Here is a 72089-nt window from a genome sequence, read left to right on the forward strand (position 1 = left end):
CTTACAGCTTGTGCCTGGTCCAGTTATCCCTTATTAGTAGAGTAGTAGTGTTCTAGCAGCTATGGCTGATAGAGGTAGCTAAAGCTGAGCAGCTTAGGCTGAACTAGGAGACCAGCAAAGTTCCTACTATACCACTTATATCATATAGGAACTATATAATGAGAAAGACAAAACTCAGAGTTACTAAAAATAAACATACTTTATTTTAGTGACGATGTGCCAAAAATATCTCAGTGGATATACTCCCTTAGAAGGTAAGTAAAATACACAAAATATACACAGAAAACCAAATCAGGTAAGTAACACAGTCAGAAAATAGTGCAAACACTGTAGAATACAATAGAATCCAATAGGCCTAGGGGCAACACAAACAAAATACTACGAAAGTGGAATGTGAACCACAAATGGACCCCTAGGCTAGTGTAGTGGGTGGAGGGTCCCTGTGAGTGTAAGAAAACACCAAGGGTGTCCAAGATACCCCACCCCAAGACCCTGGAAAGTAGGAGTAAAGTACTACTATTTCCTCAGAAACACACTAAAGTCGTGATAAAGGATTTTGCAAAGACCACAAGAGACTGCAAAGCACTGACAATGGATTCCTGGAACTGAGGATCTGCAAAGGAAGAGGACCAAGTCCAAGGGTCGTGAGGGTGTCCGGGGGGGCAGGAGCCCACTAAACCCCAGATAAAGGTGCAAAATGGCTGCCTCCGGATGGAAGAAGCTGACGATTCTGCAACAACGAAAGGTGGTAGGAACTTCTCCTTTGTGCAGAAGATGACCCACGGAGTGCTGGAGGAAGCAAGTTGTTTTCCTGGCAAAATACTGCTAACAAGCCTTGCTAGATGCAAGAGTCACTGTTGAAGAAAAAGGGAGCTGCCCGGGCCCAGGAAGGACCAGGATGTCACCACTTGGGAGAGGAGACAGAGGGGGCCCTCAGAAACATAGAGAGCCTATGCACAAGACAGAAGTCCTTGAACCTGGGTTCAAGTGGTCTGAACATGGGAGTCATCTCAACACTGCAAAAGGAGGTCCCACGCCACTGGAGATCAACTCAGGGAGCTGAGCATCGCAGGACTGAGTGCTGAGGACCTAGACTCAGCTGTACATTCAGGATTTCTTGGAAATATGCACAGAAGCCCTTGTAGCTGCAGTTCATGTGGTGCACAGGATTACTGTCTGGAGAGGGGAGGCAAGGACTTACCTATTCCAAATTTGGACAGTTGGACCACTGGACAGTCTGGGTCACTTGGGTCTACCACCTGTGTTCCAGGTGCTACGCTCGTCAGGATGAGAGGGGTCCCAGAGTACCGATGATGCTGAAGTTTGGTGCCTGCTGAAGCAGGGGGAAGATTCCGTCTACTCACTGGAGATTTCTTCGTGGCTTCCAGTGCAGGATGAAGGCAGGCAGCCCCCAAAGCATGCACCACCAGGGAACAGTCGAGAAAGCCAGCAGGATTAGGCACTACAATGTCGCTAGTAGTCTTCTTGCCACTTTGTTGCAGTTTTGCAGGTGTCCTGGAGCAGTCAGCGGTCTATCCTTGGAAGAAGTTGAAGAGAGAGGTGCAGAGGTGCTCTGGTGAATTCTTGCAAGTCGTTATCTGAGGAAAAGCTCACTGGAGAGACCCTAAATAGCCCTCAGAGGAGGCATGGCCACCTAGTCAGGTAAGCACCTATCAGGAAGGGTCTCTGACTTCACCTGCTGGCACTGGCCACTCAGAGCCCTCCAGAGTGCCCTCACACCTCTGGAAACAAGATGACAGAGGTCTGAGAAACACTGGAAGAGCTCTGGGCACTACCCCTGGGGTGGTGATGGACAGGGGAGTGGTCGCTCTCCTTTCCTTTGTCCAGTTTCACGCCAGAGCAGGGACTGAGGGTTCCCTAAACCGGTGTAGAGTGGCTTATGCAAGGAGGGCACCATGTGTGCCGTTCAAAGCATTTCCAGAGGCTGGGAGAGGCTACCTCTCCCCAGCCTTTAACACCTATTTCCAAAGGGAGAGTGTGTAACACCCTCTCTCAGAGGAAATTCTTTGTTCTGCCTTCCTGGGACTGGGCTGCCCAGACCCCAGGACGGCAGAACCCTGTCTGTCGGGTGGCAGCAGAGAAAACCCCAGAGAGCTGGTTTGGCAGTACCCGAAATCCATAGTGGAGCCCCGGGGATGCATGGAATTGTGTCCCCAATACCAGATTTGGCATGGGAGGGGACAATTCCATGATCTTAGACATGTTACATGGCCATGTTCGGAGTTACCATTGTGAAGCTATACATAGGTGTTGACCTATAGGTAGTGCACACATGTCATGGAGTCCCCGCACTTACAAAGGGGGTCATTCCGACCACCGCCCGCCAAGCGGGAACCGCCACTAGGCCGCTCCGCGGTCAAAAGACCGCGGAGGCCATTCTGGCTTTCCCGCTGGGCCGGCGGGCGCCCGCCAAGGGAGCGCCCGCTGGCCCAGCGGGAAAGGCCCTGCAACCCAGAAGCCGGCTCCGAATGGAGCCGGCGGTGTTGCAGGGGTGCGACGGGTGCAGTTGCACCCATCGCGATTTTCACTGTCTGCTAAGCAGACAGTGAAAATCATGCTGAGGCCCTGTTAGGGGGCCCCTGCGCTGCCCATGCCAGTGACATGGGCAGTGCAGGGGCCCCCAGGGGCCCCACGACACCCGTTCCCGCCATCCTGTTCCTGGCGGTAAAAACCGCCAGGAACAGGATGGCGGGAAGGGGGTCGAAATCTCCATGGCGGCGCTGCTTGCAGCGCCGCCATGGAGATTCAGCCCAGACAGGGGAAATCCGGCGGGAAACCGCTGGAACCCCTTTTCTGACCGCGGCGAATGGGCAGGGAAGCACCGCCAGCCTGATGGCGGTGCTTCCGTCATTTTAGCCCTGGCGGTCGCGGACCGCCAGGGTTAGAATGACCGCCAAAGTCTGGGGAAATGGCCCTGAACTATGTGGGGGCACCTTGGCTAATGCAAGGGTGCCCTCACACTTAGAAACTTTGCACCTAACCTTCAGCAAGTGAAGGTTAGACATATAGGTAACTCATAAGTTACTTAAGTGCAGTGAAAATGGCTGTGAAATAACTTGTGTCTTATTTCATTCAGGCTGCAGTGGCAGTCCTGTGTAAAGGTTTGTCTGAGCTCCCTATGGGTGGCAAAATAAATGCTGCAGCTAATAGGAATCTCCTAGAACCCCAATACCCTAGGTACCTAGGTACCATATACTAGGGAATTATAAAGGTGTTCCAGTGTGCCAATTGAAATTAGTAAAAGTGGTCACTAGCCTATAGTGACAAATTTAAAGGCAGATAGAGCATAATCACTGAGGTTCTGATTAGCAGAGCCACAGTGACACAGTTAGTCACTACACAGGTATACACATTCAGGCCACAAACTATGGGCACTGGGGTCCTGGCTAGCAGGATCCCAGTGAGACAGGCAAAAACAAACTGACATACATGTAAAAATGGGGGTAACATGCCAGACAAGATGGTCCTTTCCTATATGTGGTATAACATATTGGTTAATTTTGATGATGGTCAATCGCTGTACGTTTTGAGGTGAGAGATTGGTCCTTCTCACTGTGACAAATGCAACAAGTGCACTGAACACACAATAAGCAAACACAGAGGCTACAGGACAAGCCAGATACTTTATTTCAAGGCTGTTGAACTGTGGCAATTGGCATATCTTCCCCTACCAATAAACCAATGGGTTTTGATCCACATACAATTCTTTTGGGTCATCCAGATACTCTTGGAACATCCTCTTTATGGTCAATGGTGCTGTCACTTGATCTACCTCTTTTGCCTTCGCCTCTGAACTGGACCTAAAACCAATCCAATGCAGAGGTTGTTCCCAATTCTTCTGTTGCTGTTGTTGATGTTCTTCCTGTTGCTGATGTTGGCTGCTGTGAGACAAGACTGCTCTCTCTGGAAGTTGAAGGCGGCACCCCAGAACTGCTGAGTTGAACTCTTAGTTCTAGCCATTCTGCTTCCAGGTCTGCTCAACACTCCACCTCTTGTATTTTGAGACCTCCTCTTCACAAAAAGTAATGAAAATGGGCAGAATATTTTTATACTGTGGATCAAGTAGTATGGCACAGATATACTCTTTGGGTGAGATTATGTCATTTTGCAGCCTTGCATTACAAGTTAAGCAAAGGTCTAAGCTCTTAACCAAGGCATGCACTCTGGGATTTCAATCACACATGCGACTGCAAACCTTTCAGACACCTTTTGTTAACTAGTCCTATAGCAGATGAAACAACAGGATAGCTTGGCCCATAGTACTGTCCTCCTTACTAATTTCCTGTGTAAAAACCTCAAAAGGGAGCAGCATCTGTGTTAGACATTGACTAGGCCCCATGGTCATAGCATTTCCAATTTCATCTCTTCCTCTTTGAATGATATAGGGCCTGATTTAGGTCTTGGTGGATGAAATACTCCATCACGAACATGACAGATATCCTGTCCGTTGTATTACGATCTCCATAGGGTGTAATGTGATTATAGTAGGCAGATGGGATATCCATCACATTTGTGATGGAATATTCCCCTCCACCAAGACCTAAATCAGGCCCATAGACATTAGTTTATCTGTACTGCTCAAACAGATGTTGCAACATGCAATCGGTTTCCAATGTGTTATCAGCACCTCCCGTATCAGGGCTTTAACTAGTACTCTATTAGCATGCTGGATAATCTGCAACTGCTTCCTTTTTTAAAATAATGGCTAAAATGAGTGCAGATTCTTCTGCAGGTGGTCAGTTTGCTGCTGACTATGCCTTCTTTATTGAGAAGCTCTTGCACAACCAAGTTGCTGCAATGTGCCAAACACGGTACCCTCAAATAGCCACAGTCAGCCATGGCCTTGACTATATTACTGTCATTGTCCACAGCAACAAATCCAGTTTGGAGACCTCTGGGTCACAACCATTCTGACACCTTGCTGTTAAATTCATCCAAGATGTTTGCAGCTGAATGTGATTTCTCCAACGCGAACATTGCTACTGTTGCATGCCTCTGAATGCTCTTAAAACATTCCTCAGGGCTAAGAGATGTACATAGCTGTTGCCTTACCCCAACAGAAGAAATCCATGGCCTCATTTACAAGAACGGATGCATCGATATGCCAAATTTCTTGTATCTGCCGTGAATGCTCTAGTGATGCAATGGATGCACTGTTTTTACAATACAGAGCTTCATGGCACAAGTTTTCACGGATGCATCAGAAATTCTCACACATTGTTGGAACTAAAGTAAAACATTGCTGGAGTTGCATCGTAAAACTCATACAACTCTAGCAGTGCATCAGAACGCATAGGAGAGTCCTATGTTAAAAGCTATGCGTCAATCCTTATGCCTGGTCTGAGCAGGCATAAGAAGTTTGTGGCAGCCAAGTCACAGAATGACACAGTAAAAGTTGTACATTTCACTGCATCAGTTCTGTGTGTCTTTTAATGTGGGAACACCTACCCTGCATACATTATACTTGGTGCAGGACTCTACAAACTCACACATTGAGCCCAATGAGTTGGTTTGTAGATATGGAGCAGTGTGGAGCACTGAGTGCACAGCCACTGTGTCAAAAAAAATAATGCAATGGCAGCTCATTGTAAATGAGGCCCCCAGTGTGCAGTGATGCACATGTAATCAGTCACCTGACAACTTGTCCACATGTCTGTCGTTAGAAGGATACTGTGAACAGCACTTTGCATCAAATCTTGTCCAACAAATTAAAGCACATTGTGATACAGCACTGTAACAGCAGCTCTGGAAAACTACGTCTGACTTGGAACCTTCAGTTTTGGGCAGAGGGCTGCCACAAATTCTAAAAATCCCACTCCTTCCACAAGATAAAAAGGGAGAAGGTCCAGCACTAACATTTCTGCCAGCTTCCCTGTTAGATCTGACATCCTTGGCGTGGTCTCCCCTTTCTTTTTTGCCCCTGCTCCCCATGTTTTCACTGTGTGCTGGACTCTGTTTTCGCTGTTTTTGGTACTCTGGGCTCTATACCACTGCTGGCCAGTGCTAAAGTGCTCGTGCTCCTGCGTAAACTGTATGTGTAATTGGCTTTTCCATGATAGGCATATTTGATTTACTAGTAAGTCCCTAGTAAAGTGCACTAGAGGTGCACAGGGCCTGTAAATCAAACGCTACTAATGGGCCTTCAGCACTGGTTGTGACACGCACATTAGCAGTTATTTAGACATGGCTCAGACCTGCCACTGCAATGTCTGTGTATGCAGTTTTAAACTGCCAATTCAACTAGGCAACTGTACCCACTTGCCAGCCCTAAATTGTCCCTTTTATACATGTAAGGCACCCTAAGGTGCGCCCTAGTTAGCCCCATGGACAAGGTGAGACATGTATTGATGTGTTTTACATGTCCTGACAGTGAAATACTGCAACATTTGGTTTTCACTGTTGCAAGGCCTGTCTCTCTCAGAGGTTATCATGGGGGCTGCTTTTAAATATCCTTAAAGTGCAGTTTTCCTTCGAGACCAGATAGAAATTGGGAGTTTGGGGTCTCTGAACTCCCAATTTAAAAATATATCTCTTAGTGAAGTTGGTTTTTAGATTGTTAGTTTGAAAATGCCACTTTTAGAAAGTAGGCATTTTCTTGCTTAAACCATTCTGTGACTCTGCCTGTTTGTGGATTCCCTGTCTGGGTCTGAATCTCCTCTAGACAGTGACACAAAGGGAGCTGGGGTGTAGCCTACATATCCTGATGAGCCATCTGGGCTAGACTTGAGAGAGGAGTGGTCACTTACATCTGAATGGGCTGTGCCTGCCCTCATACACTGCAGTCTCCAACTCCCTGGTGTGTGCCTGGAGCCCGGTCTGTACAAGGCAGTATCTTGTGAACAACAGAGACTTTCCTTTGAGGTTTGCCTACTTCAAAGGAAGAAAGAGGTATAAGTAGTGGACTCAAAACCCCAGACTGGAGATTTATTCAAGATCACTTCTAGAACCAAGAGAAATCTCTGCCAAGGAGAAGTGCTACCCCTGCCTCTAACTGCGCTTTTTTCAGCTATCCTGCAGTTGCTCCTTCTTCCTGTGAAAGGGGACAAAGACTGGACTTTGTTGTGGATTCCTGCTTTTAAAGAATCTCTAAGGGCTTGAACTGAGCTTGCCTCCTGTTTTGAAGTTTCAGGGCCATCAAAGACATCCTCTACCAGCACCTGGACTCTCTGATGAGGCTCTTGCCCTGCCTAGTGGTGCCCTATCCAGTTCCTGGGCTCTTGAAAGGTGATGTTGGCAGAACAAGGGCTGCAGTCCAGGCACAGATCTCATCCCCTGCTTCCTCATGGCCTGCCACCATGATTGGACTTGTAGCAGCTCTCCTCACATTTACCACGACCATGTTCAGCTATTATTTTAAGGTGGGAGCTGGTGGTGCTACCTGTGCCACATCCTTCAGAGGAGGCTAAATTGGAAGAGTAATGTCAGGCTCCTCTGTGCCAGCTTCCACAATGACTGACTCATCATCCTCCTCATCAAACCATTCCATTATTCTAAGGCTTTCAGGAACTTTTCTTTTCCCTTGCCTCTCCTGGCTTCTCCCAGACTCTGTTAGAGTCCACTCCATTCCCCCAGCTTGGAGAGGTTGGTGTAGATACCCTTCTTTTTCCTGCTTCAAATCTGGTAGCCAATGATTCTAAAAGATGAGGCTCTTGCTCAGCAGGAAGCTCAACCTTCCATTCTGCTCCAACTTCAGGAAGATCTACTATTTCTGGCTGTGGCTGCCATTAACTCTGCTCTGTTTCCTGAAATGATTAGGTACTACTTTGAGAAAGGGACAAATCCAATTCATCTCTGCCTATTGGCGTTGCCATGATTGCAGTGGGTGCCTTGCTGCCAGACATAGGTTTTGGCTTTGGTTGATTTGGTGCTGTTGATGTAGGAGTGATGCTCCCAGGTTCCTTGCTGGAGGCCATTGTGACAGACACGTGTCTCCAAAAAAAGGTTGTTGTTGCTATGCCACTGGTGGAAAGCTGCTTCTTCTCACTGGCCACTTTCTTTGCAGCAACTTTCTTTGGGGCCATCTTAAAGCTCTTAGATGGCAGTGGCACTAAGTTGTACAAGCGGAAGGGATTGGAGGACAGACGTCACTGAAAAGGCCTTCTGTTTGTCAGTATTGTGAGTGATGTCATGTCTTCTATTGTGCACCTAAAAGCAAACAAGCAAGAACAACATTTAGTGAAACATGGCATTGTTGCAGTTTGAATTAGTACAGAGAAAGGCAATATAACTTAGTGTGGCTGGTTACTTAGGTAGTAACAATTTATCCAACCATTTTAATGTCAAACTATATTCCCATACCATAAAATTGAATTTCCAATCAGGATAAAATAGCATACATCTATAACTCTTTAATTTATGTGCATCTATTTTAATGGAGACAACTGTGGTAGTCAGGGAGGTGCATGGATAATGGAATAACTCTTAAAAACATAAAGGTTAGTGTGCGCCTATGATAGGCCCGGTGGTCCAGGGGCAAATGGAATGATCATAAAAATTATTGATGCTAAATTGTCTGCTTTTGGACCTGCCTGAGCATGGGCCCAGAATAATGTGGCTCCCTTAAGGGGAGGAGAATGTAGCCTTTAAGACTGCATGATGCTCTGCAGGAAATCACTCGTCATCTGAGTGACTTCCTGCAATACGTACCTGAAGCAATATCTCTGTCCCCAGCATTATGGAATCCTGGCATCCTAGATGTTTCTGTTCCACAGCATTTCTGTTGCACACTGCATTTTTTCTCATGGTTTAGACTTCCTCCACTTTCCTTGCTCGTTGTGGGAATTTTCCCTACATGTCCTGAAATGACATCAAATTATGTCACTTTTTAGAACCTTTATGTGGTAACGCACAACATGCACTTACTGCATATCATACACACTTATCTGACTTTTTCTGGGTGGCATATTTCTGGTGTTCCACATAATCTGCAAATAGAAGGGAAAAACAATAACATGAAATATGTTACATAATGGACAAAATGGAGTTCTGAGGAATTTTTTAAACTAAGAACTGTACACAGACTGAGTCATTATCAGACTATATACATTGATGGCAAAAGTTAATTAAATGTCACGTTTGAAAAAGTAATGTTTGAACTTCAATCTTATGGCATGATGGAATCCTTAATGTCTACTGTGATGCAGGTAATCTTGTTTATTTTTCCTATGGTATCTGCAAGTTCTGAAGCTCCACAAACCCTAGGATAGGTATGCTAGTCTCTCAGAAAACATATATAGTTATTGGATAAGTTAATACAGAGTATCACAACCTGCTTTTGTGTATTATAAATAGAAAGAAATATCCAGAAGGGAAACACTAACTTATTGTTCAGACAAAAGTGGGGAAAATCGGGTATTTACATTATAAATATCCACTTCTGTTTAGTGTAGGGAATATAGAGGATTCTTTGACACTCAGCTTATATGTTTTGTTCATTTCAGGATGTGATAGAGAGGCCCCAGGGAAACCCAGATGTAGGATGCATATCTTTTCCATTGACTCATCCGGGTTGGGCAGGACAGGCTTTGACACTATTGGGTTTCCATGCTTGATATGGAAGGTGGGAATATTCCTGATGGCCGTTCATTAAACTCCTGAGAAAAAGAGCATACCAGGTGATATCCTGACAGCACAATGAGCCCACAAAGAGTTTTTGTCTGAGTGAAATGGAGGCACTGCAAATAACTTTAGCAGACCTAGCTCATATGATTGGTAATTTTCAGAAAGAAACCAAGGCCTTGGCACAGAGAGTTGATACCCTACAAGGCATGAATAATAGAGGTCTCTGTCATCAGGGAACAGGATTAGGGGTCAAGTATTCAGAAGACTCTTTTAATAACTTTTCTGTGTCTGGAACATGTTAGGGGGCTGGTGCTCCAGGCACTCATGTTACCACACCCCACATAATTCCATTGGCTCCTTATGAACGATTTACTGGGGATTCCCCCAAATGTGCTACCTTTATTAATCAGTTTCAGCTACACCTCATGTTTAAGCCAATTTGTTTTCCTAAGGAACAATCAAAAGTAGCATTTTTATTGTCACATCTGGGGGTTACAGCTGCTACTTGGTCTGTTCCAGTGGTGCAAAGGCATGGTCCGCTGCTTTATGACTACACAGCTTTCAAGGCAGATTAAAAGAGAATGATCATCATTCATTCATACACTTGGTACATACCAAAATGCTTACATTGTGGCAAGGTAGCAAAGATCTCATGACAAATATACCCACATTTAATTGACTGGTGATTTAGGCAGGTTGCCCAAATACAAGAGGAATTCTTTATTTTATAGAGAACTCAAGGATGAATTCAAGGATCTTTCGCCCTAGTTGTTGATTCTCCTGAAAATTGTAGTGACTTGATAGACCTGCTAGTTAAGCTAAATCACCATCTTTCTGAACACTGTCATGACTATGGAAGATCTGGCATAAAAGGTGATGATGCATATGGAAAAGAGGAAAGAACCAGAAAAGGGAGATACCAGCAACCCATGCAAATAGGGAATATTTAAGGTCCATTAAGTGAAGAGGAACAACAGAGGCATCATGACTTGAATCTTTGCATGTATTGTGGAAATAACGGTCATTCTTTGAGGGATTGTACCCTGAATCTGAAAAGAAAAAGAGTGTTGGGAAACTAGAAGACCCAAGAACTAGTGAGGTAAGTGTTTTGGGTCTTTGCTCAGCCTCAAACGTCTTGGCCCCAATAACTTTAGTAGGTTTGTATCGACATTTTTATGAGACCAATCAGTTAACTTGGATGGGTGACGCAGTAAACCTTCGGTCACTGATAGACTCAGGGGTGGCAGGGAATTTTATGGATAGGTCTTTGACAGCAGAATATGTGATACCAGTGATGCAAAAAGAGGTGCTAGATGAAGTTAAAACCATAGACGTTTGTGCACTGAAGGCTGGTCCCATTACTCACTCCACAGTAGACGTGTGGTTCGAGAGGGGAATCATAGAGGGCAAATTTGGTTTGATCTGATTCAACCTCCACAGTTCAGAGTTATAATGGGGATTTCTTGATTGGAAGCTCATTATACAGATATAGACTGGGAAGAATGTTCTTACCTTTCATTTCACCTTTTGTAAAGAATGTTGTTTGGATACAGGGTTTAGAATGGAGGGTAAAAAATAATAGCAGTTATGGCTGAGGAATCAGCTCTCAGTATTCCACCCTGTTTTCAAGATCTGGAAGACAACTTTGATCAAAAAGAAAACCAGTACTCTTTCTTCAGACAAACCATGTGACTGTCAATTATACCTCCTTCCTCTAGCATGCATTCCTTGTAGCAGAATCTATGCCTTGACAGAGAAAGAAAAAGTATATAGATGAGATGCTGGGTATAGGGTTTATTAGACCTTCCTGCTTGCCTGCCTCCTTGCCACAGTTTTTTTTGCCAAAACAAGGGGGTGATTTGCTTGCAGGTATTGATTACAGAACCCTTGGAAAATTGACAGTTAAGAATCACTACCTTTGTGGGCATGGCTTTGCTGGGCTGATAGATGGCTGCTCTCTAGATGGCTCTTCTGGCCGAACATTCAGTACACCAAATATCCATTACGTAAGGGGCTGCCCAGTGCCTGATTCTGCCTGCACAGGGTGTATTTACACCCAGGTCCCTGCCAAAGTCATCAGTGACCCTTGCTATGCCCCTGGAGCCTATTACAGGTGCACTTTGGCATGGCCTACGTAGCGTGGTGCGGGGAGATGGTGTACCCTGTTCTGAGTTTGGGACGACTGGCTCCACTAAGATCTTTGCTGCTGTTGCCCGCCACTACCTTCCATCCTCAGAGTCTGGCCATGCCTAATTGGCTGCATCCCAACACCATTGTGGGCCTGGCAATATGTCTCTGGACCTTGGAGCTGCATTGAGGACGTGAGGCCGTGTGAACACTGTAGATTACCTAATGTGATGGATGTTGACTGTTTTTTGTGACATCTTGAGGACCCGTGTGAGGTGGCGTGCAGCTGCTTTGCCAGTGGGGTCTTACCATTGCTAGAGACAGAGCAGGGGAGACATCCTGCAATGGACCAGTGAGACAGACCTCTGCCCTAGTGCTGCACTACATTCCCCCTCAGCTAGTGTGACTGTTGGTGCCCATGCTTGACCCTCGCTTGCTGCCATTCTGAGCATGGCTGGGCCTTATCTGTTTGCCCTTTTGGCCCTATGGATGGAAGTGTGCCTGCTGTCATGGGCCAGAGTCTGGGGTGGCCCTGATAATGTGGGCCCCAGTGCCCATTGCACAGCCTGTGATTAATAGGTTCCCCCACTACCAGAACTTGCTGGCCACAGATACTGCCACAAATCACTTTGAGCACCCAATCCAGTGCACACTTTGCTGTGGCTACTGGGTTGAAATGGAGGTTTCACACATCCATTTACCTTGTTTAGTCCTCCCTGGATTCAAGTTTGCACAGAGAACTACCTTGGCCATCCTCAACCTGGGCTGCTGCCCCACTGTATTCACCCTGTCACTCTGCAGTCTTGTGAGGCAGGGGGCCTTCAGGACTCCTGCAGTGGAATGCACTTGGCCGGCGGCAGAACTATGGGACTACTGTGCTGGCTGCACAGTTCTGTGACTTCTCCTATTCCATACTTTCACCACCAAAGGGGCTCAACAATTGTCCCTATTGCTGAGCCTGCTCATGCCGCCATTGTACAAACATTCCCAGGGCCTGGCTCCACTGACCCTTTGCTCCGGGTCCCACAGTGTGCTCCCAGATGCCTACCATTTGGGGTTTTGGATCAGTCACACACATCTACCTAGCCTGTGACTTGGTGCATAACATGCTCTCGCCATGGGCAAACATGAAACCAAGCAATCAAAACTCTCCTTCGAGAGTAGGAGCTTCAATCGCCAGGCAGAGTAGGGCCATTGCTCTGAGCATGCCATGGATCACCCGGAAGATGATGGCACCAGGAAAATGATCTCAGAGAGCTACTTCTGGATGTAATGTCAAGTCTAAAAACTATTGATGCCAAGCTGGGATTGCTGACCAATCCATTAAATCATGTCAAACAAGGCGAGGACAAACACAAAACCAGACTTGATCAGTTAGCAAACAGTGTTTTTGATGCAGACAACCTTCAGGCATACTCCAGGAACATCTAATATGTTCCAGCAAGGTGGCTGACCTCTTCAAAGCTAAAAACAGAGATTTGAAGGTGAGTTTAAGGTGCAACAACCTCCAGATCGCCAGGATCCCGGAAACATTGTGATATTCAAAATTGAAGACTTTGTCGAGATCCTGTTGCAGGACCTTTTTGGTGAGTGTGTAGTGCTTAAGCACAATGTAATAGCAGCGTGTTCGCTGCGCGGGCCGGTCAGCTGTATTCAGCTGTGTATAAGACCGCGCGCGCAGCGGAGACGCTGACACGCGCCCGTGTTTTGGTTCTTCGGTGTTCCTCGTGCTGAATTATGCAGCGAGGAACGCCGGAGATTCCAGAGCAACGGTCGGACGCCGCGGCTGGGGATTTTGACATCGGAGGGCCGACTGCTGGCGCTGGGGTGATTTATTGTTCCGTTTATTCTTGTACCAGTGGAAATAAACAGTTGATGATTGGAACTTACAAGCCTCCCTTCGCGTTGTTTCAAGCTCACTTCATTTTGGCGACGAGGAGCTGTGAAACTGGATCACCCCAGGCACACATCGTGTAGCCCACTCGTGCTAGTTCTAGTTCTCTGCTAATGTATGACCTCCTGGACTAATTACAGTGAGTTTTTTTTTTTGTGTATTTTCTCCCATGTTCCCTCATTCTGGAGGTGATGGTGCAGGCAGGCCCATTTTCGGTGGAAAGAGTGGCGGACATCTTTGAACATCATTTGTAAATAGTTCTTGGGTCTACGTTTCCAGTCATGCAGTCGGTCAACCCTCCGCCACCTTTTTTGGAAACACCCGGTGAGCCAACTATACCATGGAGGCAATGGTATGATGCGTTTGAAACATATATGGGTGCTATTGGAGCGTCAAGATTTAGACCGGAAAGAAAAAAATGCTTGTTACTCCATTCTTTAGGTTTTGAGGGAAGGTCGGTATATAAACATTTGCCAGAAGTTCAAGTGGATGAAGGCGAGGAACTCGATGAATTTGAAGACGCTATTAAGAAATTGGGCAACAGATTTGATGCACCACCAAGTTTAGTTATTTCAAGACATAAGTTTTTTAGGAGAGAGCAAAAAAGTGGAGAAGATGTTAACATGTACATTTCGGTACTGAGGAAACTTGCGTCAGAGTGTCGTTTTGAAACATTTACGGATCAGTTAATACGTGACCAATTTATTTGTCACTGTTCTGATAAAGCTATAAAGCAAAAATTGTTGTCCTTGGGGGATCCTTCTTTGTCGGATTCCATTAGGATTGCTAAAAGCATTGAGACTGCTATTAAATCTGCTAAAGAATTGGAATGTACTAAAGATGAAATGGTGAATGTAGTTCAGAGATCGGATGACAGACGCAAGACTATGGCATTTTCTCACAACAAAGTCGAGGCGAACAAATCCTGTAGTTTTTTCAAACAGTCTAATATCTGTTTTAGATGCGGCTACACATTACATGTAAAAGGTGGAAAAGCATGTCCTGCAAAAAATGTTCAATGTAGATCGTGTGGCAAAATTGGTCATTTTGCAAGGGTTTGTCAAAGTAACAAAAACATTTTCTCTAAGGTTAATGTGGTCAGTGATGATACTGATGACAGGATGGATGAATTGATGAATGAAATACAAGAGATGATTCTGGCGGTGGGAGACCAGGACATAGTGTCTGGTAATCCTGAGCACTGTATTGATCCATATGTTTTTGTTCAAGTTGGAGACAAAACGTTGAAGTTACTGGCTGGCTCGGGTGCTAGAATCACTATGATCACCCAGGAGCTTTTTGTACAAAACTGGGGAACAAGAAAGTTGAATCCACCAGATAGGACTCCTATCTCTTATGAGGGAAGGAGGATTGATTTAGTAGGTTATTTTGATGACATCATGGTTTTCAAGGGTCGACGCATTATTGGGAAGGTCTACGTAGCAGTGAAAGGACTGAACATTTTAGGATGGTTTCACCAAGGGCTGTTTGGAATGGTTTTGCGCCCAGGCACGTGTGAACAGGTGTCTGCTATCAGAGACTCCTCTGATATTGAGAATTTGTTGAATGAGTTTCCAAGGGTTTTCTCTGGTGAGTTAGGGAAAATAAAAGGGTTTACACACAAGATTAAGGTGAAGGATAAGGCTATTCCTATTAAACATAAGTTGATAGGAGTGCCATTCAGTGTCAGAGATGAGCTGGAAAAAGAATTAGATAACTTTAAAAAAAAAGGAATTATTGAACCTGTTGACTCTTCATTATGGTTATCTCCATTGGTTGTCGCAAAGAAAAAAAATGGAGATTTGAGAGTATGTGTGGATTTGAGGGCACTTAACAAAGAGATCTGGGTAGACTCTCATCCCCTGCCTAAGATTGGTGAGATGCTCTCCTGTATTAATGGAGTGAAATTATTTTCTAAACTTGATTTGGCTACTGCTTATCACCAAGTTGAATTGATTCAGGATTCTCGGCACTTCACGGCTTTTGTTTCCCCGTGGGGAACATATCAATATTGTCGTATGCCGTTTGGGTTGGCGTCAGCGGCGTCTGTATTTCAGAGGATTATGTCTACTCTTCTCAAAGGAATAGACAAAGTGTGTATTTTCCAGGATGATGTGTTGATACATGCGGGTGACCGAGAGGAACATGATTCAATTTTGAAACAGGTTTTAAGTAAGTTTGATGGTGCTGGTGTTGTGTTGAAAAGAGAAAAATTTCAGTTTTTACAAACGTCTGTAGAGTATCTGGGTCATGTCATCACAGCTGAAGGTGTGCATCCCAGACCAGGTCTGGTGGATGCGATTGTGAGTGCACCAGCTCCTCAGGACAAAGGTGGTGTCAAATCATTTTTGGGACTTTGCGAGTTTTATTCTAGGTTTATTGAAAAATCTTGCTACGCTAGTCAGACCCATCTCTAATTTACTCAAGACTAATTCTGAGTTTGTGTGGAATGCTGAGTGTATGGAAGCTTTTGGCTCGATTAAGCAGAAGTTGTGTAGTGCTAAAGTTTTACAATCTTATGATCACAATTTGAAATGTTGTTTGACAGTGGATGCCAGTAAATTCGGTCTGGGTGCTGTTTTGATGCAAATGAATGAGGTGCAGGAACATACCATTGGATTGGCGTCAAGAGTACTCAGGCCTAATGAAGTACATTATTCGGTGATTGAAAAAGAGTTATTGGCATGTTGGTGGGGTATAGAAAAATTTAAGTCGTATTTATGGGGAAGACATTTTGTTCTTCAGACAGATCATAAGCCATTAGTTTCTATTCTAAATGGTACCAATGTAAAAAGCAGCACACCAAGAATCGCAAGATTTGCTGCCAGGTTGTTACAATTTGATTTCTCTGTGGTACACATTTCTGGGGGAAAGAACGTGAGAGGTGATTATCTATCCAGGAATCCGATTTCTGAAGACTGTGAAGAGGAAATGGATTGTCAAGATGAAAACTGTTTCATTGCTATCATCGATTTGGAACGTACTGGGTCGTTCACTGAAACCCAATGGAGAGAAGCGACTTCAAGTGATCATGTTCTCTCTAGAATTTTGACATACATTGAGGAAGGGTGGCCACATGAAAAAAATTTGAACCAGAGTGAACAACCATTTTCAAAGGTGTCTGAAGAACTGTCTATTGAAGATGGGGTAGTGTTGAGAAATGATAAGATTGTTCCTCCTGATGTTATAAGGCATAAGATTATCCAAAAAGCACATGACGGTCATTTGGGTGCTACGTTTAAAAAAAAAAGGGTGAGAGAATACTACTGGTGGCCGCAAATGGACAGAGACATTGATACATTAGTCAAATCATGTCTTATTTGTTCATCTAGTGATAAGACTCTCAAAACGTCAAGTCCTCCGCTAAAGCCAATAGCATGTCCAGCAGGTCCCTGGGAAAAGTTAGGAATCGATTTTCCAAGTGGCCTCATGTGAAGTTTGTGAGTCATGCAGATTCCACGTCAAGTGTAACGTTTTTAAAGGATGTATTTTTAGAGGAAGGGTTTCCTAAGGACCTTGTGTCGGACAACGGGGTTCAGTTTGTATCTAGTGAATTTGATAGTTTTTTAAATGAGTGTGCCATCAAACATTTGAAAAGTTCTTTCTATCAACCGCAAACTAATGGTTTGGTTGAAAGTTTTAATAGAGTGATTGGTGAATGTATTCAGTGGGCGTTAGCCAATGGATGTGTAGTTGACGCCGCTGTTAAGAGTATGCTTTGGTTTTACCGAACAACACCTCACACCACCACAGGGGTATCTCCGTTTGAGGCACTTAAAGGGAGAAAGCCTGCCACTCTTTTTAGGCCTGCTTGGTTGGATAAGTTTTTAAAAAATACTACATGTAAGGAACACATACACTAAAAAATTCGTTCTAATGTGGAAAATGCTCAACGAAGACAGAAAATGTATTATGATAAGAAAAAGAGTGTGAAGGATGTCCAGTTCACAGTGGGTGATTGGGTGCGAATTAAATTGCCAGTTTTTGTGAAGAAAGGTGACTCTAAGTTTTCTGAACCACTTAAGATTGACAAGGTATGTGGTAATGCTGTGCGTGTTGATGGAGGTAACTGGTGGAACATAGGTAAAGTTGTAAAAGTGGAATCAAAGGAGGTTTTGTTTCCGTCTCAAGATAAAGGGGATCATTATTCGAAAGAGAAGGAATGCCTAAAGGTCAAAAAAACTGGAGGAGCAAAGGACTTCAGTTCAAAGAGGGGAAGTCCATGCTTGGATCTTGTGCCTACCAGAAAAAGTGATAGAGTTCACAGGTTACCTATAAGGTATCGGTGATGTGGATTTGTTTAGGTTGAACATGTTGTCTTTCAATACTTTGCATGTATGTTTATCAAACTATTGTTTGGTTTCCTTAGGGGTATATTTGTAAGTTTTTTTTGTTTTGTTGTTTGTTTTTTTTGTTGTTAAAAAAGAAAACTAATTGTAGTGCTTAAGCACAATGTAATAGCAGCGTGTTCGCTGCGCGGGCCGGTCAGCTGTATTCAGCTGTGTATAAGACCGCGCGCGCAGCGGAGACGCTGACACGCGCCCGGGTTTTGGTTCTTCGGTGTTCCTCGTGCTGAATTATGCAGCGAGGAACGCCGGAGATTCCAGAGCAACGGTCGGATGCCGCGGCTGGGGATTTTGACATCGGAGGGCTGACTGCTGGCGCTGGGGTGATTTATTGTTCAGTTTATTCTTGTACCAGTGGAAATAAACAGTTGATGATTGGAACTTACAAGCCTCCCTTCGCGTTGTTTCAAGCTCACTTCAGAGTGCTTGTCTGCGGTGTACATTGTGGAGAGCGATCAACGCTTGCTTGGCCCTCGGCCACCCTTAGGTTCACCGACTCTCACCATACTTGTCTGCCTACTAAATTACAGGGATCGTGATGTGATCCCTCGAATACAAGACACAATTTTTCACAGATCCAAAATCTGTACTAAAGTTTGCCAAGTGTTGGAAAATGGGTTATTGGTAAGGGCAGGTAAGTACCAACACTTAGCAATAGGCCACTAATCTCCACTTAGGTCAAGTTAGGTCTTAGTGAATTAAACCTAGCTCAACCCTTGGTAGCTTGGCAACGAGCGACAATGCTTATCCTAGGAGACAAAGTGTAAAGCACTCATATATCATAAAACAGTAATTAAATAAAGCACAGGAAACAGTTTAAAAATCCAAAATCAATTTATAAAAATAGGAAATATTTTTAACTTTAAAATGACACCAAAACGAATAAAATCAGATAAGGGGAACCGGAGATCTGAATTTTTAAAGAATTATTGCTTTCTAGCGCATAGAAACAAAAAGCGCCAACCTGGTCATCTGGTCGCACCTCGACCGGGGCAAAGTCAAAGTTTAAGGCTGACCGCAATGGAGTCCGGCTCGGCTACAGCCCGCGGGAGGCCTTGGTCAAAAGATTACCTTAGGACTTAGTCATTTTTTTGGCGATTTTCTTCAGCGGGACGAACCTGCCAGTCCAATCCGATCTTCTGGAACACTCTTCCTCAGATACGCGCTGCAGAAGTCCTTGGTGGAGATTTTTACATTAAGACTTAGTCATTTTTTCGAGGTGAAAATCCTTTGACCGGGCAAACCTGAATCTTGATTCGACGTCCTTGGAGCCCTCTTCGGATACGCTGTCTGGGAGGTCCCAGTCAACTTCCTACGTTCGGACTTAGTCACTTTTTTAGAGATTTTCTTCAATGGGACGAACCTGCAAGTCAGGCCGGGTCACGGTTGAGGTAAGCCAGCTAGAGTTGCCGCGGCGGGTCGGTCCCTTAATGGAGTTTTGTTTTCCAAAAGTTCTCCAAAGTTCTCCAAACTTCTGGATCTTGTTCCAGATGTTCGTTTAAGGTTCTTTTGAGGTCCACATTTCACCCCAAGGTTCCAGAAGCTCTGAGATGCTCCTTGGGGTGTGTGGACTACAACTCCCAGAATGCACCTGGCGCAAACTCCTTTTTGGCCACTGGACAGTGGTCAGCTGGTTGGTATCTTTAGGATTTGGTGCAGGGGACTCTGGTTAGCGAGTTTTCACCTGTAGCAAACAGGGAGTCCCTCCTTGAACCAGTTGAAGCCAGGCAAAGTCCTTCTTGTGGTGAAGCCCAAGTGTGCAGCTGGTGCAGTCCTCCAGAGTGCAGAGTCCAGGTGCAGGTCAGGGGTCCAGCAGGGCAGTCCTTCTTCTTCTGTAGTTCTTCCTTGTTGGAATCTGATAGGGATCTGAGGTGTGGGTGCAGGTCTGCCAGTTTTATCCTTGCTCTTGGGTGAAAAACAGGGGGGTCCTGGTTCTCCAATCAGGGGCAGGGTCCTTCCCCCTGTGATGACTACTTCCTGGGAAGTATGGCAAAAACCAATCCCAGGGAGCAACATTCTTCAAAAATCCATCATGGCTGAAAGTCATTTTTGGAGGTTACATCTGGCTGAGCCCACCCACTTGTGTGGCTAAAAATCCTAAACACACCCCTCTCCTGCCCTCTCCTAATCTAATCAAGGGGGCACCTAATTGTCTGGGTTTGCAGGATGTGAGGGTGTTGCTGGATTGCTTCAAATGACCTTCCCTGCCTTTGAAGACCAGTTTGGCAGCCCTCCCACTTCCTGCTTCTCCATTTGCTGAGGGGAGATCTCCTCCCCCAGGCACATCTCTTTGTGTTGAGCCAGGCCACTTCACACGTCATCAAGGCAGCCTGGCCAGGCTGCCAGAGGCTGGCCAATCAGAGCAAAGCAGCAAAAACACTGCAGGGCTGAAGTTGGCAACTTTTCAGGTAAAATTTAAAACTCTTTACCAGAACAAGTAATATTAAATCCCACAACTGGAAGTTGTGGGATTTATTAAAGCAATTAATTTGATACCAAACTTGTAGTATCTGTTACTTACGGGGATTTTAATTTTTTTTAATATAGTCTCCCCATTCTAGCCTATGGAGGTCATTCACTACAATGAGGGGAAAACGAAATTGGCTGTTTTACCTCACCAGGGCATATAAAACTATATTGATACGGTCCCTGCTTATAGTTACATGGCATCCAGCCCTAGAGGTACATAGGGCACACCTTAGGGGTGACTTATATGTAAAAATAAGGTAGTTATAGACATTGGAACTACTTTTAATTCTGAAGTCGAATTTGCATGTAACTTTAATTTAAAAGCAAACAGCAAGGCAGGCCTGCCTTTAAAATGACACTGGGCACCTCACCAGTGCACCTATGGGGGCACTACCTATGCTGGGGTCCCTAAACCTCCATACCCTACCATATACTAGGGACTTATAGTTAGGTTAATTTTGCCAGTTATAATTAGCCTAATTTGTATATCCACTTTACACAGAGCACTGGCCCCGTGACTGGTAAGCAGTACCCAGGGCACAGCCAAGAGGCAGTAACCACCAGTACTTGTCCAAAAAGTTTGGGGGTGACCAGGGCAAAAAGGAGGATTTTTCAACACCAACCTTGCTGTGAAGAGACATTAGTCTCCCAAGGGTTAGCCAAATGCTGGAAAGGAAACCTTAGTAAGTGACAATGACAGAACTAATGCTGCAACAGGCTACCCCCATTTTCTAACCACAGTCACAAGTATTGGGGGTTCTTACATTGTCTTTGTCTGTCTTTACTGTGCAGGGATCTGTATGTCTGATCCGTATGTGTAGGAGACTTGCCTGGTTTGTAGGGGGTACCAAAGTTTCTTACAACTTATACCAGGTCCATTTATCCCTCCTTAGTGAAATGTAGACAGTGTCTAGAAGCCAGGCTCTGTACGAGTAGTGTGTATGAGCAGCCAAGGCCTAACTAGGAGACATGCAAAGCTCATGCAATACCACTGTAGTCACACAGTACTCACACGCATGAAAGAAAATACTCAGTGTTACAAAAATAAATGTACTTTATTTTGGTGACACAAATGCCAAAAATACCATAAAGGCTATACTCCCTTAGAAGGTAAGTAATACACATATTGTATACACTAGTATGCAGAAATAACAGTAAAAACAGTTATAAAACGGTGCAAGTAGTGAAAATCACAATAGTTAGAAATAGGTCTGGGGGAACACAAACCATATACTAAGAAAGTGGAATGCGAAAGTTGGTTTCCCACCTAAGCTAGTGTTGTGCGTAGAGGGGTGCTGGGTGTATTAGAAAACACCAAAGGTAAGTAATAGAACCCAACCCAGAGGCCGGAAAGGCAGGAGTAAATCACAGTAACTTTCCTAGAACACACAAGAACACGAGAAAGAAGATTATGCAAGAACCAGACGAGATTGCAAGACACCAATGATGGATTGCTGGACCTGAAGGCCTGTGGAAGAAGGAGACCGAGTCTAAGAAGCACTGAAGAGTCCAAGGAGAACAGGAACCCCTGCTAACCTGGATGAAGGTGCAAAAGAAGAACCACCGGTGAAGAAGAACAGTCAGTACTGCACCCAAGAAGACAGATGTGGGTTCCTGGTTGGTGCAGATGATGTCCCATGCCAGATGGAAGATTGCAGTCTGGTTTGCGTTGTTGGATTCTGCCAACAGGCCTTGGCACATGCAAACCTCACTGTTAGCAGAAAGCGGGGCTGCGCAGGATCAGGCGGGACCTGGTGAACTCTGCCCAGGAGGGGCAGACAGATGGGGCTCTTAGCAACTCATAGAGCCCTCAGAAGACCAGCCAGCACTCACAGGAGTCTTACAGCACGAGGACAAAGAAGATGAAAAAGGAGCACTACACAAAGGGATCCCACATTGCCAAAGAACCATGCAGGAGGCTGTGCCTCACAGGAAGGACTATTGGGGTTTGGAGCTACATTGTGTATAAAGAAGTTTGTGGAAGGATGCCAACAAGCCTTGGCAACTGCAAACATGCGGTGCATGGGGTACTGTCTTACATGAGGAGGCAAGTTCTTATCTCCCTCAAAGTTGGACAGTTGGACCTTAGGACAATCGGGACCACTTCTTTCTTTCACCTGTGATGCTGAGTCCATGCACTTTCTCAGGAGAGGGGACCCAAACCACTGGTCATCGCTGCAGACGGGTGCCTGCTAAAGCAGGAAAGTGACTCCTTCACTTCAAGGGAGATTCCTTCCTTCTTCTGGTGGAGGCTGGAGACTGGCTGTCCTCTGAGAATGCAGGACTGGGAAACAGTTGCAGTTGCTGGCAGGGGTTGAAGATACAATGTTGCAGAAGTCGTCTTTGCTTCTTTGTTGCAGTTGTAGAGTTCTCTTGAGGGTCCAGATGCAGTTTCTTCAGTAAGAATGTTAAGTAAAGGACGCAGAGGATTCCTGCTGGAGTCTTGCAATCCGAATCTGAAAAACCATGCAAGAGAGAGACACTAAATAGCCCTGAAAGGGGGATTGGTCAGCTACACAGGTAAGCACCTATAAAGGGAGGGCTCTGCCTTCACCTGCTGGCACTGACTACTCAGATGCTCCCAGAGTTTCCTACCACCTTGGAACCCAAAATTACCAAACCCAGGAACCCTCTGGAGGAGCTCTGAGCACCACCCCTGGGGTGGTGATGGCCAGGGGAGTAGTCACTCCCATTTCCTTTGTCCAGTTGCATGCCAGAGCAGGGACTGGGGGGGTCCCTGAACTGGTATAGACTGACCTCTGTAAGGAGAGCACTATCAGTGCCCTTCCAACCATTTTTAGAGGCTCTGGGAGGCTACCCCTTCCATTCATGTAATATGTATTTCCAAGGGGAAAGGGTGTAACATCCCTCTCCAAAAGGAAATCCTTTGTTCTGCCTTCCTGGGCCTGAGCTGCTCATGCAACAGGAGGGCAGAAACCTATCTGTGAGGTGGCAGCCGCTGGGGCTGCCTGGAAAACATCAGAAGGCTGTAATGGCAGTACTATGGGTCCTCTAAGGAGGCCCTAGAGTGCATGGAATCATAGAACCAATGCTTGCAAAAGCCTTGGGGTATGATTCCACCATGTTTGATACCAAACACGGACATATTCGAAGTTATTGTGAAGGTGTACATAGGTAGTGTCCTATGTACAGTACACGCGTACAATGGTTTCCCCGCACTCACGAAGCCCGGGAAAATGGTCCTGGAGGTCATGGGGGCACCTCTGCTAGTGCAGGGGTGCCCTCAAACACAGATACTCTGCACCCAGCCTTCAAGGTTAAAAGGCTTGACATATGGGTCAATGGCAAATGGGACATATGGGACATATGGCAAAAGAAATGCTGCATCCCATAGGGATGCCCTGGAACCCCAGTGCCCTAGGTACCTAGGTACCATGTACTAAGGAATTATAAGGGGGGACCAGTATGCCAATTTTGGGTGAAATACTGAGTTACCAGTATGCAGTGACAACATTTAGAGGGGAGAGAGCATAAACTCTGGGGTCCGGGTTAGCAGGATCCCAGTGAACACAGTCAAACATACTGACATCAGGCAGACATTTTGGGTAACATGCCAAAAAGAGGGTAATTTCCTATACTATGTTGATTGTGTTTCTTCCATATCCTGTGTCAGCAGTTAAGATAATTCATTTATATGCGTCTCCCTTGTGACTCTTTGTTTGGCCGCACATTCCTGGCAGGGTTGTACATCATTCCCCCTCCCTAGGAATGATTCTCAATTTTGCTATATTGTTGGAAGGGGTTTGCTGAGGAGAGGGGTGGGGGTGTTCAGCTCAACCTAGTTGGGGGGGTTGTAGTGGGAGGGGAGAGGTGTGGGTCACTCTTTTGGGCTACAGTTTTGTTTGCTTCATCTTTATAATTTTCTGCCACTGGATGTCCTTCCTTTTATCTGCGCCTGCTCGCTTCATGTCACACAGCACAAGCACAAGCCCTTCAAATATACTACCCTTTCCCTAGAGGTAACACAACCACCTTAAGTTGCATTACCATGAAAATCCGCTGACTTAAAGACCACAGAAAAGCATGCCTAGTCCACTCCTATCTGTATAGACAAAATATTGATATTTGCTTCTTACAGGAGACTAATATGCACAATTTGTCGGCCCCAGGTCTGCATGCCAGGTGGTGTGGTGAAACCTACTCCTTCACTTACTCAAATTATTTCAAAAGTGTGTGATGATTCCGCTGCACAGGGGGCTTCCATGGCAAATGTCCCACTCCCTTATTGACCCAGAGGGTTGTTACGTTATTCTTGCAGACTCCTTACACAGACAGCTTGTCACTCTGGTTGCCGTGTATGGTCACAATATAAACAACCCTGATCAATTGAGCTTTATTCCCAGCTGCTCTACATCACATAATCTCCGCACCATTTTTGAGGTTATGCCACACCTTAAGCCTCAGGTCTCTGCTATAGCTGTTCTGCTCAACGCAACTAAAGCCTTTGACTGCCTGGAATGGGCATATCTTTTTCCTATTTTGGAACGGCTTGGCCTTGGCTTATGTTTCATCAAACATCTATGACTCCTCTAAACACTCTACCTGAGTGCACCTAAATGGGTTCACCTTTGACCCTTTGCTAGTAACCTGGGACATGGAGCAGAGGTGCCCGCTATTACTGTTACTTTTCACCATTACAATGGAGCCTCTGTTGGTGAGACTACTGTAATGTCATGTGAAAAGGATTATTGGCTTCACTACCAGGGGTCTAGTAGTCTTGATGTATGAGGATGACTGTTAGAAATGGGGTCTTTGGTTGGCAGTCAGGTTACCCCCTGTCCATGCAAAGATCCTCACTCTAGTCAGGGTAAGTCACACACAATCCAGATTATCCTGTGCCCAACCTCTGGTAGCTTGGCTCTGAGCAGTCAGGCTGAACTTAGAAGGCAATGTGTAAAGTAATTGTGCAATAAATCATACAATAACACAATATAGCACCACAAAAATACACCACACAGTGGAAAAATATATAATATTTATCTGGATATTTGCAGGTCAAAACGATAAAAGATGCAATAAGAAAAGTGATATGAAGTGTCTTAAGTTTTTAAAAAGCAAACAAAGTCTCTTTCAAGCACAAAGTACCTGGTTTGGAGTGAAAAATCTCCGCAGAGGGCCGCAGAGGAGGAGATGCGTGGAAAATGGTGTGTGCGTCGGTTTCGCCCCTTCACACATGGATTTGCGTCGTTATTTTTTCACGCGGGGAAGACGTTGAGTCGAGTTCCGGTGCATAAACAGTCTCCTCTGTGTGTCGCGGGGTTTTCAGACGCCCCGGGGTCTGTGCGTGGAATCCTGGGCTTGTTGTTTGGCTGCGCGTCGTTCCGGTGGGCTGTGCGTGGAATTTTCTCCCTCACGGCAGGCTCCGTCTCGATTTCCTCTATGGAAGTCGGGTGGAGTTGTCCAGGCGGGCCGTGCGTCGAAGTTCTGGTTGCACCGAAGGCGCCGCGCTGATTTTTTCCTTGCGAAGTCGAGTGCCATCGTCCCGGGTCGGCTCTGCGTCTAATTTTTCGCTGCACAAGGAGTCCAGTTGAAAGAAAGAAGTCTTTTTGGTCCTGAGACTTCAGGGAACAGGTGGCAAGCTCTATCCAAGCCCTTGGCGAGGACTTCTGCATAAAGGCAAGAGTTCAGCAAGGCAGCAGGGCAACAGCAAGGCAGCAGTCCTCTGTAGAAAGCAGTCAGGTGAGTCCTTTGGGCAGCTAGGAAGTTCTTCTTGGCAGGATGCAGGTTCTGGTTTAGGTTTCTTCTCCAGCAAGTGTCTGAGGTGGTAGGGCAGAGGCCCTGTTTTATACCCAAATGTGCATTTGAAGTGGGTGAGACGTCAAAGAGTGGCTTAGAAGTGCACCAGGTCCCCTTTAAGTTCAATCCTGTCTGCCAGGGTCCCAGTAGGGGGTGTGGCAGTCCTTTGTGTGAGGGCAGGCCCTCCACCCTCCCAGCCCAGGAAGACCCATTCAAAATGCAGCTGTATGCAAGTGAGGCTGAGTACCCTGTGTTTGGGGTGTGTCTGAGTGAATGCACAAGGAGCTGTCAACTAAACCCAGCCACACGTGGATTGTACAGCACAGAAAGATTTAAGTGCAAAGAAATGCTCACTTTCTAAAAGTGCCATTTCTAGAATAGTAATATTAAATCCAACTTCACCAGTCAGCAGGATTTTGTATTACCATTCTGGCCATACTAAATATGACCTTCCTACTCCTTTCAGATCAGCAGCTACCATTTCAATAATGTATGAGGGCAGCCCCAATGTTAGCCTATGAAGGGAGCAGGCCTCACAGTAGTGTAAAAACAAATTTAGGAGTTTTACACTACCAGGATATGTAAACTACACAGGTGCATGTCCTTCCTTTTACCCACATAGCACCCTGCTCTAGGGGTTACCTAGGGCACACATTAGAGATGACTTATATGTAGAGAAAGGGGAGGTTTAGGCTCAGCAAGTACTTTTAAATGCCAAGTCGAAGTGGCAGTGAAACTGCACACACAGGCCTTGCAATGGCAGGCCTGAGACAAGGTAAAGGGGCTACTTGAGTGGGTGGCACAACCAGTGCTGCAGGCCCATTAGTAGCATTTAATCTACAGGCCCTCGGCACATACAGTGCACATTACTAGGGACTTATAAGTAAATTAAATGGTCCAATCGGGTATGATCCAAAGTTACCATGTTTAAAGGGAGAGAGCATATGCACTTTAGCACTGGTTAGCAGTGGTAAAGTGCACAGAGTCTAAAAGCCAGCAAATACAGTGTCCAAAAAAAAGTGGAGGGAGGCAGGCAAAAAGTTAGGGATGACCACCCTAAGGCTGTCAGGTCTAACAATGACATTACCCGGTATGTATGCTATCCTCGGGAGAATCTGGCTCCCTTGACATGTGAGGTGGTGAAGTTTGGTGGCTATTCTGGTATACAAGTGAACTGGGCCAATTTCATAATATTCCCCCTCACAGATAACAAACATTCATTTCCCACTGAGTGCACTTTGAAGTGAGCAGATGAACCCATTCGGTATCTGGGTATATAGCTAAGCTGTGATATAGAGGAATTATGGCAAGCAAATTACAGCCATGCCATAGCTTGGTTGGTCAGAGTAACTGCGTGGTATAAATGACCTCTCTCCCTCGTTGGCAATATTACTATTGAAAAAACAATTAATCTCCTTAAGTTCTTCCACCTCTTCCTTAATATCCCCCTCACACTCATGGCTCAGTTCCTCAAGCGTCTGAAATCCAACATAGTGGTTTTAGTGTGGGTGGGTAAGCAACAGTGAATTTGCTAGGAACTCCTCACCTTACCACTTGCACAGGGTAGACTAGGAGCACCAGACGTTACACTGTATTTCCTTTGTGCTCAAGCTCAGTTTCTTAGTACTTGTTTATCCAACTCCATTCCAGCTACATACTGCTGTTGAGACAGAGCGCACAGCTCCATGCCCTACATTGACAACACTATACTTATCGTACAAAGCTCCTAGGGTGGAAATTAACACAGTTCAGTGTATGCGCCAAGCATGGGAGGGTTTGAGGAAGAGAGCGGGTTTATCACTTCTAAATTCTCCCTCAATTCCAATCACCAATAATCCTATGGTCCCCCACCCTTAGACAAGGGTGCCATCTCACGTGCATGAAAGCACAACATAAAGCTGTTTTTGGACCTTTAACCTGATGACCATTTCCTCCCAACACTCGAGGCTGCAGCGTCTTCACCCCCTACTTTTTATACATACTGCTGCATTACCAACTACATGCCACCTGCATCACTTTACATGACACATTCCTGTCCCCACATCCCCTCCTGGCACTGGAACATTTTCTCATTTTCTCATTTCCCCATTCCGGTGTAAACTGATAACTCACTTTTACAATTTTATGCAGTGTTCCTCACCGGCTGCATCCCCGAGGGCACAAGTGAGGTGGGAGGAGGACATCACTCCTGCCCTTTCGGATGCACAGTTGTCCTCCTGCTGTGGCCAATTACAGCTTCTCTCCCCCAACTATAGACTTTGTCTCATTACCATCCACTTTAAATTCTTACACCACCTTTATCACACTCCCATCCAGCTCTTCAAAATGGGGATGGTCCCGGAACTCAGCTGTTTGTATTGCATCTTAACCCCAGTTTCCTTCATCCTCCTTGCCTTGCAATGCCTAAAGGAGGCAACCTTTTGGATAGATATATGCACGACCATCCATACAATCACTGGGCACATCCCCTCTCACCCCATTGGTAGGCCTGTTCGGATACATAAAAGACATGCCCAGCACTTGCTGTCTACTTACACTCATGTTAATCTTGCTGGCTGAATGCAGGGTGGCCATACACTGGGTTAGGAAAACCTCCACTAAAACATGGCTGTGCGATGTGGCACATTCCCGGGAACAATTAACTAAATTTTGTGAATTATTACTGATGTGCTCTTGTCCCAAGTATATATGCGTGCCTTTCACCGCCTTTCTTCACAACAGTGACTCTTATCTGCTGGTGGAAGATTCTGCTCTAGATGAGGAAAACAAGGGTAACTGCCTTTTGCTTCAATGCACTGAGGAGCAGATGTACAAAACTGTCACCTAGCGCAGCGCAGCAATGAAAAATACTGTGCTGCATGACAAGGCGAGAGCAGAAGTGCACCATATCTACAAAGATATAGCACTCTCCTCCACTCTCTCTAGTGCCAGCGCTGATTTTAACTGTGTCATGCACACACCTTTGAGCGATAGTGCAAGGGTGTGTATGTGAGTCTAGCATAAGTTTTGTACTGGAAGGATGTCTTTTCAGTACAAAATACTATGCTTAGACTTAGACACATGTTAAAACTTTTCCTACTTTGTATGGGTGCTGCACAGTGCAGCACGCAGGAAAAGTCGTTAAAAAAAGGAGAAATGAAAACATTTCTCCTTTTAACGCCTGCTTTCAAATGATGTTAACTTTTGGTGCAAAACCCTGTCTACTATTGTTTGTAGAAACAGTTTTGCATCACAAGGCATGGGTGACTGCATGGGAACATCCATGTGCCACCCATGTAACACCCCCTTGGCGCTAAGTAACACAACGTAGTGTTTTGCGTTGCTGGTGTCACATTTAGGGTACTTTCCAGAGCAAAACAGGTTTTGCGATGGAAAGTAAATTAGGAAAAAAGTATTTTGTGCTGGTTAGGGTCACTTTTGTGGCGCTGACCCAGTGCAAAATGTTTGTAAATCTTCCCACTGAATGTCGAGTCGAACTGGGTCTTGCTCAGTCACCAATGGTTTTAATTAAGTGATCCTCTAGCGATCCTAATGCTCGTTCTACACTGTGTCTATGTAATCGTTTTTTTGTGCTTTTATCACCCTTGCAATATCATTCAGGGCATGTGCTAGTACAGGTTTCTATGTCAGACATTTTGAGTGATATTGTGTGTCTTATGTCTTGATAAGGATTGTATACCTCCTGCCCCTGCCAATTACTTCCCTCCTCTTCTTCCCGTCAGATGCTATTGTTGGACTGTTTGCTTTGGCAAATGGCAATACAATATAGTTTAAAAACATCATTGTTACCCTTTACCTCTAATTCTTAGGATCCTAGATCAAGTTAAGGATGCCACCATTTTCACAAACTTGGATTTGAGTGGGGTGTACCACTTGGTTCGTGTTAGGGAGGGAGGTGAGTGTAAGATGGAGTTTCGCACTAAGCTTACCTTGCATGAATATTTGATGATGCCAATCAGGTTATGCAATGCCCCTGCCACTTTAAAATATTTCATTAATGAGGTGCTAAGAGAGGATTTGAATGTTTGAGCTGTGACTTATCTTTCAGATATTTTGATATACTCTTCCTCTATGTCTAATCATGAAAAACATGTAAGAGCCATTCTACAACAGTTGCGAGGGAACACTTTGTTTGTGAAACTGTAGAAATGTGAATTCAGTGCTCCCAAAGTTTAATTTAAGGGTTATGTTCAGTCTGTACAGGGAGTTATTATGGACCCCCAGAGGGTCTTAACCATCATACAGTGGAAGGCCCCTAAATCGTTGAAGGAGGTACAAAGCTTTCTGGGATCTTCTAATTTCTATGACCACTTTTTTTTACTGTCATGACCACTATTACCAACTTATTGAAAAAGGAATGACTTTCCAGTGGGACAGGGCAGCAAAACAGGATTTCCAGCACTTGAAAGAGGCATTTATCAATGCACCTGTCTTACAACAACCTCAAAAAACTCAACCCTTAGATGCTTCACAGGTGGCATTAGGTGGGTTTCTTTCACAGAGAAATACTGAGACAGAAGTACTTCATCCTGTACCCTACTTTTCACTTAAGTTAAGGAAGGTCGATTATTCCCACTTATATCTGATAGAAACAGGCTTTGAAATGGTGTGACACAAACCTGCTCGCAAGACATCCTGGGGGGGAGAAAAGACAGCTGAGCTACTTAAAAGACATGTTTGGTGGCCCACACTCACTCATGACACTAAACAGTTCGTGAAGAAATGTAGCATATGTGCCCAGCACAAAGCTACACAGTAGGCCCCCATAGGTCTAATAACCCTGCTACCTACCCCTCCTGCACCTTGGCATACACTTTCCATTGACTTCATTGTGGAACTGCCTAAGCCAATCAGAGAAATACTGATTTTTTGGTCATTGTTGATTTGTTAACTAAAATGGCTCATTTCATCTAGATTTACCAATATTCAAGGAACTTGCAGATGCCTTTTTACAAAATAATGTACAACTGCATGGTCTTCAGTCCATTGTGGTTTGTGATGGAGGACTACAATTGTTGTCTAAATTTTGGAAAACTCTATATAATGTCTTGCAAATTGATGTACATCTGTCCTTGGGATACCATCCCAGCAAATGGTCAGAAGGAGAAGGTGAACCAATGAATAGAGTAATACATACAATGTCGAGTGATAATTAACACTAAAGATTTGGATGCACTTCTCTGGGAAGCTGAGTTTGCTTATAATAATGCAGCACATAGTTCTACTAAGGTCTCGACCTTCCAATGTAATTATGGGTTTCATTCTCAATTTATGTTGATTCCATCATTATCTGTTCCTTAGGTACCGGCAGTACAAGATTATGCAGACAACATAAATGTACTTCAACAGAGAACTCAATACAATTTAGAAAAAGCAACGGCAGTAAACAAAAGAAATGCAGATTGACATCACAGGCCTAGTCTAGACTATCAAACTGGGGATAAGGTGTGGTTGTCAACACGATATTTGAATTTGAAAGGAGATGGGCCGGGGGACCAAACATGGGAACCTGCAGGGCATGTCTATGCTCTTGATTTTTTATGTCTGTTTCATTGCCGACTCCCTGACATAACCCAAACTTGTGGGCGGTGCTTTTAGAAGGGGGTACTGTCTGGCCTGCCCGAATGCGGCCACAGAAAAATTCACTTCCCCTAGGGGAGAGCACATAGCATTTAAGACTGCATGCTTCTCTGCAGGAAATTGCATGTCATCTTAGTGACTTCCTGCAATACATACCCGAAAAGGGGTCTTCGTCCTGGACGTTCTGGAATCCTGGAGTCCTCGGTGCTCTTGTTTCAGAGCATTTCCTCTCTCATTGTGGGAATTTCCCTTATGTGCCCTGAAAAGACAGAAAAGGAGGCAATTTTTTTAACCTTAATGTGGTAATGCACCACATGGACTTAATGCATATCATAAACACTTATCTGACTTGTATTGAGGGGCATAGTCCTGGTGTTCCACATAATCTGCAAAAGAATGGAAAAAACAATAATATGAAATAAATTACATAATGGACAAAATTGAGTTCTAAGGATTTTGAGAAACTGTGGCCCAGATTTAAAAGAAAATGACGGACCGCGCCACTGCACCACATTTGCCAGCGCTGTGCCTCATCATTTTCAAAACGCAGGGATTCACTGTATTAAATCGAATATAGCTCACCTCTGTGTTGCCCCCTGCGCCGGTACTAATTTTGCTGCCGAGCGCCAGTGCAGCCACCCTTGTGCCATGGTGCAAGGATGGCTCCAGTGCAGGGGAGATTGTTTTTGTGCTAGAAGTGACACCTTCCTGCACAAAAAGAATCTTCTTTTTTTTTTTTTTTTAAGATATTTTATTAACATTTTGCTCTCATACATTGGTAATTCAAATATAATATACGAAACTGAAAGGTTTGGTTAATTCCGCTAAATATTATAACATTCAGAGACTTACATACATTTTCCAGCAATCAATAAATCAGAATTGGTTCTGAACGTCCATGGAGCATTTAAACAGTAAGTATTCTGTATGCATTCAATATGTATAAATTCCTATCTAGTATCCAGCAGAACTATGTACACGATGGTGACTAACATGGGGTAAGTGTCTACTGTAGGTGAAGAAGGGCATTGGTGCCTGGTAAGTGCGGACTCACAGTGGTCTCATTCACTTTAATTTGTACTGGTTGGAGGATTACCTTTAATCATGAGGGCGAGTGTGTTAAGATATCATTGCGTTCAGTCCAGGGCAAAGTCAACTGCGTACAGGCAGTATCCGCCTCATTCACCATTATACTCCCTTGGTATGGGCGGTCCTCACAGAGTCCGACAGTAGTCAGTATTGTGCCTTAGTGTACGTGTATTCGCTCCCAGCCCCCAAATAACAGGCACTCAGGTCAACATTGGAGGGGTTTCTCTTCGCTATCTCGATGTTCCCACTTTTCTAGGATCTCCTCCCATAGGGGGGCGATGGGTTTCTGGCAACCTCCCTTCATTTCTTCATGCCCCAAGACCTGAAACTCGGCCCTAGCCCACCTCATGACATCCCGTCTCCATACCTCCAAGGGGGGGCACCCAGGCACCCTCCACCCCAGTGCTATTTCTCTCCTATAAAGTAATAATGCCAAATCTAAGAACCGGGCAGTTACCGTCCCAGCAGCCAATCCAGAACGGAGGCCCAACAGCCACACCGAGAGGGTCAGGGCCAATCCGACACCCAGCGGCGCCTCCAGGTCACGCAACACTCCCTCCCAGTACCGCTGGATTCCCGGGCATAGCCACAGCATGTGGTCCAGATCTGCGTCCGGCTCAGTACATCTAGGACATGTTCTGGAGTCGCCCCCTTAGATAATATTTAACCTGTGCGGTGTGAGGTACGTCCTGTGTAAGTAATTATACCATATGTACTGTAAGCGTGTGTTCCGTGACATTGTCCTTGGGAATGCAAGAACTCTCCTCCACTCCGCCTCCATCAGGTCACTATCCAATGTCTTTTCCCATCGCTCCGTAACGACTGCAAGGGGGTCATTGTGCATTCAATCTGGGCCTTATACAACTTAGTGACCAGGTGGGTATCTTCGCTCGAGGTCAAGAGGAGGTGCTAGATCTTGTGTGTTTCAGGTTCTGCATTAATTGTACCCCAGTGTGTCTTAATACGGTGGGATAGATATTGATAAGACAAGAGCTGCCCAGTCGGCACGCTATTCATTTCAGTCATATCTGTGAATGACCTCAATACTCCATTCTGGAAGAAATCACCCAAGGTCACCACCCCCGTTCTCGCCCAGGTCCCCAGACCACAGCCTGACATTGACCCAACCACAGGGTGGTGTACTAGCAGCGATAAGGGAAGGGCTGGGGAGTAAGCCACCCCCTCCCCCACCCGACGTGAGCATCGCTTCCAGCAATCTATTACAATTTTCAGTAGGATACTTTCCTCCTTATGCGCTCCCACTCGAGCAATCATACGTGTGAGTATCCAGTTTCTATCCTTCACTCCACTGACAGTGTATCCCTCCAAATGGCCTTCCCCTCTGAACCACTTAGCAATCCACTGTAGCTGACAAGCTAAATAGTAAAGTTCAAAATCTGGAACACTGAGGCCCCCCATAAGCGCCGGCCTACAAAGAAGAGGGAGTGAGGTGTGTCTGTGACCTCCATCCCATATAAGATCTCTGAGTAGCGTATTTAACTCTCAGAACCATGTCGAAGGCACAGATACCGGCAAGTTAGTAAAGAAGTAGAGGAGGCGTGGGAGCAAAATCATCTTGGATAGGGATATCCTAGCTAATATGGTTAGTCTAAGGGATCTCCAAACTCCCACAAATGAACGGAGCGAACGTAATGCCCTGCCTATGTTACACTTGCGTAGGTCCCTTAAGTCATGAAACACCTGCATGCGCAGGTATTTAAAGGTGCGCGGGGCCCACACCACATCCTCCGGGCATGTAGATGGACGCACTCCACCCACCATCAATGGGAAGTCAAAGGTCTTACCTCTATTCAGATGGAGTCCAGAGAGGCTTCCAAAGTTGTCCAATTCCCCCAGGGCCCAGGGTAATCCAGTCTCACCATCTCTTAAATATATTAGGACATCATCCGCGTAAAGCGAGATAATATGCTCAGTCTGTCCCCACTCCACCCCTCTGCCTCTCCGTCAGATCGAAGTCGGGCGGCAAGTTTTCGACAGCCAGGGCAAATAATAATGGGGACAGAGGACACCCCTGTCTAGTGCCCCTGTGAACTGGGTATGCCTCCGAGACCGATCTACCAGTCCTCACTCTCGCCAAAGGAGATGCATAAAACAAATCTACCCAACGCACCCAGTCTACACCCAATCCCATCCGGAGCATTACAGTTCGCAGAAAGTCCCATCTTATTGAGTTGAAGGCCTTCTCGAAGTCTATTGCTAGTAGGGTTGCCCCGGAGGGTTTCTCAGTGTGTGGCATGTGTAGGATGGCAAACAGGCGTCTTCAGTTCAGGGAGGTATTTCGTGCCGGAATAAACCCGTTTTGATCTTTGTGTCTTAGATTGGGGATATGGCAGAGAAGCTGATTGGCCATGAGTTTACTGAGAATTTTAAAGTCACAATTCAACATTGATAACGGCCGAAAGTCTGTCACCGAGACCTTGCCGGTATCTCACTTGGGCAAGGGGACTACCAGAGCCTCCCTCATTGAGTCAGGATGAAGACCCCGTCGGTATGCCTCTGTGAACGTTTCCACCAGTCTGGGAGCTAGTAGCGCCTAGTACTTTTTATAGAAATCCATCGGTAGACCATCAGTGCCTGGGGTTTTACCAGCCGCCAGTTGCGATATGGCATCCTGCCCTTCCTCTAAAGTCACCGGTCCACCCAAACTGTTCCTGTCGCCATCCGACAGGGTAGTCAGTGGTAGTGGGTGTAAATATGCCTGAAACTGCTCAGACCCCAATGTGTTCGGTTGCCTATAAAGAAAGGTATAGTACTCTCTGAAGGCACCATTAACTTCTTTGGGTGTACATTTAAGCACCCCCGCCATATCTCACACATTCACAATAGGTGACCCCTCCCCTCCTGGCCTCACCAATCACACCAGCATTTTCCCAGACCTGCCCTCCTCCGCTTGCACTGAGGCCAAATATCTCTGCACGCTATGGTACCTCAACTGCTCTTCAATTCGGGAGTGTGAAGTCCTTGCCTCTTTAAATCTATTCCCCATCATTCCTGCTCCATTCTCGTCTCTTTCTTCATCATGAATAATCTTTTCTAGTTCTACCAGTTCCCGTTCTAGTGTATGCTTGATCCCAGCTGACTGACTCATGCAGTGGCCTCTCACTGCCACCTTAAGGGTTTCCCACTCTACGCTCCTGGACAATGCAGACCATGTATTGAAAGTAATATGGTCTGTGAGATAGGAACGGAGTGTCTCTCTATATGCCTGATCCTCTAAGGTAGCTGGTCTTAGTCTCCATAACGGAATGGGGGGGCCTGTCCTCAGTTGCCTTCCATATAAGTAATAAGGGATTATGGTCGGACAGGGTACGCCCCAAATATTCAGTGTGCGTTACATTCCGTACAACCTTTGCGGAACAAAGTATCCTGTCTATCCTGGTGTGTAATCGGTGTAGGCTGGAGTAATATGAGTAGTCCCTATCCATTGGATGTTGAGCACGCCAGGCATCAATCAGGCCCCAACCCTGCATCCATTCCAGTGAGTATTTAGCTATGTTATGTGTTATGCTCCCCTAAGTGGAGGAGTGGAGAGGTCCAGGTCTGTATCCACTACACCATTAAAGTCCCCTCCAAGGAACAGCTCCCCCCCGCACTGACGCATAAGATGACCAGACAAACGCTACATGAAGGGGATCTGGTTCTGATTAGGGGCGTATACACTGCATAAGGTAATTGGGACTCCATGAAGACGACCCTCCTCTATCACAAATCTGCCCTCTTGGTCAATGTCAGTAGTTTTAACCTCAAAGGGGACTCCCGCTCTTACCCACACTAGCGCTCTCCTGGCATAAGCAGAATATTTGTTGGCAAATACTTGTCGCCTCCATCTGCGTCTCAGTTTATCTATTTCAGTGGCAGTGAGATGAGTTTCCTGCAATAGAGCAACATGTACACCCCGCCGTTTCAAATACGAGAGCACCCGATGTCTTTTAGAGGGCGAACCCATACCCCTAATATTCCAAGTCAGGAAGGTATAATCAGCCATCTCGGGGTGAAAAAAACATACCAAATCCCCCACACCCCCAGGCACCCGGCCTCCCCTCTCCGCTCACTGAACTTTGTGTGGATAATTCGTAACCCCTGTGTCACCATCAAAGGACTCAATTGTAAACCCCAACGCCCAATCCCCAGGGCACCTCTCAAACTGTAGGTTGCCCAGTAAACATTGCAACAGTGCAGTAATAACAACAAGTTATTTAGAGTTCTCGCCATTCCGCTTTGAGTGGTCGAGAAACCAGTAGAGTAGAGGGGGTGGTTGCAAGACCGTCGAGGCCTCCTCGGGGCCAAGTTGGAAGTTATTTAGGCCAGGTCATCAGCCCTTTGGGGAGTCACCCTAGGGGCCTCTCTGGAATAGCTGGAGCCCTCTTCCGAGGACACAGACGCACAATCTGAATCCTTCACACTGTTGTCTGTTGAGGGCGCCCCCCACACACGGAGGCCACTGCGAACAGAGCCTCCTTTTTTGCCAACTCTTTTTTGGCCATGGTTGGTCCCGCTGGTGGTCGATCTCTATTGCGTTACCTCTTCCGTCCTCTGTGGCTTGCCCGACCAACCTGTCCACCCTGGTTACGTTGACACTCTGTTAGGCCTCTCGTCTCTAACCATTCCCATGCTTCCTCCGGTGTGGGTAGGAACGTAGTCTTGCCACCTAGAATCACTTATCATTTAGCCGGAAAGAGGAGCGAATACTGAATCCCTGCTTCCTGGAGGGTCTTCTTCACAGCCAAGAATGAAGCGCATTTCATCTGGACTTCCAAGGTAAAGTCAGGGAACAACGTCACCACTCCGTTCTCCACCTCGAAGGGCCCAGCCTCTATGGCTCTCCGGAGCAGGGAGTCTCTATCCCTATAGTGCATTAACTTCGCCACCACAACCCGAGGCGGCCTTCCTGGTGCCAAGGGTCTCGAGGGGACTCGATGCGCCCTCTCCAAAGAAAAAAAGGGCGTAAGCTGATCTGGCGCCACGACTGTGCGTAGCCATCCCTCAAGGAACTCCACCATGTTTGACCCCTCCACGCCCTCCGGGAGGCCCACTACCCGTATGTTGTTCCTGCGGTTCCTCCCTTCCGCATCTTCTACCCGACGTTCCAGGCACTGTACTCGGTCCGACAGATGTGAGACCATGGCTGCGAGGCTATCATGTTTTGGAATAAGTTCCGATATTGTTGCTTCTGTTTCCTTCACCCTGTCCACCAGTTTGTGGTGATCTGCCCTCAGCAACCCCAGCTCCACTGTCACTTGGTTAATGTCATGCCTTAAAGTAGTTTTTGTGTCTTCAATGGCACCCAGGATCTTCTCGAGGGTTGCCTTTACTGTTGGCTGCGTGAGATCCTCCATGTTCTCTTTTTTGTAATTACTAGTAGGGTTACGGTACAGGGTTTTTCTTCTGGTTTTGCCCTTGGAAGACATCCTGAACCTACAGTGCTATGAGCAAGACGTCAAATAGGATGGTGGGCTACTCGACACTGCTGTGCAAGTGTACCCGATCTCACCTCTGAGCGCAATTCAGTCCACGGTACAACGTCTGTCCTCGTGTTCTTTGGGTTAGGTTAACCCTACTTCATGAGCCTCACCGCCGTTCAAGCTAGGCACAGATCACCGGTGCTGCTTCAATGGGTCTGTCCCAAGTCGGGCTAGGATGAGGCACTTTACAAGGGCAAGCACCCAGGAAGACACCTAAATCCGAGGCAGTGGACAATGTTATGTTGAGCTATGGAAGATTTGGTTCTAGTCAATACACATGGGCAGTGGAACCCATGCAGACATTTGGAGTGCAGACAGTCCCTGCGATAAGCACTGAATGCAGGACTCCTCACGGTTCCTCCCACGTTCCAGCCATACTTCATGCCCAAAGGATTCACAGCGCTCACTTCCCTCTCAGGTTCTTTCTTATGTGCAGTGGCTTCTCCAGGGACAGCTCCCAGGTCCGGTGGTTATAAGGCAGGCAGCTATTGCAGCAGTCTCTGCTGCTGCCACCATTAAGAGCATCACTACTCCTTCACTAACCATAGAGTGCTAAGTGACCACAAAAAAGTGACAGGTACTCACAGGCGGTAAACCAAGCAAGTCCGCGTCCCATAGTCCACTTCAGATCACCAGCTTATGTATCTGATTGCCCAGCCTCAGAGCCCTGATCCGGGCAGGGCAATAGTGAGTTCCATTAATACGGGAGGCGGCCCCACAGCTCTATTCAGGGTAAGTTCCAGCAGTCGGCTGCCGCCCCAGGAACCGAGCTCACAGAGCGGCTGATGCGTCACAGCCGTCGCCCTCCCCGCGGGGCCGGCAAGCGGTATTCCTCTGGGCTGCGGTTCCCCTCCTCGGCCAAGAGCTTCAGCCCAAGCCACACTCCACCAGCAGGCGAAGATGCAGGGGAAGCCAGCCAACCTCAGTCCCGCAGTCACTGCAGGGCCGGTCGTCGCTGCTCGTCCGCAGAGCCAGGGGCCGCAGCTCCGCTCCTCTCTACCGGGCCGCCGGCGGAGTTACAGCTGGTCGGCAAGAATATAAGCAGGGCGAGCCTCCGCAGCACGGCAGTCCCTCGCGACAGGTCAGTGGTGCCCCCGGGGTCCGACCCGCTCTCCCGTCCAGGCCACGGGGTTAACCAGCAGCAAAGCACTCCGGCGCTCCGCAGCCCCACACGGGTCAGGGCCCTGCCAACGCCCGAGCCGCCCTGACAGGCCTCCGCCCAAAGTCTCCACATAGGCGGGCTGTTATTAACTGAAGGGAGCGGACTGACTGTACTGACCGCCCCGGCAGCCCGCAGTGCCGGCAGTGCTCCAGGGGCTCGAACCACTCCCCGCCACCAGGCCCTCCTTACTTCAGTGAAGCGCTTCTCACGTAGCGCAGTCCCGTCCTGGCCGGGCCTAGATCCTCACCCGGACCGGCTCCCGAAGCTATCTGGCATCTTTCCTCGGCTTATAAAAACCAAGTCGGGTGGTCTCCACCAGGTATTCTAGGTCCTCTGCCCCTGGATTGTGTTCTTGGCCCGTGAGGGAAGTCAATTACAACAAGATTAATTAGGGCCTCGGCAGAGCTCTTGAGTTAAGCGTCCGCCATGATGGCTCAGCTAGCCACGCCTCCACTGCACAAAAAGAATCTTCAATGGTGATTTGCTCTTTTTATGTGCTGAAAAATGCACCACACATAGAAAAAGCAAAAAATGAGGCAAAATGAAAGATTTTCTCCTTGTTGCACCATGCTAACGCCACCCCTGTCGTAGTATTAGATTTTGGTGCTGCTTCAGGTTTACGAAAACCCGTAAATCTGGAGCAGCATCAAAATGCAATGGGTGTTGTTGTGGCACACCCACAGCTACACCCATTGCACGCACCTTCCAAACAAAGTGCTGCATGTGAAGGTGGCTGTATTTACAAGGTGGCCACCTTGTAAATGTGGCTCAGTGCAGAGCGCCACCAAAGCTTCACTAAAAGTGATGCTCCGGTGGCGATAGGGCCTTTTAAATCTGGCCCTAAGAACTGTAGAGAGCCTGAGTCATTATCAGACTCTATACAAAAGTGGAGTTAATTAAGTGTCACGTTTGAAATACTAATGTTTATGCTTTAATCTTGTGGCATTAGGAAAGGCATATTGTCTACTGTGATGTAGGTAACTTTGTTTTTTTTATGGTATCTGCAAGTTCCGCAATCTTGTCTCAAGCTCTACATAGCCTAAGATAGGTATGGCAGTCTCTCAAAAAACATGCATAGTTTGTGGTTAAGTTTGACATTAATATAGAGTATCAAAACCTGTTTATTATGTATTTTAGAGCGAGAGAGTTATCCTGAAAGGATGCACTAACTCATCGATCAGATCGAAGGGGAGGGAAACAGGTACTTGCATTAGACATACACACTTATGTTTAGTGAAGGGAATACAGAGAATTCTTCTACACAACCTTTTTTGTTATTACTTTTCAGGAAGAGATAGAGAGGTCCGAGAGCAACCCAGACGCAGGATGCCTATCTCTTCCATACCACCAGCAGGATTTGATACTGTTTGGTCCCTTTGCTTGACACAGAGGTTGGCAATATTCTTTAGGATCGTTCATTTCAGTCCTGCGGAACAGAGCAATCCAGGGTGAGATTCTGACATTTGCAGTGCAGCTACTCTATGGGAGGAAGGGTGTCCATGAGGAAATGGAATTATACCTAAATAATGAATGCTACTATGTGCCTGTGTGCCTATGGTGGATGGCTGGATAAAGGCAAAATGCAACAAAAAAAATTAATAGAAAAAATAAATTAAAATAAAATACAAAAAACTGAAATAAAAGAATAAAAATAAAAAAGACATAATATAACAAAGTCAAAATTAAAAGCAAACAATTACAATGAAAAAATTATGATTAATTGCTGATGTTTGTATGGGGGTATATGATACCTATTTTGAAGCAGGTAGGTGCAAATGAAACATGCAAAATAATGCACGTAATATAAACCACTGTTCATCATGCTCATATTCATAATATCCACATCCTACAATGATTTTCAAGCATACATTTAAACTGATATCACATCCATAAAAGCTTATGGCAAAGGCACACTGGCTGACTGTACAAAATGTCCGCCAGCCACGTGGTCAGACACCAACAGCGATCAAGGAAGCATGGGGAACAAAGAACACATTCAAGCCTATGGCAAAAGCACACTGACTGGATGCCCAAAATGGTTGTCAGCCACATGCTCAAACAACAACAACCAGCAAGGAGGCAGGGCGAACGAAGGACACACACAAGCCTATGGCAGAAATCCCTGGCTGGATGCACAAAATGGCTGCCAGCAGCATGGCCAAACAACAACAGCAAGCAAGGAAGTATGGGGAACAAAAAACACATGTAAACACACTGGCTGGATTCACAAAATTGCCACCAGCTACTTGGTCAAACATCAACAGCAAGCAGAGAGGTATGGAGAATAAAGGACACATGCAAGCATACAGCAAACAGCACACTGGCTGGCTGTGCAAAATGCCCACCATTAAGAAGTTCAATAAACAACAATAAGCAAGGAGGCATGGAGTACAAAAAACACATTCAGGCCTATGAACATAGACCACATAAAATGGACCCTGGCCACATGGCATGGAGAACAAAGACAAATTGTGGGCCACCAACACTGTCTTTTCATTTAACCCGTTCTGTGCCAAGGACGTAGTGGTTACGTCCTTCGGCAGAGTGCTGCTGTGCCGAGGACGTAACCACTACGTCCTCGGCACACAGCCCAGAGGGAGCGCTCTCGCTCCCTCTGTGTGCTTCCCCCCACACCCCCAAAGTCAGGGATGGAAGGGGAAGCCCTTCCCCTTCCACCCCGACCCCCCCATAATGACGTCAGCGCGCGCTGACTTCATTATGGGGTTCTCGCCGCACAGGAAGCCATTTGTTTCCTGTGCGTCGAGAAAAGAAGAGGTGAGTTCCTCTTCCCGGTGGGTGGGGGGTTTTGCCGAAAGATGCACCGGGGGAAATGAAAGGCTTTTCCTTTCCCCCGGTGTCTCTTTGAGCATTCCTGCTGCCCGATCGCATTGCGATCGGGCAGCAGGAATGCCCACTAGACACCAGGGATTTTTTATTTTTTATTTTATTTGCGTTTCTGGCTTGCGGGGAGCAGCCCCTTGGGCAAGGGTCACTCCCCTTTAGGGCAGATTGGCCTATATTTTACGCGGATCTGCCCCCAAGGGGGGCAGAAACCACTGGATTACCAGGGATGTTTTTTTATTCGTGTATTTATGTGGGGGGGTGCCACCTTGGGAAAGGGGCGCCCCCCCCAGGGGGCATAGAACTGTTGGCCTTTTCTGCCCCCGCCTATTTTTTTTAGGTCCATCTGCAGAAGCCACTTAGGCACCAGGGATTGTGTGTGTAGTGGATGGGGGGGCGGCCCCTTGGGCAAGGGTCGCTCCCCTTTGGGGGGCATGTCTTTTAGGGCCATTTCTGCCAGATCAGCCTAATATTTTTAGGCTGATCTGCCCCAAGGGGGGCAGAAACCACTAGAACGCCAGGGATTTTTTTTAATGTGTTTATTTTTGTGGGGGGGGCATTGACCTGTTGGCCATTTCTGCCCCCCCTGGGGGCAGATGGGTCTATTTTTTTAGGCCCACCTGCCCCCAAGGGGGGCAGAAGCCACTTAGACACCAGGGATAGTGTGTGTGTGTGAGTGTTTGTTAGTGGATGGGGGGGGCCTTGGGCAAGGGTTGCCCCCCACTTTGGGGGCACATGTACCGAGGCCATTTCTCCACCCTTTGGAGACAGATCAGCCTATTATGTTTAGGCTGATCTGCCCCCAAGGGGGTCAGAAACCACTAAAACGCCAGGGATTTATTTTATTTGTTTATTTTTGTGGGAGGGGGGCGTCCCCTTGGGCACGTGGTGCCCCCCCCCAAGGGGGGCATTGACCTGTTGGCCATTTCTGCCCCCCTGGGGGCAGATGGGCCTATTTTGTTAGGCCCACCTGCCCCCAAGGGGGGCAGAAGCCACTTAGACACTAGGGATAGTGTGTGTGTGTGTGTTAGTGGATGGGGGGGTCTTGGGCAAGGGTCGCCCCCCACTTTGGGGGCACATATACCAAGGCCATTTCTGCACCCCTTGGAGACAGATCAGCCTATTATTTTTAGGCTGATCTGCCCCCAAGGGGGGCAGAAACCACTAGAACACCAGGGATTTTTTTTATTTGTTTATTTTTGTGGGGGGGCGTCCCCTTGGGCACGGGGTGCCCCCCCAAGGGGGGCATTGACCTGTTGGCCATTGCAGATGGGCCTATTTTCTTAGGCCCACCTGCCCTCAAGGGGGGCAGAAGCCACTTAGAGACCAGGGATAGTGTGTGTGTGTGTGTGTGTGTGTTAGTGGATGGGGGGGCCTTGGGCAAGGGTCACCCCCCACTTTGGGGGCACATGTACCGAGGACATTTCTGCACCCCTTGGAGACAGATCAGCCATTATTTTTAGGCTGATCTGCCCCCAAGGGGGGCAGAAACCACTAGAACGCTAGGGATTTATTTTATTTGCTTATTTTTGTGGGGGGGGGGCGTCCCCTTGGGCACGGGCGCCCCCCCCAAGGGGGCATTGACCTGTTGCCCATTTCTGCCCCCCCTGGGGGCAGATGGGCCTATTTTGTTAGGCCCACCTGCCCCCAAGGGGGGCAGAAGCCACTCAGACACCAGGGATAGTGTGTGTGTGTGTGTTAGTGGATGGGGGGGGCCTTGGGCAAGGGTCACCCCCCACTTTGGGGGCACATGTACCGAGGCCATTTCTGCACCCCTTGGAGACAGATCAGCCTATTATTTTTAGGCCGATCTGCCCTCAAGGGGGGCAGAAACCACTAGAACGCCAGGGATTTTTTAAAATTTGTTTATTTTTGTGGGGGGGGGGCGTCCCCTTGGGCACGGGGCGCCCCCCCCAAGGGGGGCATTACCTGTTGGCCTTTTCTGCCCCCCTGGAGGCAGATGGGCCTATTTGTTTAGGCCCACCTGCCCCCAAGGGGGGCAGAAGCCACTTAGATACCAGGGATAGTGTGTGTGTGTGTGTGTGTGTGTGTGTGTGTTAGTGGATGGGGGGGCCTTGGGCAGGGGTTGCCCCCCACTTTGGGGGCACATATACCAAGGCCATTTGTGCACCCCTTGGAGACAGATCAGCCTATTATTTTTAGGCTGATCTGCCCCCAAGGGGGGCAGAAACCACTTGAACACCAGGGATTATTTGTATTTGTTTATTTTTGTGGGGGGGCCGTCCCCTTGGGCACGGGGCACCCCCCCAAGGGGGGCATTGACCTGTTGGCCATTTCTGCCCCCCCTGGGGGCAGATGGGCCTACTTTTTTTAGGCCCACCTGCCCCCAAGGGGGGCAGAAGCCACTTAGACACCAGGGATAGTGTGTGTGTGTGTGTGTGTGTTAGTGGATGGGGGGGGCCTTGGGCAAGGGCCGCCCCCCACTTTGGGGGCACATGTACCGAGGCCATTTCTGCACCCCTTGGAGACAGATCAGCCTATTATTTTTAGGCTGATCTGCCCCCAAGGGGGGCAGAAGCCACTTAGGCACCAGGGATAGTGTTATGTGTGTTTTTTTGTTTTTTTTGTTTGAGGGCTGTCCCCTTTGGCAAGGGTCGCTCCCCATGGGGACACACTACTAAAGGTATTTTCTGGCCTCCTTGGGGCAGACAGGCCTATTTTTTTTGTAGGCCCATCTGCCCCTATGGCAGAATCCACTTAGGCACCAATTTCTAAATGTTTGATGGTGGGGTGTTTGTCAACTGATGAAGTATTTGCATTTGTGATAAAAAAATGTTTCCTCCTTTTTGTTCTAGTTCAAAGCTTTTGCTTTATTTGCTGTGGCTCCTTGCGGTTTTGGCGGTGGTTGACCTGCAGTTTGCACAGTTGCATGTTTTAGGTAAGTAAAAACAATTTACTCCAAAGGAGTATTGTTGCCATGCATGAATGACATGTTTGTAGGGGGTGTACTAAATGCAGGATTGTGTGTGAAATTGTCCTTAGATTTGTGCACAATGATATTTGTTTTGTCTTATTTCTAATTTGACTTTCTTTCATTCTTTTTAGTGGGATATCATTGGTGATTGCTGTGTCTGTGCAGAGTAGTTGCTGGTGAATCAAGCTTTTTCAGGCAAGTGAGCGGTATAGTTTTTGAGTTTATAACTCTTACTAACAAAGCTACACTTTGTTACGTGTCTTACACAGTGCTGGTTGTTGGTGGTGAATTTGTCCAGTTAATTTTAGTAGGAGAGAACATGGCTAGCTGCAGGATGACCGCTCAGCAGGTGGTTGGTATGCTTTTTGAGTCACAGTCTGATCATGATTATGAGACGGACTCTGCATCTGAGGCAGAGGAGGAAGTGAGAGATTCTGGCAGTGATTTTTCTGTTGGAGGGGAATCTTCTGATGATGAAGCCACACTCAGTGCAGATGAAGGGCCTGTTTTAGAGGAGGACACTGATGTGCCAATAGTGCAGCAACCTGGGGCTGAAAGGTTTCCCGTTATAAGACCTGATGTCTGGGTTGCCCCAAACATGGAGCAGCCAGAGTTGCCTGCCTTTACTGGTCTCCCGGGGTGTAACGCCAATACAGAGAACATTTTGCCTATCAATTTCTTTGAGTTATTCATGGATGATGTGTTTTTGGAAGAGATTGTTGAGCAGACTAATTTGTATGCGGAGCCGCATTTGAGGGACAACGCTGCTAGACTTAGGCCACACTCTAGAGCTGCCCAGTGGATTCCCACAAATTTGGAGGAGATAAAAAAGTTTTTGGGTTTGACTTTTTTGATGGGGTTGATAAGGAAGCCTTCACTGGCTTCTTATTGGTCTACTGGTCCCTTGATGGCAACAGCTATATTTCCTGCGACCATGAGTCGTAATCGGTATTTACTTCTTCTTAGGATGCTGCATTTTTTTTTAACAATGCATTAGCCTTGCCACAAGATCACCCAGATTCTGACCGTCTTTTTAAGATTAGGCCTGTCCTTGATCATTTTGTAGATCGGTTTTCGGAGGTCTATGTTCCAGGCAAAGAGATAAGTGTGGACAAATCTTTGGTCCTCTTCAAGGGTCGTTTGGTTTTTAGGCAGTACATTCCTAGCAAAAAGGCATGATATGGAATTAAATTGTATATGCTGTCTGAAAGTAGGACAGGATATGTGTATAGTTTCCGTGTCTACACTGGTAGGGATTCCAATATTGACCCCCCTGGTTGTCCTCCCACTTTTGGAGTTACTGAGAAAATTGTGTGGGATCTTGGTAGACGACTGTTCAACAAAGGTCACCATTTGTATGTAGATAACTTCTACACTGGAGTGCAGTTGTTCAAGGAATTGTTTAGAGTGGACACAGTTGCTTGTGGCACAATCCGTTCTAACCGGAAAGGCTATCCAAGGGAGCTTGTCTGTAAAAAACTCGAGAGGGGACAGTGCTGTGCCTTGCGGAAGGAGGAGCTGCTAGTTTTGAAATTTTCAGACAAGAGGGATGTCTACATGCTAAGTATCATGCTAAGTACCATCCATGATGAGAGTACTTCTCCTGTGACTGTTTGGGGCCAGGTTGCTGAAGTGCGCAAACCTGTGTGCATTTTAGATTATAATAAGCACATGGGAGGTGTAGATAGAGTTGATCAGAGGTTGGAACCTTATACTGCTATTCGTAAGTCTTACGTTTGGTATAAGAAGTTAGCAATTCACCTCTTCCACTTGCCAACCTTCAATGCTTTTATTGTGTTTAGGGATAGGTCTCCAGAGTCAAAGATGACATTTGTGAAATTTCAGGAGTCAGTGACAGAGAGCCTTATTGTGGTGGAACAGGCCAGAGTTCCTAGAGAAGCAGTGGTGGAGGATGTGGCTAGATTGAAAGATCACCACTTTGCTGAGCACATTCCTCCCACACCCAAAAAAGACTTTCCAGCTAAGAAATGTAGAGTGTGTTTTCGAAGAGGTATCCGGAGGGAGACTCGAATGTACTGCCCAGATTGTCCTTCAAAGCCTGGGCTGTGTGTGGGTGGTTGTTTTAAGAATTACCACACCCAGAAGAATTTCTGGGAACACCCATGAGTGTAAATTCATGTCTGTTTTGTATTTTAATGTGTTCAGTTTCATGGTTAGCATTTCTGTCATGTACTTAGTTAGAGCTTTTGTGTTTGTAGTTTTGTAATTCTTTCTACTTAGTTAGGGGTTCTTCTGTTTAAAAAAAAAAAAAAAATGATGCCATTGTGTGTGGAGTGGGGCTTGGCTGAGAGTGTACATATTGACTTGCTGTTGGCTACTGCAACACACTGCAAAAACAACAAGTGATGGACTGATTTGCATATGGCTGGGTCCAAACTGGAATGGCATGGGCAGCAAAAAAACGATGGATTAAACCCAGATCTGTGACTGGGGGTGAATGTTTGACAATGTTCAGCATTCCGTCCATCACTTGTTGTTTTTGCATTTGTCGCCCTAAGTGGGAAGGGTATGCCCAGACGTGGGTCCCGTGCTTCCCATGCCACTGGATTCAAGCTAGCCTGGCTGATGAGGGGTGAAACCCCGAAACCGGTCCCAGGATGCTTGTTTCCAGTCCAGGGAAGACCTGGCCTAGCAGTTCGGGCTGGACTGTTCCCATGGGGAACAGGGTCAAGACTGATTTGCACATGGCTGGGTCCAAACTGGAATGGCATGGGCAGCAAAAAAACGATGGATTAAACCCAGATCTGTGACTGTGGGTGAATGTTTGACAATGTTCAGCATTCCGTCCATCACTTGTTGTTTTTGTACTGCAACACACTGCCAGCCAAACACCAGTCCACACACTCCCATCAGCTGGTGTGATTGTTGTATCAGGCATGTGGGCGTATGTAAGTGATGGGCCCTTGAGTGGCGCTGGCTGTCGATGTGAGTGTTGTAATGTGCTGGGCCCGTGGCTGGCGGTGTGAATGGTCTTGTCGGTGTCATGTATGAAAGTTGTGTGAATGGACTCTAAAGCGGTTGGTGCCTTGTCGCGGCTTTACAGCTCACGAGCTGTGAGTCATTGGTTCAGTTTTTTGCCTTTCAATTATTAACAGTGCATTTCATTTTTGTGAAAGCTCTTGTTAGTAAAATTTGATCCACTGAACCATCACTCACCCTCGTGCCAAATCCAACCAGTATGTGTGGTAAAAATGGCAAAACTTGCTCCGCTGTAATCAGGCGTCGCAGCACACCTGTGACACGATAGGTGCCTCAGGTGGGACCCCGATGATGAAGCATGCCACCAACTTGGTTGGTGGGTGAGGGGTCTTTTTCACATAACCTAAGTGCGTTTCTTTTCACAATTTTAGTGTTTGGCACATCACGGACGTATGTGGACACATCAAAATGATATATTACAAAACTACCTGTGTTTGGGGGGGAGAGGGCACCTTTGGTTTTGGTCCTGGGTGCGGCCTTCATCTAGGGAAACCTACCAAACCCAGAAATGTTTTAAAACTAGACACCCCAAGGAGTCCAGGGAGGTGTGGCTTGTGTGGATCCCCCAACATTTTCTTACCCAGACTCCTCTGTAAAGCTCAAAATTTGCTTAAAAAAGCATATTTTCCTGACTTTTCTTCGTAGAATCACCACTCCAGCACAAAATTCCTACTCCCCAGTGTTCCCCTCAGTCTCCCAAGTAAAATGACACCTCACTTATGTGGGGCCCCAAAGCAGAGTCAGTCTAAAGATGTATAAAAGAATATGTCCTTATAAACTTGCTGTGCTATCCCCTCTATCTCTACAAGTTTTGGGCCTTATTCTGTTGCAGGCACCTGGCCCACCCACACAAGTGAGGGATCATTTTTATCGGGAGACTTGGGGGAACGCTGTGTGGAAGGAAATTTGTGGCTCCTCTCAGATTCCAGAACTTTCTGTCACCGAAATGTGAGGAAAATGCTTTTTTTTAGCCAAAATTTGAGGTTTGCAAAGGATTCTGGGTAACAGAACCTGGTCAGAGCCCCACAAGTCACCCCATCTTGGATTCCCCTAGATCTCTAGTTTTCAAAAATGCACAGGTTTGGTAGGTTTCCCTAGGTGCCGGCTGAGCTAGAGGCCAAAATCTACAGGTAGGCACTGTTTTCAATGAAAAAATGTGATGTGTCCACGTTGCGTTTTGGGGCGTTTCCTGTCGCAGGCGCTAGGCCTACCCACACAAGTGAGGTATAATTTTTATCGGAAGACCTGGGGGAATGCTGGGTGGAAGGAAATTTGTGGCTCCTCTCAGATTCCAGAACTTTCTGTCACCAAAATGTGAGGAAAATTTGTTTTTTTAGACAAAATTTGAGGTTTGCAAAGGATTCTGGGTAACAGAACCTGGTCAGAGCCCCACAAGTCACCCCATCTTGGATTCCCCTAGGTCTCTAGTTTAAAAAAAGGCACAGGTTTGGTAGGTTTCCCTAGGTGCAAGCTGAGCTAGAGGCCAAAATCTACAGGTAGGCACTTTGCAAAAAACAGCTCTGTTTTCTTTCAAAAAGTGGGATGTGTCCACGTTGAGTTTTGGGGTGTCTCCTGACTTGGCCGCTAGGCCTACCCACACAAGTGAGGTATCATTTGTATCGGGAGACTTGGGGGAATGCTGGGTGGAAGGAAATTTGTGGCTCCTCTCAGATTCCAGAACTTTCTGTCACCGAAATGTGAGGAAAATGCATTTTATTAGCCAACATTTGAGGTTTGCAAAGGATTCTGGGTAACAGAACCTGGTCAGAGCCCCACAAGTCACCCTATCTTGGATTCCCCTAGGTCTCTAGTTTTCAAAAATGCACAGGTTTGGTAGGTTTCCCTAGGTGCCGGCTGAGCTAGAGGCCACAATCTACAGGTAGGCACTTTGCAAAAAACAGCTCTGTTTTCTTTCAAAAAATGGGATGTGTCCACGTTGAGTTTTGGGGCGTCTCCTGTCGTGGCCGCTAGGCCTACCCACACAAGTGAGGTATCATTTGTATCGGGAGACTTGGGGGAACGCTGGGTGGAAGGACATTTGTGGCTCCTCTCAGATTCCAGAACTTTCTGTCACCGAAATGTGAGGAAAATGCATTTTTTTAGCCAAAATTTGAGGTTTGCAAAGGATTCTGGGTAACAGAACCTGGTCAGAGCCCCTCAAGTCACCCCATCTTGGATTCCCCTAGGTCTCTAGTTTTAAAAAATGCACAGGTTTGGTAGGTTTCCCTAGGTGCCGGCTGAGCTAGAGGCCAAAATCTACAGGTAGGCACTTTGCAAAAAACAGCTCTGTTTTCTGTGATGTGTCCACGTTGTGTTTTGGGGCATATCCTGTCACGGGCGCTAGGATTACCCACACAAGTGAGGTACCATTTTTATCGGGAGACTTGGGGGAGCGCTGGGTGGAAGGAAATTTGTGGCTCCTCTCAGATTCCAGAACTTTCTGTCACCGAAATGTGAGGAAAATGTGTTTTTTTAGCCAAATTTTGAGGTTTGCAAAGGATTCTGGGTAACAGAACCTGGTCAGAGCCCCACAAGTCACCCCATCTTGGATTTCCCTAGGTCTCTAGTTTTAAAAAATGCACAGGTTTTGTAGGTTTACCTAGGTGGCGGCTGAGCCAGAGGCCAAAATCTACAGGTAGGCACTTTGCAAAAAACAGTTCTGTTTTCTGTGATGTCTCCACGTTGTGTTTTGGGGCATATCCTGTCGCGGGCGCTAGGCCTACTCACACAATTGAGGTACCATTTTTATCGGGAGACTTGGGGGAGCGCTGGGTGGAAGGAAATTTGTGGCTCCTCTCAGATTCCAGAACTTTCTGTCACCGAAATGTGAGGAAAAAGTGTTTTTTTTTGCGAAATTTTGAGGTTTGCAAAGGATTCTGGGTTACAGCACCTGGTCAGAGCCCCACAAGTCACCCCATCTTGGATTCCCCTAGGTCTCTAGTTTTCAAAAATGCACAGGTTTGGTAGGTTTCCCTAGGTCCCGGCTGAGCTAGAGGCCAAAATCTACAGGTAGGCACTTTGCTAAAAACAGCTCTGTTTTCTGTGATGTGTCCACGTTGTGTTTTGGGGCATATCCTGTCGCGGGTGCTAGGCCTACCCACACAAATGAGGTACCATTTGTATCGGGAGACTTAGGGGAGTGCTGGGTAGAAGGAAATGTGTGCCTCCTCTCAGATTCCAGAACTTTCTGTCACCGAAATCTGAAGAATTTTTTTTTTTTAGCCAAATTTTGAGGTTTGCAAAGGATTCTGGGTAACAGAACCTAGTCAGAGCCCCACAAGTCACCCCATCTTGGATTCCCCTAGGTCTCTAGTTTTCAAGAATGCACAGGTTTGGTAGGTTTCCCTAGGTGCCAGCTGAGCTAGAGGCCAAATTCTACAGGTAGGCATTTTGCAAAAAACAGCTCTGTTTTCTGTGATGTGTCCACGTTGTGTTTTGGGGCATATCCTGTCGCAGGTGCTAGGCCTACCCACACAAGTGAGGTACCATTTTTATCGGGAGACTTGGGGGAACATAGAATAGCAAAACAAGTGTTATTGCCCCTTTTCTTTCTCTACATTTTTCCCTTCCAAATGTAAGACAGTGTGTAAAAAAGACGTCTATTTGAGAAATGCCCTGTAATTCACATGCTAGTATGGGCACCCCGGAATTCAGAGATGTGCAAATAACCACTGCTTCTCAACACCTTATCTTGTGCCCATTTTGGAAATACAAAGGTTTTCTTGATAGCTATTTTTTACTCTTTATATTTCAGCAAATGAATTGCTGTATACCCGGTATAGAATGAAAACCCACTGCAGGGTGCAGGTCCTTTATTGGCTCTGGGTACCTAGAGTTCTTGATGAACCTACAAGCCATATATATCCCCGCAACCAGAAGCGTCCAGCAGACGTAACGGTATATTGCTTTCGAAAATCTGACATTGCAGTAAAAAGTTACAGAGTAAAACGTAGAGAAAAATTGATGTTTTTTACACCTCAATTTCAATATTTTTCTTTTTCAGTTGTTATTTTCTGTAGGAAACATTAGCAGAATCTACACAAATTACCCCTTGCTGAATTCAGAATTTTGTCTACTTTACAGAAATGTTGCGGTTTCAGGGATCCAGCATTGGTTTCATGCCCATTTCTGTCACTGACTGGAAGGAGCCTGAAAGCACAGAAAATCATAAAAATGGGGTACGTCCCAGTAAAATGCCAAAATTGTGTTGAAAAATTGGGTTTTCTGATTCAAGTCTGCCTGTTCCTGAAAGCTGGGAAGCTGGTGATTTTAGCACCGCAAACCCTTTGTTGATGCCCTTTTCAGGGAAAAAAACACAAGCCTTCTTCTGCAGCCCCTTTTTCCAATTTTTTTGAAAAAAACATGATTTTCACTGTATTTTGGCTAATTTCTTAACCTCCTTCTGGGGAACCCACAAAGTCTGGGTACCTCTAGAATCCCTAGGATGTTGGAAAAAAAGGACGTAAATTTGGCGTGGGTAGCTTCTGTGAACAAAAAGTTATGAGGGCCTAAGCGCGACCTGCTCCAAATAGCCAAAAAAAGGCTCGGCACAGGAGGGGGAAAAGGCCTGGCAGCGAAGGGGTTAATCTAATGCCATCCATGCCCTAAATGATGTTTTAACAAACATACCACAGAAGAATTTATTTCATGCTCTAATGACTAATACTGGGCCTATTGGTTAGATGGGCCATTGGAAGACTAGGCCACATAGTAAAATAATGTAATATTGCAAATGTAACAAACATGAGAAAAGGTACTGAACTGTTCAACAGTTCTCCTTCACCAAAGGTGAAAAATGAAATGCAAAAAAAAATAGCTAGGCCTCTATTGAAACTCCAGGCCACCCACCACAATGAAATTTAAAAATCAAATAAAAGTAGAAATAAATGCTGGTGCATGCCCTATCAATCAAATAATGCCCTTATGCAAATGTTTTTGAACAAAGCCCTTAACTCCAAATGCATATATCCAGCAGACAAAGAGAGTGATCCTTCTACCTCAAAAATCAAGTGAAAATTGATGAGGAGATTAACAAAGCACTGGGAGGAGCCTGCTGGACAGGAACAGGAAGTTGGACTCCCTGTGGCACTTTCTTCTTCTTGTGAAAATATTCAAGTAGATTTAGCTGCTTCTTGAGTGGGAATTTACTCAAAGTGTGCTCACGAGTGATACTAAACTGGTGCTGGTGCTGTGAGCTACAGGGACACAATCAGCTCCACACACCCTTAAATGTACCTGCCTGCTGCTTATCCCTGGTGGAGACAACCCAAGAGGTGCTCTAGGAATCATGATGTGGTGCAGAGTATGACTCCCCTACCAAAATCTATAATCTGGGACCAGAGAACATGTTTACAAAAATTGCTCTGAGAACTTATTGGAGACCAGGAACTACCTAATAGAGGATCTGATGAAAGTGCATGCCTAGTGGGATTGACTTTGAAGCAGCTCTTGATACATTCTTCTCCGCAGCCACATATTCTTTTCACTGCTATCTCCCGATGAACATATTTAGCCTAGTGGAGCCCGCTACAGCTACAACCTGCTGCCTTTCCCACCTGAATACTTAAACTTGTACAAGAAATCTTGCAAATATTTTCTATGTCTGAGGGTAAATTTGTGACAGTTGCATACCTGGTGACTGTATCCAGGATGCGCTCCACCACGGTCAGCCTTAAACTCTGACTTTGCCCCAGTCTTGTGCAACCAGATATTGATGGATGGTCCTTTTCTCTTTTAGGTGCTAATTTTCAATACAAACTTTAAAAATTCATAATTCTGGTTCAAATCATTTCACCAAATTATTTTGGTATCATTTTACTCATTATCTTTCTCTAGTGTTGTGTATTCACTTTATTACTGTATGAGTACTGTATAAATACTTTGTACCTTGGCTTCAAGTAAAAATTCACTAGTTGTGTGCCAAACCACTAGAGGGGAACGCTTAAGATTATTAACTGATATTTTGTGGTTCACCCTGGCAAAGATAATTGTTCTTTTTTGAGTTGGACTTCCACCCCTTTCAACTAATAAACAAGTTTACAGGCATAAATTAAATTGAATATATTTCTAATGTTAGACTGCTTTGAAAACTACACTCCTGTCCTGCAGCCTGCCCAAAAGACTATTGTGAACCGGACACCCAGTGAAGTATTCTCTGGCCTCTGGTTAACTATGTTGTAGGGCCCAAGGGCTACCCTAGAAAGCTAAAAACGTGATGTTACATTAACAATAAATACAGCGTGCAAACAAATAATACTTCATATGCATCTGAAGAGGGGCAATAGGCCTTTCTGTTCTTGTGAGAAGGTGTACATATATTTGACTGCACATAAGTCATCACTCACATTTCAGAAATGTATCTGCCTGCTGCTGGTTTTAAAATGCTACACTTCTCATTCTTAGTGTACTGTCTTAAATATTCACATTGTATAATCTCTTTTATACCTGTGAAATAAATGTTACATTTCAAAAGCAAATTTGCTTGCAATATTCACTTACCCCTTTGTTGCTGCTCCCTGACCTTCAACTCCGTATCCAGCTGTGGGTAGGCCACCAACAAGATATAGGCCGTTAAGGGGGTAAGGGTGAGCCTCATCAGCTTCCTCTCCTAGGAGAACTTTCCCAGCTGGACCTTTACTGTTATCATAGTTCAGCGTAGCAGGTCCTCCCACCATTGATGCAGTGGAGACTACAGTGCTTATGGCTCTACCCAGGGTCTTCTGTTTTCAAAATGTATAACTTGAGTTCTCTTACTGATTTCTTAACGTTTTTGTGTCAGTTTATGCAATAACATTTTCTTATTAAAAAAAAAACATTTTGGAATTTAATTGTTGAAAGTTTGACACATACTGTACACAGGGTCGTAGCCAAGATGGCTGCCGGAGCGGACGCTTGAACAAAGAGCTCCGCTCACGGCCCACCTAAATAGTAATTATCCTGGTCCCTGTTGTGCCCACTGCCGTTGGTTAACTAGCAAGGAAGCTTCCCCCCCCTCCCCTTCTGGGGGCGACATCGAAGACTCGTGGGTCGCGGGAGCTGATCCCGTGCCGAAACGCTGGGAGTGTGGGGCTGCGACGCGATCAGCGTCTGAGAACGCAGGATCTGGCCTCTCCAGCTGTGGGAGGAGCGGCGGTAGCGTGACGCCTGAGCAGACCCCCTGGGTCCCCCCTGGGACTTTTCCTGGTCGCTGTGGCGGGGACGCCCGGACATCCAAGCTGCGGTGCCTGGGGCCGTACCCGCCTTGAGGGGTGATCCGTGTGGACCGTGCCCCGGCCCAGCCGCGCCGTGGCTGGGCGGCCTGAGGAGTGAAGCGGAGGAGGTAGGCGGGCGCGAGCTGCGACCGGGAGCTGGCTCCCTGAATTGCTTACCAAAGCGGCTCTCTCCACGGCGGGACCGCGCCGGGCCTCACCATCGGGCACACACGAGCCCCGGGCCCATCCTTGATCTGACGCCGTGTGCGCTGGGGCCTGGGCCAAACGCACGGGCTCGCTGGCGGCGGCTGTCCCCCTGCGCATTGGATGACTCAAAATGTCTGGCTGCCGCATCCAAGGGACAATCGGCGTGGCATAGCAATCTGGTGCCGGCCACAACAAAGGAAAGTGGGGGAAATATGTAATAAAGAAAAAAGAAAAAAAAGAAAACAAATAAGAAAAAGAATAAAACAATAAATACGACAATAAACTACCTTAAAGTGAAACAACTGCCTCTGGGGTGAGGCTGGCGGCAACATCAGTAGTAAAACAGGTGGAGGTGTAAAGTACTGGTCGAAACGAAAATAAAGACACAAAGCATCAGGGAGTGATGAAAGTGGACAACAGGAAATAAGGCGAGCTGGGAGAGGAGAGCGGTCACACATAGGACACGGCACAAGCAACGAGTCTCGAGCACAAGATGAACTGGTTGTAAAGTTAGCATTTTGTACAAACTCTCACACAGTGACACCACTCAATCACATAGTCAGCCACGCTCTCAAATCAACCCCTTTGGGATACTACATCCGGTCTACAAAAGCGCTACACCACCAAATCAGTGATCTCCAGTTTCACTCACCGGGCACTCCCCCCCTTCGGCGCACTGCAGGGGATATGCCAGACCTAGGCACCAGCAGCGGCGACTAACTGCCGAGGAAATCTGAGGATACTGACACATAAGAGGCTCAATCGGCCTCCATCAGACCCCCACACGATTCCATTTGGATAAACCATCATTTCAACAGCTGTAGATGCCCAGTCGCTGCGCTTCATAGTCACAACCCCCTGAGCGCTAGGGGTAATTGTTCGAAGGATATCCCATCCCACCACCACCAAGTCTGCCGCACACCAAAACCCTGCAGCGGTACTAGTCTCTCACCGGAACACTCGCCACGTAGGAAGTCTGGCCCGTATTTATACTTTTTTTAGTGCCGCATTTGCGCCGCTTTTTGACGCAAAACGGCGCAAACCTACAAAATACAATGGTATTTTGCAAGTTTGCGCCGTTTTTGCGTAAAAAACCGACGCAAATGCGGCGCAAAAAAAGTATAAATACGGGCCTCTGTACCCCCAATAGATATGACCCGGACTGCCCCTAAGAGGGTTCAATCACCGTAGCACACACCAGCCCCCCTGACAACTCAGAATCGCCCGCCTCTCGCGCGCAGGCCTTCTCAACTGATCTGCCTGTGCCCCCCGGTGACCCCACCCAATCCGGTCTTGCCGAGCAGCCCGGGAGGGGCCGCCACCGGGAGACACTATGGTTAAACCAAAACACCCCAAACCGGGGACCCCCATGGATGGGGATCCCCCCCTCCTGCAGGTCACTCTGACAAGCAATCCGCAACACTTCTACAACTGAGCAAAACACTGCGTACACACTCTCTACAGTTCGACAAAATCATGCAAGCAATAATGGACACCAAGGGGGTCATTACAACACTGGCGGTAAAAGCCTCTTACCGCCGTACAGAAGACCGCCAACACACCGCTGCGGAATTCCGCCACAGCTATTATGACCCACATCTCGGAATCCGACAAAATTCAGACACCTACACAAGTCCGCCACACCAAAGGTCAGTGATAAACTGGCGAAAACAAAACCTCCACCGTCATGCCAACAGAAATACGCCCACACTATCACGACACACGAATCCACGCAGCGGTCTTTCAACCGCGGCATTCCATTGGCGGTACACACCGCTGCACTCAAAATACACACACACATACAAAACACCACCACATTGGACAATTCGAAATACAAACACCTGATACACATACACACACTACTCCCACACACCCATTGCAATATAAAACACACACCCACATCACCCACAAACCCTTACGACCACAATTACAGAGAGAAGGCCAGAGAGAGACACCACCATCCACAAACTAGCAGCCACAGGCACACAACACCATCACCCACACAACTTCCACGCACAAAACACCACACACCACTAAATATCACCACACTTATCAGCACACACCCCACCCCACACATCACCTACACCACCCCATGGCACGGCAAAGACACCCCAGGTTTTCGGAGGAGGAGCTCAGGGTCATGGTGGAGGAAATAGTCTGGGTAGAGCCACAGCTATTTGGATCCCAGGTGCAGCACACCTCAATTGCAAGGAAGATGGAGCTATGGCGAAGAATAGTCGACAGGGTCAACGCAGTGGGACAACACCCAAGAAATCGGGACGACATCAGGAAGAGTTGGAACGACCTACGGGGGAAGGTGCGTTCCGTGGTCTCAAGACACCACCAGCCAGTTCAGCGGACTGGCGGCGGACCCCCACCTCCTCACACACAACTAACAACATGGGAGGAGCAGGTCTTGGCGATTCTGCATCCTAAGGGCCTCGCAGGAGTCGGTGGAGGAATGGACTCTGTAAGTCAAACCTTTAACAACCATATCCCCACCCTACCTGCATGCTATCACATACCCCCACTCTCGCTCCCACCCCTATCACTCCAACTCCTCACAAATGTACCAATATCACAAACCACACATCCCAACACCAAGCACTGCATGCAGTAACAATCCATGGACACCCATCACTAAAGCATGCCCACTGCACATACCCATTGACCCCCCTAAACCATCATCACACAAGCCCCCACACAGGAATGCCAGCACTGGGGTACACACGGTCACCCACCCATTGCACACCATGACACACACAGATGCAATAATCATGCTTTTCCACCCCTGCAGGACCACTACCCAACGTCACCAGACAGGAGGGTCCAGACATCTCCACTCCACCCACAGAAGAGGCCCACAGTGATGACAGCACCTCTGTCCACCTGGATCCAGATGACCAGCCCGGACCATCGTGGGCCTCGGGACTATCGGTTCCCCTCACACAGGCACAGGCCACCACAGACCTTCCCCCCTCTGGTAACACCAGCACAGCACCCACCCAGCTGGCCCATACCTCTGTCCCCAGGACACGTCAATCAGCTGTGTGTCCACCACTACAGGGTATCCAGGATAACCCACCACCCCAACAACAACAGGGACCTGGGGGCAGTGGTAGTGGGCACACGGTCCAGGGGATGGAGGCCCAGGAACACAGGGGAACTGGGAGGGCTGCTGTGCGACAGGGGGCGGACAGGCCAAGGGAACCCACTCTCCACGAGGCCCTCTCCTCCATCATGGGAGCATACCACCACTCCCAGGAGACGATGGCAACGGTCCTGGCAAAGTTTCAGGAGACCCAGTGCATGCAGGAGGAACAGTATTTGGGCTTCAGGGAGGAACTCAGAACCATCAGCTCCACCCTGGGCACCATCGTAGGGGTGCTGAAGGAAATACTCAACACCAGGAGGGACACTGTGGCACTACAAGGGGCCCCTGACACTAGCATGGACGATGAACTGCCCACCACCTCCGCCGGTGCTAGTGGACAGGAGGCACCACCACAGGACCACCACACCAGCACCCCACCCCCTGCAGACGAGAACCACCCCGCAAATGGTCCCTGAGATCCAGGAACAAGACAGGGCACGATGCCAAGGCCCCCCGCAAGAAATGAGACCACCCTGATTGTCAAGCCACTGTCCCACTTTGTCACCCTGTCCATATTGAAACTGCCCCAGCTCCACTTCCTATGCCCATATGGGCAATGCACCTGTGAGACTAATAGACTGGACTCTGCCATGGACACTCCTCCACCATCACCCCTCACCATTTTACTTCCCCCTCCAATATTTTGTATGTAAATAAACACACCTAAAGCACCAAAAGATCTGGAGTCTGTCTGTGATTTCGAAATAGTGTATTTGCAATTACAGTGACCCAATTTTCAGGAAATAGTAATGTCAACATACTTATGTCACACTGCTCTCGTCCATGAGGAATCTAAGCAGATGACAAACGTTGGGACCCACACCTGTGAAACCGTAAGGGAAAGTGACAACTCAGTGACCATACACTGGGTGAAATCGACAGACAGGATAGAGGTAGAAGTGTAAAAGTACTTGTAGTAGGCAGGAATGTATTCTCACCTGTGTTTCACTGGAAATATTGATGGATGACTGAGTCCCTGTTGTCAATGTCTTCTTCCTCTGCTTCCTCCTCATCACTGTCCACAGGCTCCACAGCTTCCACAACACCGCCATCTGGACCATCCTCCTGCAGAAAAGGCACCTGTCGTCGCAAAGCCAAGTTATGAAGCATACAGCAGGGCACGATGATCTGGCACACCTTCTTTGGTGAGTAGAATAGGGATCCACCTGTCATATGGAGGCACCTAAACCTGGCCTTCAGGAGACCGAAGGTCCGCTCGATCACCTTCCTAGTACGCCCATGGGCCTCATTGTAACGTTCCTCTGCCCTGGTCCTGGGATTCCTCACTGGGGTCAGTAGCCATGACAGGTTGGGGTAACCAGAGTCACCTAATAGCCACAAATGGTGCCTCTGGAGTTGACCCATCACATAAGGGATGCTGCTATTCCCCATGATGTAGGCGTCATGCACTGAGCCAGGGAACATGGCATTCACATGGGAGATGTACTGGTCGGCCAAACATACCATCTGTACATTCATGGAATGATAACTCTTCCGGTTCCTGTACACCTGTTCACTCCTGTGGGGGGGGACCAAAGCCACATGGGTCCCATCAATGGCACCTATGATGTTGGGGATATGTCCAAGGGCATAGAATTCACCTTTCACTGTAGGCAAGTCCTCCACCTGAGGGAAAACGATGTAGCTCCGCATGTGTTTCAGAAGGGCAGACAACACTCTGGACAATACGTTGGAAAACATAGGCTGGGACATCCCTGATGCCATGGCCACAGTTGTTTGAAAAGACCCACTTGTAAGGAAATGGAGCACTGATAGCACCTGCACTTGAGGGGGGATTCCTGTGGGATGGCGGATTGCTGACATCAGGTCTGGCTCCAACTGGGTACACAGTTCCTGGATTGTGGTACGGTCAAACCTGTAGGTGATAAACAAATTTCTTTCCTCCATTGTCGACAGGTCCACCAGCGGTCGGTACACCGGAGGATTCTGCCATCTCCTCACATGTCCTCACGGTGCCTATGAAGGACAACAGCGAGCACAGAGTCAAACAACTCAGAGGTATGTACCCACAGTCTACACAGAACACAATTCATACACAAAATCTGGCCTGTATGTGTGTTGAGAGTAGGCCTAGGTATGTGTGCCGCAGTTGGTAACTAGGCCATGTTGGCCCCTGAAATGGCAGCTGCCTGACCTCTAAAGCAGGAAAATGGGATGTGAGGTAAATGCGCTGGCGTTGTACACCGTCGCAGTAGGTGGTCGAAGACCGCGGCTCAATGCTGCATTGGTTAACATTGGACCCTATGGGTCCCAGGAGCCAATGCCGATGTACGCCGGCGGCGATGTTACGCACTGCCGCGGACGTGACCGCCGCGGACGTGACCGCCATTTTCTAGCTGTTGAATCACTCGATACCTGATCTTCGACAGGAGAGGACCTACACTGCAAGTGCTGCTGTGACCTCGGCCTGGAAGAGACAATGGCTCATGCGTCTGGGGAAAGGGCCCCTGCCTTCACATCGGAGGAGTTGGAGAAGCTCGTCGACGGGGTCCTCCCCCAGTACACGCTACTCTACGGTCCACCAGACCAACAGGTAAGTGCACAGGGAGCATGTTGTATGGGCTATGCCTGTGTGGAGAGGGCTGGTTGTAAGAAGGAAGGGGGCAGAGTTCTGAGTGAATGAAAGACGGTGGGTGCATGTGCCACATGGCAAGGGTAGGGATGGGGGCCACTCACTTCGACGGTGCAGTTGGTAATGACTTCTCTTCTTCTCCTGTACATTTCATGTAGGTCAGCGCCCATCAGAAGAAGGATACTTGGCGTGACATCGCCAAGGATGTCCGGACCCTGGGGGTCCACCACAGACAGAGCACCCACTGCCGGAAGAGATGGGAGGACATTCGCCGCTGGAGCAAGAAGACGGCGGAGGCTCAGCTGGGGATGGCCTCCCAAAGTGGGAGGGGTGCCCGTCAAACCATGACCCCCCTGATGTTCCGGATGTGGCCTACCCTGAGTTGGATGGGCGCTTGAGGGCATCACAGAAGACACAAGGGGTGAGTACACTCTCATTCAGCTTACTTTGCGCGCAGTGGAGGGGTCTGGGTGGGGGATGAGGGCTGTGGGTTTCCCTAGGCCAGGGCGAGTTCCGTAGGCTAGGCCCCTTCGTAAGGCATGGCCCTGTGGCCCCCCACCCTACCTCAGTAGAGTGCCAAGTACAGCTATTCATGCACCTGTGTCATCTATGTGTGCAGATGTCGTCCATAGCCTTGTAGGCCATTTCCCAGGAATTGCACTGTAGAGCCCAACAGCGCGACGTAGTGCAGAGGACTGCTGTGTCTGTCTTGTCCGCCAACGGTAGCGGTAAGCCATGCACTCAACCTGCCTTTCTTCTGTTTCCCCCCCCCCTTTTTTTGCGGTCTCCCTGTTCTTGTGTGCATTAGCATCATCAGGCGGAGGAGCAGTGGCACCGGAGCACGAGGGAGCTGCATCCCACATGGCCATGGAGGCCCACACTACGGACTCTGAATACACCAGTGGGACGGAGGGCGAGGGGAGCACCATGGCGGTGACAGGAGCTGAAACCAGCGACACGGACTCGTCCTCCGATGGGAGCTCCCTTGTGGTGGCGGCAACATCTGTGCCCCCCACTTTTACAGGTACAGCCGCCACCCCCCCTACCAGCACCGCCCTCCCAGCAGCCCCTCAGCCTTCGCCCCCTTGCCCGCTCACCCAGAAGGGTGGGCATCACCTTCGCCCCAGGCACCTCAGGCCCCTGTCACCTCTGCTACCCTCAGTGAGGAGGCCATTGACCTACTCAGGTCACTCACTGTTGGGCAGTCTACCATTTTGAATGCCATCCAGGGTGTAGAAAGGGTGTTGCAACAAACCAATGCATTCCTGGAGGGCATTCATTCTGGTCAGGCTGCCCTTCATCGGACCTTTCAAACTCTGGCCTCAGCACTGATGGCAGCCATTGTCCCTGTGTCTAGCCTCCCCCCTCCAACTTCCTCCACCCAGACCCAATCCCCTGTACCTCTGCCTATCCCAAGCACACCATCACACCAGCCTGCACACGCCTCACCACACAAGGGAAGCTCAGGCAAACATAAGCACCACACATCCCACAGGCACTCACACAAGCATCACACACATACAGACACAACAACATCCACTGCCTCCACTGTGTCCCCCTCCTCCTCGTCTCCCTCCTCCCTCCCAGTCTCGTCTCCACTCACACTACATGCACTACCACTACAGCCACTACGTCCCACACCAGCACACCCACCACCACACCCGCTCACGTGCACTCACCACCCCACTACCATTCACACGTCCCCCGTGTCCTCTCCCAATGTGTCTGTGACGCCCCCTCCGAAGATACACAAACGCAGGCACACACCCACCCAACATACATCCACCTCACAACAGCCTCGAGCGCATGCACCTGCACCCAAAGCCACAAAATTTACACCTCCTACAACCACCACCTCTTCCTCCACTCCCAAACCCCCTCCAGCTACCCGTCCCAGTGTCTCCAAACAACTTTTCCTGTCCACCCTTAACCTATTTCCCACCACCCCCCGTCCAACTCATAGGTCCCGTACTAGCACCTCAGCCACAAAATCTCCGGGACCAGTGGTGCCTGTTGTCACAGGTATGTGGAGTGCACCGGCCACCAGGCCAGCCAGTGTGTCACGGAGCCACAGCACAGCCAGTCCCCCCCTGTGAAGCACCAGAAGTTGGCCAGTGCCCGGTGGGAGAGGGGGAAGACTCCAGCCAGCCAAGCCGCTCACAGGGGTCCCGGGGGGAGTGTGGACTCAGCTGTGGCTCCTCCCAAGGTGGGGAAGGGGCAGAAGAAACCTGCAAAGTCTGGGAGGAGCAGCACGGCGGAGAAGACCGCCAGCATCCCCGCTGGCCAGGAGGCCACCGCCACCCCATCGTCGCTGCCCAGGAGGCCACAGCCAGTCCCATTGTCGCTGCCCAGGAGGCCACCGCCAGCCCCATCGTCGCTGCCCAGGAGGCCACCGCCAGTCCCATCATCGCTGCCCAGGAGGGCACCGCCAGCCCCATTGTTTTTGTCCAGGGTGACCCCGCCAGCCACAGCCCAGCTGCCCAGGAGGTCCCCGCCAACCACAGCCTAGCTGCCCAGGAGGGCCCCGCCAGCCACAGCCCATCTGACCAATGAAGTACCACCAGCCACAGCCCAGCTGGGCAATGAAGGACCGGCAAGTCAAGCACCGCTGAACAGGGCAAGGACCGCCAACTCAAGCACCGCTGAACAGGGCAAGCACCGCTGAACAGGGCAAAGACCGGCAAGTCAAGCATGGCTGAACAGGGCAAGGACCGCCAACTCAAGCACCGCTGAACAGGGCAAGCACTGTTGAACAGGGTAAAGACCGGCAAGTCAAGCACCGCTGAACAGGGCAAGGACCGCCAAGGTAAGCACCGCTGAACAGGGCAAAGACCGCCAAGGCAAGCACCGCTGAATAGGGCAAGCATCGCTGAACAGGGCAAAGACCGCCAAGGCAAGCACCGCTGAACAGGGCAAAGACCGCCAACTCAAGCACCGCTGAACAGGGCAAGTACCGCTGAACAGGGCAAGGACCGCCAACTCAAGCACCGCTGAACAGGGCAAGCATCGCTGAACAGGGCAAAGACCGGCAAGTCAAGCACCGCTGAACAGGGCACAGACCGCCAAGGCAAGCACCGCTGAACAGGACAAGTACTGCTGAACAGGGCAAGGACCGCCAACTCAAGCACCGCTGAACAGGGCAAGGACCGCCAACTCAAGCACCGCTAGCCCATGAGCGGCAGGGGCAGTGAAGCAACTGGGACCGTCACGGGATGAGTGATGCACTCTGGGCACCAGTCCCCCTCCAGAACCAGTGGAGACATGCAACCACTCTGTCTGTCCTGCACTGGATGAAGCACTCTGGGCACCAGTCCCCCTCCAGAACCAGTGGAGAACAGCATCCACTACCTCTGTCCTGCACAGGATGAAGCACTCTGGGCACCAGTCCCCCTCCAGAACCAGTGGAGACATGCATCCACTCCGTCTGTCCTGCACAGGATGAAGCACTCTGGGCACCAGTCCCCCTCCAGAACCAGTGGAGAACAGCATCCACTACCTCTGTCCTGCACAGGATGAAGCACTCTGGGCACCAAGCCCCCTCCAGAACCAGTAGAGACATGCATCTACTTGAGAGACTGTGGCTTTGCACTCCCCAGGATGCAGCAGTGGGCAACCCACCCACTGTAGAGACTTGACAGACTGTGGCTTTGCACTCCCCAGGATGGAACAGTGGGCAATCCACCCACTGTAGAGACTTGAGAGACTGTGGCTTTGCACTCCCCAGGATGGAACAGTGGGCAATCCACCCACTGTAGAGACTTGAGAAACTGTGGCTTTGCACTCCCCATGATGGAACAGTGGGCAATCCACCCACTGTAGAGACTTGAGAAACTGTGGCTTTGCACTCCCCAGGATGCAGCAGTGGGCAAACCACCCACTGTAGGGACTTGAGAGACTGTGGCTTTGCACTCCCCAGGATGGTACAGTGGGCAATCCATCCACTGTAGAGACTTGTGAGACTGTGGCTTTGTACTCCCCAGGATGAAGCAGTGGGCAAACCACCCACTGTAGGGACTTGAGAGACTGTGGCTTTGCACTCCCCAGGATATATCAATGGGCATGGAACCCCCTCGTGGATCTGGCGTTGTGCACTCATCCAGCTGAGGTCCCCCCCCCTTCCCTTCCCCCTGAGGTGCCTGTTGTATTTCTATCTGATGCTCCAGCAGTGTTCTCTCCGTCATGTTCGGGTATCTTGCGTGGGCCTCGCCCATGCATTTTGGGCCCAGTGGTCCACGGACTATGAATGGTGGAATACCTGGACTACTAATTGTGGTGTATATTTTGTTACTAGTGTATATATATATATATATTTTTTTGCTTACTGAATTTTGATATATTACAATGGTTACGCTCATTTCCTTTTGTCTTTGCATTATTCCGGGGGGGTGTTACTGTAATGTATATATATGCATTGGTGTGTGTGTTGTAGTGGGTGAGGGTGGAGGTGGGGGTTGGGGTGTTGCGTGTGAGTGTCCCTGTTTTTTCCCTCCCCTATGTCGTACGTGCAGTACTCACCGTGGTCTTCGCTGCCGGCGTTGGTGCTCCTGGTACAGGAGCAGGAAGACTAGCGCAGGGAGAATATGAAGTTCCTGCTCCATGGTGTCCTCCTTCCTCGTGGAGTGTGTAGAGGTGAGCGTTTTTCCTTCTAAATGCCTGTTTCCGCCGTAGTTTTATCCGCGCTGAATCCGCCCCGGAAAGGGTGGCGGATTGGCCTGTCATAATAGTGTGACTGCTGGTCGGCCCTGACTTCACTCTTCGCTCGGCAGACAAACTCTAAGAGCCCGGGGCGCGTGACCGTCGAACCTCCCCAGATGCTGCAGTAACTGGTGCGGGGCCCGCCTTTACCCGTAGTCGCACGCGGAAGTTCGTGGCTGCCCTGAGATGGGAACCGGCGGGTTGTTGCTCCGGAAAACCTCAACGGACCACTACTGGATGATACGGCCACACATAGGATCATGCAGGGAAAGTACTATCCTGGAGGTGGGCCAACCAGGTGCCCGGCCTCAATCAATCCACGTCCCCTACCACCTGAATGGTAGCCGAATGGAACTGAACTGCTCGACACTAGTTTAGGCACCGGTTGTGCCACTTTGTTCAAATTCGGGCTCCGCACGAAATATCCTTTTTTTGGTTATTTCTTTTCCTTCCTCTCCTCCTTTTCCATCTTGGAACTATCCCCCTCCTTCAGGGCCAATGTTGCTGGCGGGCGGGTGCGGGCGTGCAGGAGGGACGGATGGGGCGTACGCGCATCGGGCTGGCAGCGTTTAGCAGACGAGACTGGGGCTGGGATCTTGGGATCAATTTACATGGGTCTTCACAACACCATTCAATACAATGAATAAGGAACCAATATACAATATAATAACCTGGAACATGAAGGGAATGGCGGGAATAAATAAACGCAACAGGATACATGCACATCTAGAACAACACCACATTCACATAGCCATTCTTCAGGAAACACATATTACACCAGAAGATATTACACAGCTAGAAAGGAGATGGGCGGGACTGGTATATGGCTCTGGAAATTCGTCTTTCGCCAGAGGGGTACTGATCTGGATAGCTCCGGGGGTCCCCTACACAGTACAACGCAGCATAACTGATAAAGAGGGCAGGTACATACAACTAGTGGGCCTGCTGGATGGGGAGACGTTAGTAATTAACGGGCTATATGTCCCGAATGTTGGACAGGGTGAATTCCTACAAAAAACAATCTCACACTTATCAAACGACTTAACTTCATCCTGCATCTGGGGCGGGGACATGAACTGCGTCCCGCAAATAGATATGGACAGATCACACCCCCCCATGGTGGCTGCCCCAATAACAAAAAACTCACAGATGCTACAATCATGGATGACAGACCGCCGCCTGATAGATTCATGGAGACATCTACACCCTCAGGACAGGGAATACTCCTATTATTCCCCGGTGCATCTCCTCCACTCCCGTATTGACCTCATTCTCACTTCACAGGACTTAACGCATAGAATAACAGGCGCGGACAACACTGCCAGGGTAATCTCGGATCACTGTCCACTTACTGTTCACATCACATGGGGCAGACCACGTGCTTGTATCCCAACCTGGCGCCTTCAAACCCAGCTATTACATGACCCTCTGTTTAAAAAAGAGATAGCCACACACATTTCTTCTTACTTCACCCAAAATGATGGGACAACGAGCACCAGAGCTAACCAGTGGGATGCACACAAGGTAGTCATAAGGGGGGCATGCATATCAAGGACAGTGGGAGTACGTCAAACACTGACACGAGAGCTCCGCAAACTAGAACAAGAGGTTCACTCCTCAGAGTGTAACTTTGCAAAGGGCACAATCACACAGGCGGAGCTCACTAGCATACGTACTCAATGGAACGAGGTAGATAGTCGGCTCAGGCACTTTGATTATCGTCATTACATGGCCCGTACACATGCAGAAGGGGATAGATCAGGCAAACTCCTGTCATGGCTTACAAGTAACGAACGCCGGAATTCCCCCATAGGAGCCATCCGCCTTGACACAGGATTAATAGTAAATACCCAAGCAGATATTAACAGTGCCTTCAGAAAGTATTGTAGCTCACTCTACAAAGCTCCGCCCCCACCCTCCGCAGCACTATTAAGCGAGTTCTTTAATGGTAATAGCTTAAATTGCCTAACTGCCACTCAGGTGGCGGACCTAGATAGACCGATAGATCTCACAGAAATACAACGGGCTCTACAACAATTAACACATGGCAAAGCCCCCGGTAGCGACGGCATACCCATTGAATATTACAGCACATTCCCGGCTCAAATATTAACCCCATATCTAGCAATGCTAACGGAGGCCCTAAAACGTGGCCAGCTACCTGACACTTGCCGCGAGGCGCTGATAGCGGTACTGCCTAAAACTGGTCGCGACCCACTAGATGTACGCTCATACAGGCCATTATCGTTGCTGAATACAGACTGCAAATTACTCGGTAAAATCTTAGCCAACCGCTTACTCCCATGGATTCCAGAACTGGTTCATCAAGACCAGTCCGACTTCTTACCTGGCCGCAATAATTTCAGCAACATTCGGAATTTATTACGCCTAATGGCAAACTCCCCAGAGGGCGACCATCATCAGGTTGCAGTGTCACTAGACATAGAAAAAGCATTTGACACTCTAGTGTGGCCATTTCTGATTGAAACTCTCTGTCGCATGGGCTTCGGAAGGACAAACATTGAGTGGGTAAAGGTGTTTATGCTAGCCCATCGGCAAGGGCAAGACAGGCGACACGATCTCTCAATCATTCAATATAGAAAGAGGAACCAGGCAGGGATGCCCATTATCCTCTCTCTTATTTGCTCTAGCCATCGAGCCATTGGCTACTCGTCTCCGTGCAGTGGACCCGTCGTGGGGCGTCCGTGACGGTCACACACACCGGATAGTGTCCTTGTACGCAGACAATGCACTAATTTTCCTCCGTGATCACACGGAGTCCCTGCCCGACTTGCTGAAGCTGCTGCATCAATTCGGCTCGGTGGCCGGGCTGAGGTTGAACTGGTCAAAATCATGCATATTTCCCATGCGCCCAGTTCCTGAAGCATACAGGATGCCCTCTAACCCGGGCGACTTGAAATGGTGTTACACCACTTTTAAATACCTGGGAATAAATATATACCACGATGCCCGGGAACTCAGGGAAGGCAACCTAGGTCAAGCGATCAGATCCATTAGGGGCTCCTTGCCCTTTTGGTGCTTGCTCCCACTCTCGCCTATGCGTAGAGTCGCCATAGCAATGATAATAATATTACCATGCCTTTTGTACTTCTTCATGGCCCTAGCATTGGCATTACCCACCTCCTTCTTCAAACCCCTGAATAGCTTATTAACAGCCCTGGTATGGGGCAGTGGCCGATGGCGTGTGGCGTTATCTAAAATATACCAACCACTTACACTGGGCGGATTAGGGGCTCCCAGATTCGAACTATATTACGCAGCCGCTCAATTGCAATGGATATCTATTTGGCTCGGAAAGCCCGGTAGCGCAGAAACACAGTCGATTCTTTCGGATCTTGGCAATACGGAGGTATTGCACTACCTCATGAACCGTGAGTGCCCTAAACACTCACAAAACATTTTATTGAACACTGCGTACTGGGTATGGGGTCGATATGCTCTAACTGGTGATAAAAACCCACAGTACTCCCCCAGGATCCCACTGTTGGCTCACCCGAAACTTGCTAAAATAGCAACCAAGGTAGGCTTGGGCGTATGGTACGACAAGGGCATACGTACATTCGGCCACATATACAATGAAGGACAGCTCCTAACTTATGAGGCACTGGCCGACAAATACAATCTGGGTCAAGGTAGTTTTATAGCTTTTGGAGCAGTACGACAAGTAATAGGTTCTCATTGGAAATGTGGAAACTCAGAACCAAATGTTTCCTCTACACTCCATGACTTGCTAGAAAGCATAGCCGCCCCAATAAATGTATCGAGAACATATCAAATCCTAACCACTCACATTGAACATAGACAGGACCAAGCTAAAAATAGATGGGACTGTGTGCTATCAGAACCCCTCTCACAACCCGCATGGAGTCAAGCTATGAAAATGATAAATGAAGTATCACGCAACCCTCATTTCCGCTACACCCAGTCCAATTACGTGCACCAAACATACCTATCACCCCACCGCATAACGCGTATGTTCCCTCAATCGCCGCAGAAGTGCCCTAGATGCGGAACTAATGAGGCCACCTTCTTCCACACGACATGGGACTGCCCCCAATCCGAAACATATGGAACGACATAATAACCTTGCTAGCCGAGTGGACAGGCATTACATTGTCTCCCACACCCGAACTATGCTTACTGGGAATAGGTCAGAGTCCCATAAAACAGAAACAAACACTCTGTTCAAAGGAGAAGCCCATACCCCTCCAACCTCCTCACGCAAGTCAAAGTCCCACCCCCGTCGAAAATCCCCACACCCACCCACCCTGCCCCCCTTCCGTGAGGTGCCTGGATCCCCATATGGAGCCCCGTTCTGTGGAGTACCCAGCACTTGTGGGAGTCAGGTGTGGCCAGTTGTGGCCAAGAACAATGTGAATTTTATGGACTGGCTATTGGCACTGTTGGCACTGTTTAACTCAGTGAGCTACTAATTAAAGTTTCTGTGTGGCCTGTGTTTGGGCTACACGCAGTTCCACCCTGGTGTTTACATCAATTTTTTATGGGTGTGGGGCTATAGTATGTACTATGGTCAAGTTGTAGTGACCTTCGGTCGGGTACTTACCTCTTGGTGTGGGGTGTATGACTTGTGCTGCTGGGAAGGGTTGGGAGGGGCGTTGGAGAGTGGGTGGAGTGGGTGGGTATGTAACTGTGCCCTTTCCTCCCTTGTGTCGTAGGTTGCGGTACTTACCTTCGTCGTCTTCGTCGGCGGTCTCGGTTGTGTAGGTATATGGCAAGAAGCAAGGCTGGCATGATCAGCAGCTCTCTGTCCATGGCTGCCGCTGCACATTTTGTGGAACTCCAGTGAGTCTTTCCTTCTATTTGTTTCATTTCTACCTGGCTTTGTGTGGCGGTGGTTCCCGCCCAGAACTGGCTGCGGAATGGTGTTTCATAATTTGATGGGCAGGTTGGGCCTCTCCGACGGCCTGTGGGCGGACTCTGCTGTCATCAGCGGGACTCCTTTCCCGGCGGTGGGTGGTGCGCGGGATGCGTGTGTTTCGTTTGGATCATTATTTGGCCACCACCGACGGCGGAGCGAAACGGACCGCCATGTTCATAATGAGGGCCTAAGTCTATTCTTTAAAAATTCATACCTCGATGGATTTTTGTTGATTTGGTCTTGTTTTACTCATAAGATTATGTTCTATGTTTCTAACCAGGTGTGGTGTCTTTTTGTGTGGTGATTTCACTGTTATACTGTTTGAAATTTTGCACAAATGCTTTACACATTGCTTCTTAAGTTAAGCCTGTCTGCTCTATGCCATGCTACCAGATGGTGAGCACAGGTTAACTTTTAGTCTGTATCTGATTTACCCTGACTAGGATTGCATTTCCTGCTTGGACAGGGTGCATATCTCTGCCAACCAGAAACCCAATTTCTAATATTGGTGATGAGTGATGAAGATAGGACTTGTGTTCGTGCAGAGCCATACAGTAATTCGGTTTACACAACCCATCCACATGCAAGACCAATTATTTTCAATTCTTCCTGATTGGCATTTTTAATTGTCCCTAAATCATGTCTCCAACTGGAGGATCTACTTCTGCTCTTACAAAAATTGAATTTGAGCTGGCCAACCTATGGGTTATACTATGGTGCAGCTCAAGGATTCATGCAAGGGAGTTGGGATTCCTGCCAAGAGCACCACCAGGAAGGTGGAGCTGCTACAGGCACTGAGGGCGTGGGTAGAAGCTTATGCTGCTTTCAATATTACCACAGGATAGGATGAGGAGATGGATAGTCCTGATGAGGTCCCTTCAGAGGAACCACCTGTGGCAGAGGGGGAATAAATGACCCCAGAATTGAAGCTACCTGCAAAGGCAGGGATCAGTGTATTTCCCTGTGGCCTTTCCTCAGAGGAACTGGCAGAGAGGAGAAAGAATTCAGGATGCAGATGTGTGAGAAAACAGGGCTGATTGCAGAGGCCCCATAACTTTTTGACCCCATTTTCCACTTTTTGCTGG

The sequence above is a fragment of the Pleurodeles waltl genome, chromosome 11, assembly GCF_031143425.1.
Source record: "Pleurodeles waltl isolate 20211129_DDA chromosome 11, aPleWal1.hap1.20221129, whole genome shotgun sequence".
In the NCBI taxonomy this organism is placed as follows: domain Eukaryota; kingdom Metazoa; phylum Chordata; class Amphibia; order Caudata; family Salamandridae; genus Pleurodeles; species Pleurodeles waltl.